Source organism: Rhinoraja longicauda, chromosome 19 (assembly GCF_053455715.1).
Source record: "Rhinoraja longicauda isolate Sanriku21f chromosome 19, sRhiLon1.1, whole genome shotgun sequence".
NCBI lineage: Eukaryota > Metazoa > Chordata > Chondrichthyes > Rajiformes > Arhynchobatidae > Rhinoraja > Rhinoraja longicauda.
In genome coordinates this window covers 32,867,972-32,940,060 of record NC_135971.1, presented here as the reverse complement: position 1 = coordinate 32,940,060, position 72,089 = coordinate 32,867,972, and positions in this window count along the sequence as shown.

Here is a 72,089-nt window from a genome sequence, read left to right as displayed (position 1 = left end):
AAAAATCTTTGATTTGGACACTGATTAGGATCCTGACCCCACTCATTACCTATTCCTTTTCTCCAGAGATGCTACCTGACCCATTGAGTTACTCCAGCTTTTTGTGTCTGTCTTCAGTTTCAAAAGCCCTGCCTTGAACATTTACGTGATTCAGGATGGCCCATTTCCTTTCTTTATTTAAAAATAAAATATATTCAGAAAGATATGAAAAGAAATACAAAATTGTACAAGGGGCTTTATATTCATAATCTTTATCCATCTGTTCATTGGTGTTGTCAAATCGATATTGGGACTGCTATTGTCTTAATAGATTCTATAGAGCAATGCACCAATATCACTCATGTGGCCTCTGAAAAGTACCCTGATATGTTTTGTGGGACTCTGCCCCGCATTTTCTAATATTGGCAGGGTGTGAAGGGCTCCAATCTGCAATATCACTTGCCCATCCCTCCAGATATGCTGCCTGACCCACTGAGATACTCAAGCACTTTGTGTTTCACTCAGGGTTCCAGATATGCAGTTCTCTGTGTCTCCTTAGATACCAGCCCTTCCCTACAAAGCCTTTGCATTGACTGCATGAACCAGGCCACTTTAAAAAACTGGAACAGCAGCTCATATTCCCCTTGGATAGCTTTCAAACCAACAGTATGAACATAGAATTGTCCATTTTCAGTCAATCTCCAACTACCACCCACCACCACCACCACCACCACCTTTCCACACCCTCTGTCTCTCCCATACCCCCTCCCCTCCCATGTGCCCCAGTGGACTCCCATCCATTTTTCCACACCCCTCTCCCCACCTGCTACATTCCTCCCTCCAGCTTCAGGGTCATATCAGGGTCAGTACAGGAGAAGTGGGCCAAAGTCCTGTGCTGGACTGTTCTATGTTCCCTCTGCTTGCCGGCCTGGTCTGAAGCAGGGTCTCAGCCCAACCCGTCACCCGTCACCCGTCTCCCCTTCCCCTTCCCCTTCCCCTTCCCCTTCCCCTTCCCCTTCCCCTTCCCCTTCCCCTTCCCCTTCCCCTTCCCCTTCCCCTTCCCCTTCCTCCTCCCCAGAGGAGATGCTGCCTGTCCCGCTGAGTTACACCAGCCTTTTATGTCCATCTTCTGCTCCATCAATGTCCGGCACGTGACGCCCGGCCCCGCCCCGAATCATCAATGAATGGCCACCACGTGACGCCCAGCCCGTCATGAATGGAGATCACGTGACCCTCACGCCCCAAACCAATGAGTGAGTGAATGGCACCTGCCGGCCCCGCCCACGCAAATCAACCGACGTCACGTGACGTCCCGGCCCACGCAAAATCCACAGACGTCACGTGACGTCCCCGCCTCGTGTCTGGATGGAGGGTCACGTGACGTCCCCTACCCGTCAATGGACGGAGGGGCACGTGACGTCCCTGCCCCGTAATCAGCGCTGCCGCCACGTGACGCGACGCGCCGCCATCTTGCCGCCGCGGGCACGAGGCCGGTGGAGGGGGAGCGGCGGCGGCCGGGAAGCTGCAGGTTTCAGCGCCGCTCCTGTCCGTCCGTCCGTCTGCGGGTCCGGGCCCGGCCGCGGGTCCAAGCGGCGACACCCAGCGGGTCCACAGCTCACAATGGCGGCGTAAAGCGTCGTCCCTGTCTGAGGCCCCGCCCCCCCCCCCCGGGCGCTCCCCCCCCCCCCCCCCCCGAGCGCTCCCTCCCCCCCCCCCCCCCGGGCGCTCCCTCCCCCCCCCCGGGCGCTCCCTCCCCCCCCCCGGGCGCTCCCTCCCCCCCCCCGGGCGCTCCCTCCTCCCCCCCCCGGGCGCTCCCTCCCTCCCGGGCGCTCCCTCCCCCCCCACCCGGGCGCTTGTCCCTTCCCAGGGCCCCGGGTGCTTGTCCCTCCCCCCCCCCCCTGGGCGCTTGTCCCTCCCCCCCCCCCCCCCTGGGCGCTTGTCCCTCCCCCCCCCCCGGGCGCCCCCCCCCCCCCCCCTGGGCGCTTGTCCCTCCCCCCCCCCCCCCCCTGGGCGCTTGTCCCTCCCCCCCCCCCCCCTGGGCGCTTGTCCCTCCCCCCCCCCCCCCTGGGCGCTTGTCCCTCCCCCCCCCCCGGGCGCCCCCCCCCCCCCCCTGGGCGCTTGTCCCTCCCCCCCCCCCCCCCCTGGGCGCTTGTCCCTCTCCCCCCCCCCCCCCCCCCGGGCGCTTGTCCCTTGGGCCGTGTTATGTGAAACACTACTTGCCGCGTTCAAACAGGTGGGAATCTGTAAATCGTCCCGCATTTCGCGTTGAGACCAAGAGGGGGGTCGAGGTGCCCAGCGGTAGAGTTGCTGCCTGACAGCGCCAGTGTCCCGGGTTCGACCCTGACTACAGGTGCAGGCTGTACAGGTGTGGCGTTTGTACCTTCTCCCCACAGCTTCAGACAGTGGGGTTTCTCCGGTTTCCACCCCCACTCCGAAGACGTCAGGTGGAGAATTCTTTAGTGTGTGGAAAAGGTGGTGGTAATAGTGAGGCGAGACTTCCACTGCTGAATCACTATCGCTGAATTACAATATGTACTTATTCCAGATTCTTTCATCCTCCTGCAGTATGGACAGTAATATCAATTGGCTAATAGAGAAGTGCTACGGATTCCTGCCCTTCCTGTGGTTGTACAACTCCTGATTGAAGAGGAGGATTTACCAGGAGCCCTGCTGCGGTTATGTTACAATAGGTATGTTCAGAGGTGCCATGTAATTATGTACCCTATATAAATTGCACCATTTAAAAATCTGGTCATATACGGAATAAAAGCAGTTTGTACGAGTTGTCTTTGGAAGTGAATCAGATGGTTGACACGCTTTTGCCAACGTTACTGATTTGAATGTTGCCAAATCATCCTCAAAGTTACTGTTAAGCTAAAGTTGACTGTCTAAAAGAAAGGAATAGAATAAAGAACATTATGGCTCTTTGGCCCACAATGTCTGTGTTGCCAATATGTCTGTTGAAATTATGCCACTATAAATCATCTACCTGCAGCTGATCCATACCCCTCCATTCCCTGCATACCCAGGTGCCAATCAAAGGATATAGAACAATACCATAGAACAGGCAAAAAACCTGATAAATAATTAATTGTCGAGTTCAGCATCTTACATTGTTTTAGTCACTCCCCTGAGCAGCAGGGAGAGAATCAAAGTACTGCATTCCAGTTACTTAGTCTTGGCCCTTGATGCTTGCTGCAGCACCTACACTTTTATAATAGCTGATGGACTCTCAATTTCGCTGCCTACTAAGTTGGACAGCAGTTTTGAGCAAAGATACTAGAGGAACAAGATAGACCACTCGACCCTAAAAACCATAGTATGTCACGGTGCTGTTTTTGTAGGCAGAAACTTGCAGAAACATTAAAAAAGAAAAATAACAAATCTGAGTTGATAGATTAGATATATTCTGCATTTTAATGGGAACATACTGTTCCCCCAAAGCACTGATTACAGTACGAGAGGCATAGCGAATGGTGGGTTGTGCCTACTAAAATGGCGGATGTTATGCTCCTTTGTATACTAAAGTTCAGTATAGGTGACTTCAACGGAGTAGTCCATTTTGTTCCTCTAGTATCTTTGGTTTTGAGTGGCGCTAAATATGTAGGCTTTGGATTCATTCCAGAGGGTCCTCGAATGAAATTCAACTGCTGCAGCTCGACTTTTACGCATATTGTTTGTAAAATCTTCACCCCCTCCTCTGGTTATCTCCTCTTTAAACTCTCAGTCTTGGTGCAAGGTCTCGACCTGAGACATAGATTATTCCTTTGCTTCCACAGTACTTGGAAGCACCTGCTGAGTTCCTCCAGTAATGTGTTTGTTGCAGTACAATTATGCTATTTTTTTATGCTAACAGAAATTATTTTCCCCCCACAGTCAAGTATGGACAGATTGCCTCTTGCAAGAACGTTGACAAGAAATTCGACACTCGTGCCCTGATTTCCGAGGTAAAATAGGGGAAGGCTTATTATTGGAATTAGTTTTTATTTCAATGTATTACAGGAGTACAATTTACTGTGGCGTTGTGTTGCTTACTGCCCTGGAGCTAACACTTCACACTCACTTTGCCCCTCATCATTTAACCTCCCCACCATCTTTCAAATGAAAGAAAAACATTGTGGACATTCCCAAAACAATAGGAGAGATTAGACAGCAGGTGGTGTAATGTCAATGATGATGAAGGTATGTTGCTCATTTAGTGGAGATTACAGACTTTGTAAATCTGAAAGTCTTTGCTTGTTTTGGTCATTGTTCAATTTCTTGTTAATCACTTTGAACAGAAATTTTCAACAACTAGCTTTTAATATTCATAGATCTGACACAAATGGATTAAATTGGCAATAATTTGTCAATCTTGTCCTCTCCATAATAAACATTGCACAGCACTGGGTGCAAGGAAATTGCCTAATTGTTATCTCATTGATAGCTTTGTAAAAGTTGTTTTACTCTTCACTAAGTGGAAAAGTATATTATGTCTATTCTGTTAACCAAAAATCTTTCCTCAATGTTTTATTCTTTTCCTGATAAGTATAATTTCACATTTTTCTACCAATGTTTTATCATTTTTACAGCTCTTCTAGTGTATCCATATTTTTAAAAAATAGCATGGCAACTGAAGCACAACACTAATGTTTTCAAATTTTGGTTTTGTCCCTCCTTAAATATGTTTGGTTTGCTTTTGCTTGAACCTTTTAAACCACTTCATGATTTTTTGTATACTTGTAAGTCCAAATTCATTTTTTCCCTTTAGATTCTCAGACAGCCAGCCTAGAATTTTGCCACATCAGAAAAACAGGAGTTACAACGTTGAAAATTGTATTAATGTGACATCATGTAATTTTGCCTACATTTTTGGCGCATCAACATCTATCATTATTCGCGTATGATTATTTTAATGGGTAATTTGTTAACCTCACATCTAGCTCAGCAAAATAATGGCAATGCCCAAATTCATTTCCAGGGAGATTTTCAAAGATGTTGGTCTATATAACGAAGGTATCACAAAATGCTGGAGTAACTCAGTGGGTGAGGCAGCATCTCTGGAGAGAAGGAAGGGGTGACGTTTCGGGTTGAGACCCTTCTTCAGACTGACCCGTTGAGTTACTCCAGCATTTTGTGATACCTTTGATTTGTACCAGCATCTGTAGTTATTTTTCTAAACAACTTGGTCTAAATAACGAATGCCATTGATCATGGAGAAGAACCAGCTTTTATTAATCATGAAGCTGAAACTGAATGTCTTTAAACAGCAAGTCTGTGTGCTTGCCTGTGTATAATCCATATCCCTTCATTCCTTGCACATTCATGTGCCTATCAAAAAGCCTCTCAAGTGCCATTATCATATCTGTCTCAACCACAACATTGGCAGTGCATTCCAGGTACTCAACACCCACTGTGTAAAAAAAAAATCTTTAAAAAAAACCCTCAATAATTTGCAATCAAAATGATCTCATAGTGCCTCTCTGGCTAATCGTGGTTGTCAATAAGGTAGTCCTCAAGCCATCATAGTTTAGTGTTTATTTCTGGATAGGCTGAATTAAAATTTCAAAGTTACTGAGTTCTGATTGAATTCTGCTTCATATGTGGAAAGACATATGACTCTTCATGGAGGCATTGGAGAGGATACAAACATGATGAACAGGTGTTGAGAATTACTACTCATCTTTTGAACAATGAGTTAATTTGACTGGGAAAAAGAGGAACTTAACAAGATACTAGAGTTTTCCATTTCACCCACTACCAACCCTTGCAGACAACCATGGCTATTCCAGACCGAACCATATGTCACTGCTGTGGAGAGCCAGTAGAGGGCTGAGGCCCTCTTTCAGGTTCCCAGTGTGGTAGTGGAGAGGGCAGCGACTCATGCTAAGATCCTGACACAGCAGTGCCAACCCTTACAGCCAGAACCACCATTCAATATTATCATGGCTGATCATCCAGAATCATATCCGTCTTCCTGCTTTCTTCCCATATCCCTTGATTCCATAAGCCCCAAGTGCTATATCTAACTCTCTCTTTAATACATCCAGTGAATTGGCTTCCACTACCACCTGTGGCAGAGAATTCCACAGATTCACAACTCTCTCGGTGAAAAAGTTTTTCCTCATCTCAGTCCTAAATGGCCAACCCCTTATTCTTAAACTATGACCCCTGGTTCGGGACTCTCCCAACATGGCGAACATTTTTCCTGCATCTAGCCTGTCCTATCCCTTAACGTTAAGATCCCCTCTTATCCTTCTAAATTCCAGTGAATATAAACCCAGTCTAAATTCCAGTGAATATAAGCCCAGTATCTCCCTCCTTCTGCTTTGCATTTCACTTCTTTTCTCTAATTATCTGACAGTCTTGTGTCTCTTTTTATCTTCACCGTTTGTCCCGCCATCTGCTTATAAAACCCCCTCGCCTGTATCCACTTGCTCGGCTTTGTCCCCTCCCACCTTTTTTTCAGCTTTCTCGCCTTCCATATTACAACCAAAACATCATCTTTTCATTCCCTCCAGTGATATTGCCTGACCTGCTGAGTTATACCAGCACGCTATGTTTTATTTTTGGTGTGCTAGTTGTAAATGTGCGCTGGATCTACTAAGTGACTTGGTTTTATGTACCCTGCTGCCATATCTTTAATTTAATTTCCCTAATGCTAATGCCAGCCTAACTGATCTGAAGTTCCTCATTTTCTATCTCCCTCTCTCCTGAAATAGTGAAGCGTCATTTGCTCTCTTCCAACTTGTGTGAACCATTCTGCAACATACGGAATTCTGGAAGACGATGAACAGTGCACCTGCCTGAAAGGCTGCGGATCAAGTTTTGGAATTTGGGCAGCTATTTTCCAGCCGGCACGGACACCATCTTCTATGTCACCAACTCTCCGACTACTTGAAACTGGCAAGACCCCTGATACACGCAACACCGTGGAAACCTGGAGCGCTCTCCCCAAAAGGCTTTTTGTATGCTGTGGGTCAGTTGGTATTTTCAATGCCATGATAAATAAGATTTTTGGTGGGAGGGTTAATGAAGGATTTGGAGCAAATGTGCATAAATTAATCTGAGCACAGGCCTTCCCTGACTAACAAATGGATTCCATTTGTGCAGATGTTGATTTTTGTATTTGTCAGAAAATAGGCAAAAATTACTCTATGGTAACCTTTCTACTGCATTTTGTAATGAATGCCATTAAAAAACAAATAATGCTGACAAGAAGGAACAATTAAAAGAGACAAAACTAGTTCTGACGTTCCTAGAAATTAACCTATGTATATACATTGGACTTTTGAATTTAATATTGGAGCTTTTCTGCATGTATGAGTTTCTCGTAAGTGGGGCATTTGTTACTCTGGGACGGCCTGTGTACTGCTCTGTCATGATTGAATGGCAAGAAAACTGAATTGATTGTGATTTTAGCTTTGAAGAGGAGTGTTGTGCAGATCATCTAATTGAGGTATAGAAAAGTATTTATGGCACTTGGAATATAATTTTATATTCAGGAGGGAGGGACGGAATGCCGAGGCACAACAAATTTGCCATATGCTTGTTTAGTTTCTGTAATGAAAAATGATTTATAATCTGGCAAGCAAAGTCATTAATGTATTATCTCGTGATTCCTAGGCATACTTTACACATGTGTGGCAATTTCACATAATAGATCAAAAGTATTACCTTTGATTCTTTTTCACTAAATCAGTATCCCATGGTTGGAAACCTTTATGCCTTTGGCAAGAACTGTATGTACCTGACTGATCTATGAACTCTCCTTTTAACCTTCTCTAAGCACTACAATCCCACTTTCTTTGGATTTTTCATGTAAGTGAAGCCTTTCATCGTGATAGCATTCTTGCTGTTTTTTTATGCAGTCGAGCAGACTGATGTAGAAGAGATTTGTAAAAACTTAGCATACCTTACTTGCTTTTATACTTTGCTCTCTGTTCCAAAGGTTCTGTGTTCCTTTTTAAAACTGTCTAAACCAACTTGTTCTGCAATTGTTAAAAATTGCTTTTGCCTCTGCAGCAGTCTCTGTCCCAACATCCCCATAAAATTGTACCATTTAGTTCACATGGAACTCTAGAGGCGAGAGCTGGGTTACTGTTCCTTCACCGTTGTTTAGGTAGCACTCGATGCAGTGTAGCATTGATTCCAGGCAAGTGATGATTTGGAATGCTTGGTTTTAGTTATTGGTGAGTCCAACCAATAACGGGACTCGGACACATGTCATAGAGAAATCTCGACCGTCATTAGAGGCAAAACATTGGACATTAAAAACTACTGTAGAATTGCATGCAAATATGGGTGACAAACTGCATTAATATTTCCCATGATTAGAAGCATCTGATAATACCACAAAATACTCATGCCAGAAGTATGCAAAACACTTTCGCTTTAAACTAATAATCCCATTACAAATTGCCTTGCTTGCAAAGCGTAGATGTTTTGGGGTCACCACCAGAGTGGTAAATGTGACTTGTATCCTTCCTGAGTAATCGATTTAAAATGCATTTACAAGTTCATGAGCCATTCAAGTTTATTTAGCCATTCGCCCCATTGAGTCGACCCCGCCATTCAATCATGGCTCATCTACCTTTCCTCCTCAACCCCATTCTCCTGCTTCTCCCACAATCTTTGACATCCTTACTAATCAAGAACATGTCAATTTCTGCTTTAAGTATACCCAATGACATTGCCTTCACAGCCATCAGTGGCAATGAATTCCACAGATTCACCACCCTATGACTAAAGAAATTCATCCTTATGTTTCTATAGATATGTCCTTTTATTCCGAGGCTGTGCCCTGCGGTCCAAGACTCTCCCACTAGTGGAAACATCCCCTCCACATCCACCCTATCCAAGCCTATCATTATTCTGTAAGTTTCAATGAGGTCCTCTCTCATCCTTCCAAACTCCAATGAGTACAGGTCCTGAGCGGTCAAACGCTCATACGTTAACCCAATCATCCCCGGGATCATTCTCGTAAACCACCTCTGGATGTCGGCACAGCCAGCCCCCACCTCAGATGTGGGCCCAAAACTGCTCGCAATACTCCAAATCCAGTCTGACCAGTGCCTTCTAAAGCTTCAGCATTATATCCCGGTTTTTATATTCTAATCCTCTCGAAATAAATGCTTTTAGATCACTTGCCAGGCTTTGTACCCCCACCCCTCTTTTTCAAGTTTGCTACGTCACTAGGCCACTCCCAACAGGCCGCTCCACTCAAGCTTGCTTCCCTTTTATTTGCTACTCTCTCTCTCTGACCAAGCCTCTCGGATGCCTGCTTCATACTAATGTCCCGCCCCCACAATCAGCAATTCTGAAAAAAACTCTGCTACTCTTCCCGCTGGTTTTTAAAACCTTTTTCTTGTAAACAAAAAGCAGACTCTTACTTCTAGCAAGATGGCTCTTCTGCCTCTGGTTTCAGTTCTTGCTGTGGGAGCAATCCCAATGATCCTCTGCTTCCATTGTATTTGATGCTCCCACACTCTGGCCAGGGACCCCATCCAGATCTGTGCTTTCTGCGGATTCACTCTCAGGAAGACTGATCTGGCATCTCCCAAAGTAACTGTTGGTGCAAGTGCATCCAACACTAGCGGGACAAGTGGCATTCCACCACTGACCTCCTGTTTAAAATGCATTGAGTTCATGGGGCTGGAACCCATTGTTGACAGAAATACTTGCCGTTTTTGTTTGGAAGCTGTTGTAATGTGTTAGCCTTGCCACAATGTAGGAGTATCTGTGTCAGTGCTGTGTGGAGGGGGGGGGGGTGTGGGTGGTTATGGGGTGGGTGCGAGGTGGATGCGTGAGTGGTTGTGGGGGGGGGGGGGGGGAAGGGGGTGGTGGTTCCAGCTTGTTTCTCATGTTTCCTGAGTGGATGGCAGCTCCTGGTCAAGGCAAGAATCAGCCACTACATCATGTGGGTGGTTGAGCTCATGCAGTCTGAGAGTTTGGTGGCAGATTCAGACCTGCAGGAATATGAACGGAACTATTATGGTGGTGTCCCGTTGTAGATGACGATAGGATTGTTGTGCAGTCTCGTGTCTTGTTGGATTGAGTGTGGCTCACGTGTCCGATGTGCAGCCACACACGCGGGACCAGTGGGAGGCACATGATGGCCGCTGTGGGGGGGATTTAGAGCTGCAGCCTTCCTCCTGTCTCTGGCACGAATGAGTCGGCTTCGGCGATTGTCTTTGAAACTGCTGAACGCCTCCCCAGTGGTTGTGCGCCAGCCTGTCCTGTCACTGGCACGGGTTTCCAGTTCTTTTGGGACTAGGCCTGTGTGGTGGAGGTGGTCCGTGATGCAGTCTTTGAACCGTTTCTTTGGGTGCCCTGGTTCTTTAACCCCATGACAGAACTCCGTACATACAAGGCATGCGATATTCATCCACCCGGATCACATGGCCTGTCCATCGAAGATGGGCCTTTATGACCATTGCTTCTTTGATGCTTGTAAAGCCAAACTGGTCCAGCAGTTCCTCATTGGTCACCCTGTCCTGCCAGCGAATGCCCATCATTGACCACATAGAGCGCATGTGAAATTTCTCAAGCTGCTGGGCGATAAATATTATTACAATTATACTTGGTGCTATACTTGCAGGTAGAAAAAATATTTAGAAGTGTAGAGCGATTTTATCGGATGATAGCATAAGAAAATAACTGCAGATGCTGGTACAAATCAAAGGTATTTATTCACAAAATGTTGGAGTAACTCAGCAGGTCAGGCTGAAGAAGGGTCTCGACCCGAAACGTCACCCATTCCTTCTCTCCTGAGATGCTGCCTGACCTGCTGAGTTACTCCAGCATTTTGTGAAGCAATTATCGGAAGATAGTGCAACTTCCTCTGGGAAGAGCACGCAAAGTGTAGCCACATTGGTGCCACTTATCGATCAGATGGATGGCAAAATCATGACTGGGGCTGGGTCAGATGGAGGGTGTGAGGAGGGCAGGGGAGGATGGGGTGGGCTCAAGGAAGGTAGTGTGGAGTGAGTGATGGGTCAGGGAGTAGAGAGGGTTGTGCGGGCAGGAGGGTGCAGACATGGGCAGATAGGAGGAACATCAATGGGACCCAACAGTGGCGCTATTAAGGAACCCAGGCCTGGAGGTGGCAGAGCAGTAGGACCCAGCAGTGTCAACACGCACAGCTTGTCAGAAACCGGAAAAGCTGTAGGAGCCGGCACTCCCGCCCTGAAAGTAGCCATAGGATCTGGCAAACTAAGTGGTGCCAGATGAGTTTAGATGGGAGGAGGTGGCGAGAAACAATTGGTCCGCCAGCGCAGTCCTGTTTGTATTTCGGATAGCCCACAGCTGGCCGTTGTGGACGTGAGAACAGGTGGATACAGCTGTCCCAGCTTCGGGCTGGAAGGATTCCATAGCGTCTATGGCCCTGCTCGATCCGGCAGCGATGACATGAGGGACCTGTCCTGGAAGTGTTTGGGAGCAAGGTGCAATCATGCCGTGTGATCTATGGTCTGGGGGCAGTTAGGAGTGAGGTGTGTCATGCAGTATCAGTGGGAGACCCAGTCTGGCGGCAGGTGAGCTTGCAATCCTTGGTGGATGTCAGGCGGAGCAGTGGAGTCGATACCCAAAGCACCTGACTCCGACTCCAACTCCTTGATTTCCTGTGTATCCGACTCTGACCCCGACCCCTGGGTATAATAATTCTAAATCTGCTGTGATGACGTTACACAAGATGGCGTTTCAGAACTACATGAATCATCAGGTTACCTTTTAAACCCGCGTTCTTAAAGTTTTGAGTCTAATTTTTGTAGCTGTGCTATTGAGGCTTTTTTATTGTTTATTCTTTAAAAAAATTAATTCATTATGCTTAAGAAAAAAAAATTACATAAAGGACATTTACATTTAAAATTTCATTGAATTAAATAAAAATTATAAAAGCATTACTTCAAAATTTATTGAACTGAGGCCACAGGTATGAGCTAAATGGTTAAATTATGACAAAAAATTCTCAGGTGCAAAAGAAATTAAAATTAAATGTAACGTTTGCTACAAAAGTACATAGCTAAAATGTATTAATAACTTGTCCTTAGGAGCAGAATTGCTTCTGCCAGATTGTCATTGAAGCCCTTAAATCTGCTGTTTATATTTTATTTTGACCATGTAAAACAAAAAAGATAAAAACAAAACAAAATAACAATAAAATGAAATGAATGATACACATCTCAATGAATAAATTCTCATAAACAACACAAATTAAATCTTACATGTTCAAAGGAGTAGGAGGAAATATATATTTATATTTTCCTACACCTTCTACTCGTCAATTAATTCACAAAACTATCTCATCTGCACATATATATACACATACACAAACATATGCATACATACATATATCCGCACATATGCCACATACAGATATATACTTATATATATGCACACGTGCAAACATATGCAGTTTACAAACAATTATCCAAATTCTATGTACAACACTAATATCACTGTTAATAAACGAAAGCTTAACCTTCATCACAGCCCTTCCTCATTCTTATACCTCTGGAAAATATATATATTTTTACAACTTCTTGAACTGCATAATGTTTGTGCTTTACTTGAGTTCCACATCCAATTTAATTTAATTATGATCTGATTTAATTATTTTCAGTGGAGAACAGTCTCTCCACACTGACCTGAGTGGGTGGAATGGGAGTTACTATCATAGCTGCAAATTTTACTATTTCTGGATGAGCTGGGATGACTTCTTGTACCGTAGGTTTAGATGAGCGATCATATTTCTCTACTTTTAAACCAAGAAAATCTTGCTTAAATTCCGTTAGTTTAACATCAAAAGGCTGCCTGCACACATTTAAACAGAAACGCTTTGCTCTCGACTGTTCAGTTTTATCTAAATAATTTTAAAAATCTGACTTCATCATTTGAAGAGGATGAGAAGGATCTGGTACTCCCATCTTCAATTTGTGGTTCTGACTTTTCAGGTAGTAGCCCTTTTATCTGAGCTGCAATATCACAGAGAGGTTCTTTTGCTTTAGCAATTTGATCTTCGCTCAACAAGATTTGGTTTGAGTTTCAGCTTCTGCCTCAGATATCTCCCTTTAAGTAGTGACATTTTCTTCAACTTTAATCTTTTCTAATGCGCTTAGCATATTTGAAGCATTATCAATGACGATGCATAGAATCTGGTCTTTCTTATTTTCAAAATCTTTCAAAATTTCTTCCACTAAGTTCTGGGGATAAATACTCTCATGATGTGCCGTGGTGTCCTTTACTCCTAATGTCCAAGTTAATATTTTATTGTTTTCATCAACAAATGTAGCATGGATGGCAAAATAGATAACTCTGAGACGAGTGGTGACATCCATTTTAATGAACATGAGCCGCCCCTTAAGAGTTTTTCAAAGCTTTCCCATTTCATTTTTGGCTTCTTCAAGTATAAGTGTTCTGATTCTTTCCCTTTTGCCAGATAAACTTTAGTTTCTTAGCCATTTCTCCATTTAGGCCTAGAAAGACTGGTTGTGAAAATAAAGTTAAGGCTGCACCATTTCGTACAAGTTCGATAAGGTGTTTCTTAAACATTTCTATGGATGTTGTTACAGTTACTTTGTCTGTAGAACCTCCAAGGAATGCATACTTTGAGAAGATTTCGCAGTGGAGCAGTAAAATGGAGACAAGAAATTTCTGGTGGTGGAATCTTGAGCAAAACACAAAAGTGCGGGAGGAACTGGGTGGGTTCAGGCAGCATCCTTGGAGGGAATGGACAGGTGATGGGTCAGTTCAGGGTCCTTTTTTTTTAAGAGCCTTTTTTCGTTTGGTCAAGTTTCCAGCTTCTGCAACTTTAATTTCTTGGTGGCTTTTACCAAATTTGGTTTATCATTGGCAAGTGTGAGACAGACCTTCAGTTCAGCTGATTGTCTGACTACATTTGTTTCATTGCATTGTCCTCTTCCTACTCTGCATCAACCCTGTTACAATTGTACCGTCCACGGTCAAACACAGTGCAGTTGCTTACTTCCCTCTTAAGTTAGTCATCCTATTAGACTACCCATCGAGTGGAACTCAATTGTTAACTTCATGGAAAATCTGTTCATGCGCTTTCCACTGTCAAAAACTAGCAATAGATTATGGCAAGGTATTAGAGAGCAAATCGCTCAGTTTTTCCACAGAGAGCCCCTGCCCAATGAGTTTATGTGAACCATACTCATTGAGTTAATTAACAGGCCTATTCTTTTGTTTGAAGCAGGCTTTTACTATTGTATCTCATAAGCATCTTTGATGGATTAGTTGAAATTACTGGTAATAATTTCTGGTAAAATGCTTATAACAATTGTGATTTAATTGTTGTTGGAGGAATGAGTTAATTCATGTTAATGTCGTAATTTTCGCGTTCTTGTTCTATGTCTGTATGAAACTTTGCAAGTCTTCAAGGTACAACAAAAGTCTTTATTACAGTAACTCAATGCTGGCAGCAAGGCAACTAAAATGGCTGCAACCACACAATTTGACTGCACACTCCACACTGTGTACAGCCAAGATAACTATGTACAAACATCTTCCTTTGTCCTGTGCAGCGTCACCTGCTGCACGGGAGGAGCAATGGGTCCTCCCACCCCACACAGTCCATCAAACATCACAGTAATTAATCCTCCAAATTGGAACAGAAACTCAACCACCAGTGATCATCATTTTTATGCACCTTTGGTTTTGTATATTAACTCCTGACTGTTTCTGATCCTATACCTACCTTTCTTAGCTGTGGTATTTTCCCAATTGTTTACAAATCCTTCCTCCATGCTATTTGCTTTTAATAACAAAGTCTTCCCTGGGTGCCACACTTTACCTACATCTGCACTAGAGCGTACTTCGAAAGGCATAATCGCTGCAGAGATGTGTTTTTAACTGGAGATGGCCTCTTGGCTCCCTTCATCATCTCACAAAAGAGAGAGCACCTGCCTCATAGTACATGTGATGATGTCCTGTTAACTTCTGGACCTGCAAGTGAGTTGGAAAAGCTAGTCCTAGCGCAATAGAGGTGTGGGGAAAGAATATCTAGCTTGTTTCTGTGGAATGCGAAACAAGTGGGCTGCTTTGAATAATGATCTCAACTATGGGAATGCTGTTAGAGATGCATCAATTGATGCAGATGGATAGAATCCTATCAGGCTCCTGCCTTGCATCTGGTTGAAAACTTTGGGACATGAGTAGATGAATTACTACAGCCCCTGACCAGCTCTTGTAGCCACAGTAATTGTGTTTAATCTAGTTGAGTTTCTGGCCGGTGATAACCCCAGAATGTTGGTGGGTCTTGATTGATTGAAGTTCAACTGTACGCGGTTCGATTCTCTATTTTTGAAGCTGATCTTTGATACTTCACTGTCTGAATGTTACTTGCCACTCTTCAACCTACGCTGAATGTCGTCCAGATTCAGCTGAATTCTGGACATGAACTATCTAATTACAGAGTGATACAGCGTGGAGACAGGCCCTTCTGCTCAACTTGCCCATGCCGGCTACACGTCCCAGCTACATTAGTCCCACCTGCCTGCGTTTGGTCCATATCCCTCCAAACCTGTCCTATCCATGTACCTGTCTAACTGTTTCATTAACATCAGGAAAGTCCCAACCTCAACTAGGTCTGGCAGCTCGTTCCATACATCCATCACCCTTTGTATGAAAAGGTTAACCCTCAGAATCCAAGGAGACAGACACCATATTTTAGGAGGCCCATTCCACATTTTCTCCTTTGATAATAATTTTATAGTAACTTGCATTTTGTGGACAGTTAAATAAAGGTGGCACGTGGGCTTAGCGGTCGAGCTATTGCCTCACTGTGCCAGAGACCCGGGTTTGATCCTGACTTTGGATGCTTGTCCGTATGGAGTTTGTACGTTTTCCCCATGACCTGTGTGGGTTTTCTCCGACATCTTCTGTTTCCTCCCACACTCCAAAGATGTACATGTTTGTAGGTTAATTGTCTTGGTATAAATGTAAAAGTTGTACCTCGTGTGTTAATGTGCGGCGATTGCTGTTTGGTGCGGACTCGTTGGGGTGAAGGGCCTGTTTCTGTGCTGTATCTCTAAACTAAAGTCTGCACAAGGAAGTCTATTGTGTTTGTGTTTGAAAGGTTTCAGATTTGCAGCAACTAAATTAAGATCCTGTAGCGCGTCGATAAAGGCAAGGAGCCAGGTATTTCGAGAAGGTATATTTTATTGTATAACAGTTATCAGACGGGTCTAGTCTGCCGGAATGGCTTGGCGCCCAAACCTTGTCCTTATATACCTGGTCCCGGACCGCCTCCCTGGACTGGTCCATTCCCGTGCCGAGGGGTCGGTAGAAGTATGGCCCGACCCTTGGGAGCCGCCACAGTACCCACCCCCAGAACCGATGGCACGTAAGGGCGGAATGTCCCATGGCGAGACGTCGGCACGGGTGCGAGCTTGCCAACTCGCTCTCGGAGGCGCTGTAGGGTGGATGAGGGCGGTTCCTCTCGCCCCGGCAACGAGGGCACGAACTCCCCGGGCACCGTGAGCGGGGACCCGTAGACGAGCTCCGCTGAGGATGAAGCCAGGTCTTCCTTGGGCGCAGTCCGGATGCCCAGCAAGACCCATGGTAGCTCGTCCATCCAGTCGGGGCTGGCAAGTCGCGCCTTCAGCGCTGCCTTCAGCTGCCGGTGGAACCTCTCCACCAAGCCGTTTGCCTGCGGGTGATAGGCCGTGGTGTGGTGCAGCCGCACACCCAACAGGTGGGCCATGGCCGACCACAGCTCGGAGGTGAACTGTGGCCCCCGGTCCGATGAGATGACCACCGGCACACCAAAGCAAGCAATCCAGTGAGCGGCCAACGCACGAGCGCATGTGGCTGTAGACGTATCGGCCAGAGGTATGGCCTCCGGCCACCGCGTGAAGCGGTCCACCACCGTGAGGAGGTGGGTGATGCCCCGGGACGGCGGGAGCGGGCCCACAATGCCACGTGCAGGTGGTCGAAACGGCGGCAGGGTAGACCGATCCCTTGGAGTGGCGCCCGGACGTGGCTTTGAATTTTTGACGTCTTGGCACGGAATGCAGGTGCGGGCCCATTGGCCAACCTGCTGGCGCAGACCATGCCACATGAACCGCGCAGCTACCAATGCGATCGTTGCCCGGATGGATGGGTGAGCCAGCCCGTGGACCACGTCGAACACCCTCCTGCGCCACGCGGCCGGGACGATGGGGCGCGGCTGACCTGCCGACACATCGCATAGTATCGTCGCTGCTCCGGGGCCGAGGGAAACATCCTCAAGGCAGAGGCCAGAGATGGCAGTCCGTGAGTTGCTCCAGTACGGCACCAACCGCCAACTCTGAGGCGTCCAGCATAAGGGCTGTCGGGGCATCCTCCCGTGGGTGAACCAGCAGCACAGCCCGAGCCAGGGCCTCCTTCGCGCCGTCAAAGGCTGTTACCGCCTCGTCGGTCCACACGACGGTCTTACGCAGCAGCTCGTATAGCGGCCGCATGATGTGGGCCGCGGATGGCAGGAACCGGTGATAAAAGGCCAACATGCCGACGAACTCCTGCAGGCCACGCACCGAGGACGGACGGGGAAACCGGCGGATGGCGTCTACTTTGTCTGGCAGGGGAACCGCTCCTTGCGAGGACACACGGTGGCCGAGAAAGTCGATTGTGGCCACGCCAAAGCGGCACTTGGCGAGGTTTATAGCCAACCCGTGCTCGCTGAGCCGCTGGAAAAGCTGCCGGAGGTGGGCACAGTGCTCCTGCCGCGAGCGGCTGGCTACCAACATGTCGTCAAGGTAGACAAATAGGAAATCCAGCCCGCGACACACGCCGTTCATTAACCGCTGAAATGACTGCGCGGCGTTCTTGAGGCCGAACGGCATCCGTACGAACTCGTAGAGTCCGAACGGCGTGATGATTGCCGTCTTGGGTACATCCTCCGGGTGGACCGGGATCTGGTTGTAACCTCGCACCAGATCCACCTTTGAAAATATCGTGGCCCCAGCCAAATGGGCGTTGAAGTCCTGGATGTGGGGTACGGGGTATCGGTCCTCGGCGGTAGCGACGTTCAGCCGCCGATAATCCCCGCAAGGCCTCCAGCCCCCGTTTGCCTTGGGGACCATGTGGAGTGGGGATGCCCATGGGCTGTTGGAAGGGCGGACGATCCCCAAGGACTCCATCGTGCGGAACTCCTGTCGTGCCAGGCGTAGCTTCTCAGGCGGGAGTCGGCTTGCTCGTGCGTGGAGGGGTGGGCCGGTAGTTGTTATATAATGGTACACCCCATGCTTGGGGGTCGACGACCGGAATTGTGGGGCCATAATATCGGGAAAGTCCGCCAGCACCTGAGCGAAATGGGAGTCCACGGACGACAGCGGGCGTATAATGGGCTCATTCAGCCGCAGCGCAATGGGCTCCATCGTGGCGGAGTGGACCAGGCGCTGCTGCCTGACGTCCACGAGGAGAGAATGAGCCCGCAGAAAGTCGGCCCCGAGCAACGGCTGGTAGACGTCGGCGATCGTGAACTGCCACGTAAAATGACTGGCGCTGAAAACGATGTGGACCGTGCGGACGCCATAAGTCTGAATAATGCTCCCATTTGCCACGGTGAGGATGGGCCCCCGCTTCCCAGAACGAATGTCCAGCAGCGAAGGGGGCAGGATGCTCAGCTCCACCCCGGTATCCACGAGGAAGCGGCCCCCGGAACGCCGATCCCAGGCGAAGAGGCGGTGAATCTGGCCGGCCACCGCGGGGACTATTGGCAGCCGGCCCTGGTGTTTCCCGGAAACGTGCACGGCTGGCGGCATTGTCGGGCTGCCGCACCCCAGCGCTGGCGGTAATAACACCAGTACCTCCTGCTGGTGCTGGCTGGAGCCTGCTGGTGTGGGACTGCAGGTGCACGACCCGCAATGGCCACCGGGGGCGATCTCGCAGGCCTCCGGGACGTAGCTGTCACTCCTTCCACAGCTCCCCCGCCCGACCGGAGAAAATCGGGCGCTTGTCGAGTGACGTTTAGCACACTGACGTCATCACGGCGCGCCGCCCACAGCGCGTCCGCGCGCCTGCCGAGGGCCCGGGTGTCTTCAAAGGAGGCGTCTGCGAGCTGCAGGCGAATGTCGGCCGGCAGCAGGTGCAGGTAAGTGTACTCGAACATTAGGCACGGTCTGTGCCCGTCGAGTAACGCGACCATCTCCTTCAGGAGGCTAGATGGGCGCCGGTCACTGAGGCCTGGCATGTGGAGGAGCCTTTCGGCCCGCTCCATTCGGGTTAGCCCGTAGGTTTGGAGCAGCAGCTCCTTAAGGGCTTCGTATTTATCGTGGGCAGGGGGGTCCTGGAGGAACTCCGTTACCTCTTCGGCCGTGTCCTGGTCAAGGGCTCCCACCAGGTGGAAAAAACGGGTGTTATCCACTGTGATGCCCTTCAGCTGGAACTGGGCCTCCGCTTGGTAAAACCAAACGCGAGCCCTGGTGGTCCAGAAGGTCGGGAGCTTGATTCCTACCGCGTCGACAGCTGGGGCCTGGTCGGCCTGCGAGCCGGACGGGCGGTCGGCTTTTGCTTTTGTGTCCATCCTAATGAATGGACCGTCGAGGTCACCATTGTAGCGCGTCGATAAAGGCAAGGAGCTAGGTATTTCGAGAAGGTATATTTTATTGTATAACAGTTATCAGACGGGTCTAGTCTGCCGGAATGGCTTGGCGTCCAAACCTTGTCCTTATATACCTGGTCCAGGACTGCCTCCCTGGACTGGTCCATTCCCGTGCCGAGGGGTCGGTAGAAGTATGGCCCGACCCTTGGGAGCCGCCACAATCCTTTTTAATAATTGTTCAAATTAATGCTGACAACACTCAACCAAATATTCTCTCTCTCACAGCAGACTCAGCACCACTGGTGATTCAACAGACCGCAGTTTTTTAACCAAAAATAATTTAATCAACAATATGTACAGTGCAAAATGAATCAAATCAAAACCCAGCACCATAATACAGATCAAACAAATACACTGAATAAACGACTATACAACAATTTTACCATCATTATTGAGGATGCATTCCACGCCCCGCAGTGCCCAGCGGTCCCGGAATGTTAAAGTTCAGTTTGCATTAGTCAAACACATTAGTCAACTCAGATACAACCACAATCCTTTATTAGGCATGCGGGAGTGGGAGAGAGATCACCAGTATGCTTACGTACTGGTAGCCCCTTGTGGCCCCACTCAAAGATACAGCATTCTGGCTGCATCTTTATACAACACAAAGAGCCTTACGAGTTCTGCAAAGTCATCATTACTCCTTTAAAAAAAATATCCAGTACAATCAGCATTAACAAAATAATTGCACTTGTAAGTTATTTATCAGGTGTACAAAATAGCACACTAAGAACAACAATACAATACAAAACGTAGAGCAAAAGTACAAAAAAAAAATATATATATATTGATACAAATGTTTCCAGGTCAACCAGAGCAGACCGTACAGTCCTCCTTAACATCCAAGACGCAATGTATACACACTCTAGGCCTTTTACACCACCACTGACAGAATATGGCATGTCCTCATCTCCATTCAACGAGGATTTAAAAAAAAAAAGAAAATATAAATTGATATAGGTATATATCACTCTGGAATTGCAGGGAAGTCCAGTTGTCTAACATGGAAAAAAAAGAGTCCATATTGCCCAAATTTGTTTATAGACCCCCAAAGTGGGTGCTTGATTTTTTCCAACTTGATGCAATTTAAGATGTCTGTAATCCAAAGGGCATGAGAAGGGGATGCAGGAGATATCCGTCTGAGCAAAATTAGTCGTCTTGCCAACAGAGTGACGAAGGCAATTACATCCTTATTTATTTGAGTGAGTTGCAGTTCGGATGAGGAAACCCCAAATATTGCGGTAATAGGGTCTGGTTCAATCTGTGTGCCGCTTATTTCTGAGATTGTGTTACAGATGTCTTTCCAGAAACCAGCAAGAGATGGGCAACACCAGAACATATGCACATGATTTGCAGGTGACTGATTACATCTTACACAGTCCAAATTCACATAATTGTAAATTTTAGACAGTCTTGCTTTAGTCCAATGAACCCTATGAATGAGTTTACATTGGATGAGACCGTGCCCAGCGCAAATAGAAGAAGTATGCACCCTCCAAAGTGCTTCCTCCCATACTTCCTCAGATATTTCCTTCCCCAATTCCTCCTTCCTGCACGGATTTCCTCCAGGAGCGTCTGTCCAGTGCAATGTGCTCCCAGTTGCTCCATGTGATGTGGAATTTCTTCAGACTGTTCTTCATGTTGTCCTTGAAGGTTTATTTGGCCCGCCGGGGGCTTGCTGACCTTCCTTCAGTTGACAGTACAGGATCTGTTTAGGGAGATGTGTGTTGGACATCGGAGTTGGTGTTGCGTTATTGTAAGAGAGAGTAAGGTTGGTATCTATGCAGGTTGCAATAGAAAAAGTCAAGAAATGAGAAAGGACAGGTTCAGATCAACTTCCATTGTCTTTTCTTCTTCATGTATTTTAAGAATGCCAGAGACTATCACGTCTTCCTTCATAGTTTACGTTGAATCATATCATGTTATTGATCCCGTGTTTATCACCATCTGGACTACTTTCTGCAGATTAATATTCCTCTCCTTCCATAGTCTCGCCTTCCCCTTCCATAGTCTCAGTGTCAACCTTCTCGTAATCTTTCTCCAAGGTTGTGATGCTGGTCATGTTGAGTTCCTCCAGAACGCTGATGTTGGTGCGTTTGTCCTCCCAGCTGATCCTCAGAATCTTTCATAAGGATCTTTGATGGTGTTGTTCCAGGGCTCTCAGGTGCCTGCTGTAGGTGGCCCATGACTCTGCTCCATACAACAGGGTGGGGAGGACAGGTTCCGTAGAACAGCAGTTTTGTTTGAGCCTTTAGGTCTCGGTCTTCCTGTGTCTGGCGTAGGCTCCACTGGCACAACTCAGGCGATGGTTGACCTCAGAGTCAATGTCAGCATTTGAGGAAAGAATGCTGAGAAGAGAAAAGGAAATGTACAATGTCGAATATTGAACTGTTTCATGAATAACAAATTTGAAGAGTGAAATATGTAAAAAAGCAAGACTTTACAGCAGCTGTGGAAAGTAGAACAGCAGAGGCTATCTCTGGGATGAGGATACCATCTGTGGGTCATACATAAAACATAGAACAGTACAGCACACGGACAAACCCCCTCAGCCTACAATGTCTGTGCTAAACATGATGCCAAAACCATCTCGCATTTCCCTGCACAGAAAGAAAAAAGTTCCCCAGCGCATCTCCTTTAAACTTTGCCCCACTCACCTTAAAGCGATGCCCTCTAGTATTTGATTTTTCCATCCTGGGAAAAAGGTTCTAACTGTCTACCCTATCTATGCCTCTCGTAATTTTATATTCTTCAAATTGAATTGAACACTTCATTGTCACATGTGACTCATCACAGTGAAATTCTTTGCTTGCATTCACAAGGTGTGGAAATAGTCGCCCATAAAGGACGCTTACAAAGCTGCAAATCCCCCCCCGTGCCTGGTCCCCCTTTGTTCTTCCTCTCTTACCCCCCTCCCCCTCCCCCTCCCTCACGGTGTGTCCCCCAACGCCGGGTCCTCCATTGTTCTTCCCCCTCCCTCACGGTGTCCCACCCACGCCGGGTCCTCCATTGTTCTTCCCCCTCCCTCACATGGGTCCCCCCAACGCTGGATCCCCATTGCTCATCCCCCATCCCTCACGGCGTGTCCCCCCACGCCGGGTCCTCCTTTATTCCTTTCCTCTGCAGAAGCGTCCTCACTTCCACGTGTCCGTCCTCGTCCATCAGTCGGCGCCATCATCTGCTGCCGCACCGACCTCTCCACTGACGCTGCCAGGTCCTCTCCGGACGCTTCCTTTGTGCCGACCCAGGCCCCAGCTGCGGGCTCTGTAGACCCAGGCACTGATGGCCGTGGGCTTCGTCAACTAGCGAGTCTCCAACGCCGGCCCGACCGGGTCAACCTTGGTCAGGTCTCTCCGCAATCTCCAGAGTTCCGGCACCATTCTGGTAAACCTCCGCCCGTTTTCCAAAGACTCCACATCCGTCCGGTAATGGGGTGATCAGACCTGTACTCTATCTCAAAATGCAGCCTAACCAAAGTCGTATAAAGCTGCACCATGACTTCCTGACTCCTATTCTTAATGGCCCGACCTAAAGCAAACATACCATAAGCCTTTTTACCACTCTCTACTTGTGTTGCTACTTTCAGGGATTCATGGGCTTGGACCCCAAGATCCCTCTGTACGACAATGCTCTTAAGGGTCATGCCATTAATTGTATATTTTTCCTTGCATTTGATCTCGCAAAGTGCAACACCTTGCACTTGTTTGAATTAAACTCCATCTGCCATTTCTCCAACCTTTTCTGTCACTGATCTATATCCCATTGTACATCTTGGCACCCTTCCTCACACTCCAGACCCCAGCAATCTTGGGATCATCTGCAAACATACTAAACAACCTGTCTATGCTTGGCTCCAAGTTATTTTTATAAACAGCAGAGGTCCCTGCACAGATCTCTGCGGAATCACTCGTCGCAGACCACAGCCTAAATATAGTCTTTCCACCACATCCATCTTCTATCAGTAAGCTAGTTCTGAATCCATACAACCAAGTCACTGTTAATCCCATGCATCTTAATCTTCTGGATCAGCCTGCCATGGGATACTTGATCAAATGCCTTTCTAAATGCCATGTAGGCAGCAACACCCACTGCCCTACATCATCGATCATCTTTGTCACCACCTCAAAATCCTTGGTTAAGCTAGTAAGTTGCAACCTGCCGTGTACAAAGCCATACTGGCTGTCCCTAATTCTCTTCCAAATGGCAGTAGATTCGATCCTGAAGACTCCTATCCAGTACCTTTCCTATCATTTATGTGAGGCTCACCGGCTTATAATTCCCTGAATTCTCTCTACTTCCGTCTTAAATAACGGAACAACATTAGCTACTCTCCAGTCCTCCGGGACCTCGTCTGTGGTTAGACACAAAGATATTGTCAGCTCCGACAATCTCCCCTCTTGCCCCTCTCATTGACCTGGGATAAATCCCATCAGGTCCTGGGGATTTATCCACCTTAATGCTCTTTAAGAGCCTCAACACCGCCTCCTTAATCTCAAACTGCCCCAGCATATTAGTGTTCTCCAGACTGTCCTTCTTATTGGTGGTAACACATGAAAAGTGCTTGTTCCTTGTCCACATCCCAGACTCCAAGCACAAATTCACTCCTTGATTCTGAGTGGTTCCACCTTTACCCTGGCTACCCTCTTGTTTTTAATTCTTTAATCCAAGGCCATTTTGTCACCTATTTTGGCCCTTTTACTCGCTCACTTGAATTCTTTCCACCTTAATTTATGTTCCTAAAAGCCGCTGTCTGATTCTATCCTCTTCACCCTTGCATGTCCTCCCTTTCTCCTTTTGACCAAATTCACATCTCCTTTGGTCATCCCTTACTTTACATGCTGCTCGCCATGCTTTCTTCATGGAGCCCCCACACTCATCTGCACAGGGAGCAAGAATCTCAGATCTACCAGACAATCTCAAGAGCCAAGGCTCCTCTAACACGGCCTCTTCGATCCCTTTACCCGCCTCACTTGTCACACCCTCCTCCTGACTAAGGACCAAATTGGAGGTGTTTATTCACAAAATGCTGGAGTAACTCAGCAGGTCAGGCAGCATCTCAGGAGAGAAGGAATGGGTGACGTTTCGGGTGGAGTCCCTTCTTCCACCCGAAACGTCACCCATTCCTTCTCTCCTGAGATGCTGCCTGACCTGCTGAGTTCCTCCAGCATTTTGTGAATAAACACCTTCGATTTGTACCAGCATCTGCAGTTATTTTCTTATAAGGACCAAATTGGAAACAGTTAATGGAAAAGGTGTAACTGCCCCCAGAAATGCACCGTCCAGGTAATTCTTCCCGCCCCATATGTGGGGCAGCATTTGAAGCTGGGACTCATAATTCAATGTTCATACTGTTAGGTTGTAAGATCCCCAAGTGGAATATGAGATGCTGTTTCTCCAGTTTGCGTGTGGCCTCACCCTGGCAGTGGAGGAGGCACAGGATAGAAAGGTCAATATGGGAATGGGGGTTAAAATGGTTCGCAACTGGGAGATGCCGCAGGCTTTGGCAGACCGAGTGGCAGTGTGCGGCAAATCGGTCGCTGGGTCTATGCTTGGTGTCACCAATGTACAGGAGTCCACAATGGGAATACCGAATGCAGTAGATGAGGTGAGAGGAGGAGCATGTGATCCTCGTCTCACCTGGAAGAAGTCTCGAGGGCCCTGGATCGAGGTGAGGGAGGATGTATAGGCACAGGTGTTACATCTCCCATGGTTGCAGGGGACAGTACCTGGGGAGGGGGGTAACCTGGCTGGGTAGGGATGTGAACTGAGGAATTGCAGATGGGATGGGAGGGGGGGGGGGGGGCGATATTTTTGGAAGGCAGAAAAGGGGTGGAGATGGCTGTGACTAGTGGTGGAATCATGTTGGAACTGCTAGAAATGTCAAAACATGATGTGTTGGATGCGGAGGCTGGTGGTGTAAAAGATGCGGACCAGGGAAACTATCCTTGTTGCGTCTGGTGGGAGTGGGAGCGACAACTGAACTACGGGACACAGAGGAGACCCATCTATGACAGCGGGTGGGGGGGGTAAACCACATTCACTAAAGAAGCCTCATTCCTCATCTCAATGTCCTTGAATGGAAAGCAGCATCTTGGGAGCCGATGCAGGGTAACCATATAATGAGGTTGGTCGGCACAACACTGGAGTAACTGAGGGGGACAGGCAGCATCTGTGGAGAGAAGGAATGGGTGACGTTTCGGGTGTCGGCCCTTCTTCAGACCGATTGGCTAAATTGTTGGAGGATTATGTGTTATATGCGATGACTGATGGGGTGGATGCTTAGGACTAGGGTGAATCTGTCACTGTTACGACTGTGGGATGGGGAAGCAAGGGTGGAACTGCTGGATATTGTGGAGACCCTCGTGAGGCCTCATCAATGATGGAAGAGGGGAACCCCCGTTCCCGAAAGAATGAGGACATCTCCGATATCCTGGAGTGGAACACCTCATCTTGGGCGCAGATGCGGCGTAGATGGAGGAATTGGGAGTAGGGGATAGAGTCTTCGCAGGAAGCAGGTTGGGAAGACGTGTAGTCTAGATAACTGGGGGAGTTAGAGGGTTTATAATAGATGTCAGTTGATCGTCTCCTGTGATGGACACGTTGAGATCAATAAAAGGTCGGGCGATGTCAGAGATGGTCCAAGTGAATCTGAGTGCAGAATGGAAATTAGTAGTAAAGTTAAGGAAGTCAGCGAGTTCTGCATGGGTGCAGGAGGTAGCACCGACGTAGTTGTCAATGTAGCAGAGGTAGAATTCGGGGATAGGGCCAGTGTACGTTTGGAACAGTGATTGTTCGACGTACCCTACAAAGAGGCAGGCATAGCTGGGGCCCATGCGACAGCCCGTAGCTACGCCTTGGATTTGGAGGAAGGGGGAGGAGTTGAAGTTGTCAAGAATAAGGACCAGCTCTGCTCGGCGGAGGATAGTGTTGGTAGAAGGAAATTGGCTGGTTGTGCGGTCGAGGAAGAAACGGAGGGCTTTAAGTCTTTCCTGGTGGGGGATGTAGACTGAACATCCATAGTAAAGATGAGGGAGTGGGGACCTGGAAAATAAAAGTCATTGAAGAGACGAAGGGCATGTGAGATGTCTTGGACAAAGGTAGCGAGGGATTGGACATGGGGGGGGGGGAGGATGGAGTTGAAGTATGTGGAAATTAATTCAGTGGGACAGGAGCAAGCAGAAACAATGGGTCTGCCAGGGCAGTTGTGGTTATAGATGTTGGGGAGAAGATAAAACTGAGCCGTACGGAGCTGGGGAACGACAAGGTTGGAGGTGTTGGAGGGCAGACACTGATTAAAATCTGAAATGGCCTGTGAGATTATGGCCTGGTATTCATCTGTGGGATCATAATAATAATAATAACTTTATTTATATAGCACTTTTCATGCAATTGAATGCAGCCCAAAGTGCTTTCCACAAAAACAAACACGTGTCTAAACAAAAATACAATTTAAAACAGTAAGGGCATCGGCAGTTAATAGCATACAAAACACAGATTTATATAAAAATATAAAATGTAAAATTGAAAGTGTAAAAGGTCAAAGGAAGTAAAATCAGTTAAAAGTTTGATTAAAAAGATAGGTTTTTAGCTGCCGTTTTAAAAATGTCAACTGAGTGGGTGTCTCTCACAGCCCTGGGGAGGATATTCCACAGCTTGGGGGCGTTATTGAAGAAGGCTGCTTCACCAATTTTCTTGTTGGTGCGGCATTGAGTGGCTAACAGGCCAGCATCAGGAGACCTGAGCGCTCGAGAATGGGGGCATGGAGGAGGAGGGACTGTAAGATATGCTGTTCCTAAGCCATTTGGGGCTTTATATACAAGAAGGAGGACTTTATAGTCTATCCTGGATCTCACAGGGAGTCAATGAAGGGAGTATAATACTGGGGTGATATGTTCCCTTTTCTTGGTATTTGTTAAAAGCCGGGCTGTGGCATTTTGAATAGCTGTAACTTGTTGGTGGATTTTGAAGGCAGATTGGTAAGTAAGGCATTGCAGTAATCAAGTCTGCTTGATATGAAAGCATGTATGAGTTTTTTACAGTTATGTTGAGTTAAGAAAGGCCGAATTTTAGCAATATTTCTGAGGTGATGGAAAGCACACTTTGTTACCTTATTTATGTGAGATTTAAAATTAAGATCACTGTCAATTATTACCCCAGGCTTGTGACTTCTTGTTTGACATAGGCAGTAACATCTCTCTTGGGTTTTGATCCAACTAATACAATTTCTGTCTTGTCATCGTTGAGTTCAAGAAAGTTGGCATTCACCCATTTTTTAATGGAAAATGGACAGGAGAAGTTAAGGCATTTGCATCAGTGGGTTTGACAGAGAGTTATGTCATCGGCATAACTTAGAAAGTTTACATTATGCTTTCTGATAACTCCTCCTCGCGGCACCATATACAAGGAAAAGAGTAATGGGCCAAGGCAGCTACCTTGTGCTACACCAAAGGGTATATCATGCAGCCCTGACACATAGTCCCCAAGGCTAACAAAGTACTTCCTTACACTTATATATGATTGGAACCAACTTAGAACCTGATCTGACAGGCCGACCCAGTTTTCTAGGCGATCTATAAGAATACTGTGATCTATGGTGTCAAAAGCTGTTGTGATGTTGAAGAGGTGCAGCACTGAGACTTTGTCCTCGTCAGTGTGAACTCTTAGATCATTGACTATTTTTATCAGGGCAGTCTCAGTGCTGTAATTTGCTCTGAAGCCAGATTGAAATTTCTCTTAAGATGTCATTTTGATTCAGAAAGTGTTGTAATTGGTTGAATACCACTTTCTCCAGCACCTTGCTGATAAAGGGTAGATTTGATGTGGGTCGAGAATTACTCAGTAGCCCACTGTCCAAATTTGGTTTCTTTAACAGAGGCTTTATGACAGCGGTTTTATAAGTATCTGGGAAAGTTCCAGTCTCAAGGGAGATGTTTAGAATTGTAAGGGAAAAAACTGGATAAATTGTTAAAAACATTCTTTAAAACTTTGTAGGAACCACGTCAAAATGACAGGTAGTGGATTTACTCCCAGCCACGATTTTACAAAGTTCTGAGGCAGAAATACTTGTGAAACTGCCCATTTTTGACTGTGCTTTACTAGGTCGGCAGCAGAGGACAGTAGAATCTAAAGGGATGCCAACTCTGATAGCCTGAACCTTATCTTTAAAATAATGGGCAAACAGCTCACATTTTGCAGCAGAAGCTTGGCTTAAAAAATCAGGGGTTGAAGCAGAGTTTAATAATCTGTCAATGGTGGAGAACAAAATCTTACTATTTCCACCCTTTCTGCGATAATTTGAGGAAAGTGGGCCCTCCTTGCAGATCTTACAGCATGGTTCAAGGATAAATAGGAGGGGGTTGCTGAGAGTTGTGTCCTTGCCTCAGCCCGGTAGAGGTCAGTGCGCCAGACTGCCATGGCACCTCCCTTGTCAGTGGGTTTCATTATCGAGTCAGGGTTACTGTAGAGTGAGCGAAGGGCTGTACGTTCAGAGGGGGAGTGGTTAGAATAGGTAAGAGGAGTGGAAAAGTTGAGACGGTTCGTGTCACGATGGCAGTTAGAAATAAAAAGATTTAAAGAGGGTAGAAGGCCATTCGGGGGAGTCCAAGAAGAGGGGACTGGTGGAGAAGGGGTCATCACTGGGTGGTGAGGACTTCTTCCCACATAAAAAGGCACGGAGGCGGAGGCGACAGAGGAAAAGCTCCACATCATGGCGGACCTAGAACTCGTTGAGGTGGGGGCGGAGGGGAACAAAGGTGAGGCCTCTGCTTGGTGTAGCTGGAGCCACCTGGTTGAAAGAGGGTTAAGACCAAGACCCAGTGGAGCCACCACTGAGGTTCCCTGTAGGAGGAGGGGGGGAGCAGTTGGACACAGGAAAGTCACACCGTGTGGTGTTACAGTCTGCATCATGGAGGCTGTGGGCCCAGTGCTGAGCCTGGAACTCAGATGAGGCACCGGTTCCAGCCGCTGGTGGGCGGTGGAGAGGCGTCTGCCATATTTGTGTGGGTGGATGTGCCGTTGGCTGTGAATTGTGTATCAGCAAACGCTGGCAAGCGTTGGTGCTTTGTGGAAGAAACTCATGTTGCTGTACTGTCTGGATCGGTGGTGATTGGGATGGTTGGTCTTGGCTGCCGGTCTCACTTGTTTGGAAAACAGCGTTTGATCCTTCACACTGGCTGTTTCCGTGTTGATGGCCAAAATGTGTAGTGTTCCCATGGAGGGTTTCTTGGCATTCCTCACCTTCGAGCTGCCCGACCTTTTGGCAGAACAGAAAACCCATAATTTGATGCACAATGGGACCATTTAACACGGCTTTCACCACAGCAATGGCACATTCGTGTGGGAGGTTGTGCTGTCGGCTGTGAATTGTGCATCTGCAAACGTTGACACTTTGTGGATGAAACTCGCTCCAGTGCTGTCTGGCTCGGTGGTTATTGGGGTGGTTGCTCTGTGTAAGCCCCCTTTGTTACTGCCTGCCTTCCTGTGGTGAGATGTGGAGCCCACAGGATAAGTCATGCTTTTTGGAGAAGAGGTTTTTTTTTATTTTTTACATGAAGTTCATAGAGTAAACAACATATAACAACTACAGCATGGAAACAGGCCTGTCCGGCCCTACCAGTCCACGCCGACCATTCTCCCTGACGTAGTCTCATCTACCTGCACTCAGACCATAACCCTCTAATCCCCTCTTATCCATATACCTATCCAATTTACTCTTAAATAATAAAATCGAGCCAGCCTCCACCACTTCCACCGGAAGCCCATTCCATACAGCCACAACCCTCTGAGTAAAGAAGTTCCCCCTCATGTTACCCCTAAACCTTTGTCCCTCAATTCTGAAGCTATGTCCCCTTGTTGGAATCTTCCCCACTCTCAAAGGGAAAAGCCTACCCACGTCAACTCTGTCCGTCCCTCTCAAAATTTTAAAAACCTCTATCAAGTCCCCCCTCAACCTTCTACGCTCCAAAGAATAAAGACCCAACCTGTTCAACCTCTCTCTGTAGCCTAAGTGCTGAAACCCAGGCAACATTCTAGTAAATCTCCTCTGTACCCTCTCCATTTTGTCGATATCCTTCCTATAATTTGGCGACCAGAACTGCACACCATACTCCAGATTCGGCCTCACCAATGCCCTGTACAATTTCAACATTACATCCCAACTTCTATACTCGATGCTCTGATTTATAAAGACAAACATACCAAACGCCTTCTTCACCACCCTATCCACATGAGATTCCACCTTCAGGGAACAATGCACAGTTATTCCCAGATCCCTCTGTTCCACTGCATTCCTCAATTCCCTACCATTTACCCTGTACGTCCTATTTTGATTTGTCCTACCAAAATGCAGCACCTCACACTTATCAGCATTAAACTCCATCTGCCATCTTTCAGCCCACCCTTCCAAAAGGCCCAAGTCTCTCTGTAGACTTTGAAAATCTACCTCACTATCAACTACTCCACCTATCTTAGTATCATCTGCATATTTACTAATCCAATTTGCCACACCATCATCCAGATCATTAATGTAAATGACAAACAACAGTGGACCCAACACAGATCCTTGGGGCACTCCACTAGACACTGGCCTCCAACCTGACATACAATTGTCAACCGTTACCCTCTGGTATCTCCCATTCAGCCATTGTTGAATCCATCTTGCAACCTCACTATTAATACCCAACGATTTAACCTTCTTAATCAACCTTCCATGTGGAACCTTGTCAAATGCCTTACTGAAGTCCATATAGACAACATCCACAGCCTTGCCCTTATCAATTTCCCTGGTAACCTCTTCAAAAAATTCAAGAAGATTAGTCAAACATGACCTTCCAGGCACTCCTGGTTCTTCTCATCCTGGACTCCCATGATGAACATTTGGATTAGCATGGCTTCTCCCACTTTGTTTGGAGTGATGTTTTTTGTATTCACACTCTTGGACCGCCATCTTGTAATGAAAGCTTCCACACCCTCTTCAGGAGACTGTCACAACTGTGAGAACCGGAAGCGTGTCGTGAAGATATTGTCATTCAGTCAATCAATAGTCAATAGTGCTTTTTTCGTCACGTATGCAACTGCACAATGAAATGCTTTTTGCATATATTACACATGAGGGCACAGACATTATTGGCGCCAGTAATCAAAGTCCAGTCAGCCCGCCTGCTCAATGTACTGGAGCAGTTCCCGCGAACTGGCGTCCTTCTCTCCTCGCCCGGCCATCTTTGTGTCTCGCGGGTGCCTCCTGCAGCCCAGCTAAAGGCACTGGAGGCATTATCCCCGGTTCACCCTCCTACACCGATGCCTGACTTGCTCCTTCTCGGTTACTCTGTCTACCAAGCTTTCGGACGAGGTCCCACCGATCGCAAGCCTTTGGCCAGATTCCCGTACCTATCGACCACCGAACCTCCGGGCGAGCTCCTGATATCCCTGAGCCCTTTGGCAAGGTCCAGCCAACTGTGAGCCTTCAGGCGAGGTCCAGCCGACCCTCGAGCCTTTGGGCAGTTTCCTCGTTCCGCCGGAGGCCGCGGCGGGCGAGCTGGGACTACTGGGCGGGTCCTCCGAGGTCGGTCGGCGGAGGGCAAGTCGGGCCTGATTGCCAGGAGCATCCCAGTCCGCTGCAAAACTTGGCTTTGCCTCCCGTTTATTCCCCTTCAGACATCTTGACAAACGCCTGCACACAGAGAATGTCTGGAGTCCTCCAAACGTTGGCCAAGACCATCAATGCTATGGGCAATTCTGATTTGTTGTGTAGATGCAGAGCATCAAAATATTTCTGTCAGAACCCTCCCAAGTGCATGTGGAGCATCTTGAGCTTCACTGCTTCCACCAGCTTTATTGGTGTTAAATCAGTGTAATAGTTCAAAATTTCAAGGTCAGTTGATTGTCACACGTAAGTGAAATTCGATTTATCATACAGCCATACTTTACAAAAAGCAGCAAGACACACTACTACATAAAAGTTAACATAAACATCCACCACAGCGGATTCCCCACATTCGTCACTGTGATGGAAGGCAATAAAGTCTAAGCTTCCTCTTTTCTCCCGCGGCCGAGGCAGTCGCGGCTCCCGCGACGGGGCGGTTGAAGCTCCCACTCACCCACTCCATCCCCCCTCCCTCACCCATTCCATCCTCCTTCACCCACTCCATCCCCCAACTCCATGCCACCTCCCACCCCTTCCCCCCCCATCCCCCTCCCAACCCTCAAACACCCCTCCCTCACCCAGTCCATGCCCCCTCCCCCACTGATCCACTCCTTCCTCCCTCCCTCCCCCTTACCCACTCCATCTCCCCCCCCCCACTCCAGGGCCCCCTCCCTCCCTCTCACCCACTCCACCCCCCCTCATCCTCAACCCCTCACCCACTCCACCCAGTCATCCTCCCCCTTTACGCGCGCTTTAGACAGTGCAGGTCTCACTGCCATACAGAAGAGTGGTGAGTAGCACTGCACGGTAGACCTTCAGCTTGGTGGTAAGGCTGAATCCTCTCCGCTCCCAAACATTCTCAGCGACTCGCCCAAAGGCAGCGCTGGCCTTGGCAATCCTGTTGTTGACCTCAGCGTCAATGTTCACAACTCGCAAGAGTGTATGACCCAGATAGGCAAAGCTGTCGACTGCCTGTAGATTCTGCCCCTTCACCGTGATGTGTGGTTCATGGTAGGGCTTTCCAGGCGCGGGCTGGTACATAACTTCAGACTTTTTGGTGCTAATGGAGAGACCAAAGTTGTCGCAGGCCTGTGAGAAGCAGTCCATTTCATGCTGCATCTTCTGCTCTGTGCTGGCGTTGAGGGCCATCAAAGAAGAAATCTCTTAAATGGCCTTAAATCCACAGTTTAAGCTCAGCAGCTGCTATCTGTGCTGAGTGAATAGAGGATGGACCAGGTTTCATAAAGTCAGTTACTTTTGAAGTTTGTTTTGTAGATTTTAGGTTTTTTAGATGCTTTTCTGTGTTTTCATGTCTTTCAATTTGACTTAAACTACCAGCAATTTCGCAATTGCATAATTTGCAGAGACATTTACCCGAGTTGTATTTACTAACTACCAGCCAGCCAGAATTTTTTCCGCGTGTCAACAATTTCAATGGGAATTTTCTCTCATAAGAAGCTGTACACTTTTGTTTCTTTTTCTTAGGAGTGTTATCCTTATCATTTTCGTCACTATCTGAAGGAATATCCATATTTTTTTCTTCACTCATAATGGGTTGACTAAAAACAACGTGAAAACACAAAATGTTCACAAAAGACTTGTAAAAGTAAGCAAATGCCAAGTAACCGGAACACACCGCTACCTGTATGACTGCAACTCAAACTGACACAAGGGCGGCAGGGCCAGTGACGTGGCCACGTGAAGTGGAGGAATACATCACATGATTGCATCACATCACACAATACACACAGTCACAGTCTCCTCTCTCCAGTCTTCATCTGCATAATAAACCGGAAATATATTAATGAACATTTATCAGATGTAAGAAATGGTAACGTTTTAAAAATGAGCATGGAACATAAAATTATAACTTAGAGGCTTCTGAGCAAAAATTTATAATATTAACACACAGAATTCCTAAAACATACCAAAAATATCGGGCGTCGTACCTAACGTAAAACAGGAGGTAAATAGTTCCAATTTTGTACGAACGTACCAATTTTGGCAGCCCTGCTATCCTGCCTGGTCCTGACAACCAGCCGACACACCCTTGTGCACTGCCGCAGGGGGGCTGCTTCTATACCTTATCCCCCAGAATACTCTAGTAACTTTCCGACCACAGATGTTAGACTCGTTGGCTTGTAGTTCCTAGGCTTTTCCCTGCAGCCTTCCAAGAGGCACGTCATAGAGGCACAACATTTGCCACCCTCCAGTCTTCCAGCACCTCGCCCGTATTTAATGACAGCTCATAAATTTCAGTCAGGGCACCTGCAATTTTCATTTTTTCTTCCAGCTTCCTGAATAGGCACGGGAGATTTCTCAATCTTCAGATGCATTAGGACCTTCCACACCTCCTCGACTGTAATGCTGACCGCCATCAATACACTTGCATTGACTACCCCAAGTTCCCTGGTCCTCGTGTCTTTCTATAACAGTATAACAGAACTTTATTGTCATTCGGTATAAATACGGAACGAAATTTCAGCAGTCACAAGACACAGCAAAAAAGAAAAGAACACAGGACACACGACCCCAACACAAACATCCATCACAGTGACTCCAAACACCCCCTCACTGTGATGGAGGCAACAAAACTTCCACTCTCTTCCCCCCGCGCCCACGGACAGGCAGCTCGACCCCTACCGAGGCAACCGACACGCACAGCCCCCGCAAGGGGATGGAAGGCCCCGCGGCCGAGCCGCCCCGGGCACCGAAACGTCCCGCGGCCGAGCCGCGCTGGCGATGTTAAGTCCAGCGGCCAAGCCGCGCCGGGCGATGGAAGGCCCCGCGGCCGCTGCTAAGTCCCGCGGCCGAGCCGCACCAGGCACTGAAACGTACCGCGGCCGAGCCGCGCCGGCGATGTTAAGTCCAGCGGCCAAGCCGTGCCGGGCGATGGAAGTCCCGCGGCCGAGCCGCACCGGGCACTGAAACGTCCCGCGGCCGCGCTGTGCCGCGCCGGCGATGTTAAGTCCTGCAGCCGAGCCGCGCCGGGCGATGGAAGGCCCCGCGGCCGAGCCAGGCTCTGAACCGTTCCGCGGCCGAGCCGCTCCGGGCGATGGAAGGCCCCGCGGCCGAGCCGCACCGAACGCTGAACCGTCCCGCGGCCGTACCGGGCGGTGGAAGGCCCCGCGGCCGAGCCGCGCCGGGCACTGTTAGGTCCCGCGGTCGAGCCGCGCCGGCGATGTTAAGTCCAGCGGCCGAAAAGCGCCGGGCGATGGAAGGCCCCGCGGGCGAGCTGCGCCCCGGGGAAGAGACCTAATACAAGAAAGGTATCCCCCGCCCCACCCCACCCCCCCACACCCCCCCCCCCCACACATACACAGCCAAAAACAGAAACAAAAACCATCCCAACAGCGACACAAACAAAAAAAAGAAAAAAAGACAAACAGACTGCCAGAGAGCCGCAGCCGTTAGGCGCAGCCACACGTGACACGGTACAAACAGGAGAAACTCATTGAGGACCTCATTCATTTCCTGTGGCTCCACGCAGAGTTGTCCGCTTTGATTATTGAGGGGCCCTATTCTCTCTCTGGTTACCCTTTTTGCCTTAATATACAACCCCCCTGTCTTCAGAGATGCTGCCTGACCTACTGAGTTACTCCAGCACTTCGTACTTTTTCTCCTTATAAAAGTAATTTCCCTGATATTCACAATGCAGCTATTCTGAAGCTTCATTAGGACTGTACAGAGTCGCAGCTGGTAGTGCTGCTGCCTCACAGCACCAGAAACCCAGGATCGATACTGACCTCAGGTGCTATCTGTGTGGAGTTTGCACATTTTCTCTGTGACCACGTGGGTTTCTTCCAGGTGCTCCGGTTTCCTCCCACATCCCAAAGATGTGAGGTTTGTAGGTTAATTGCCCTTTGTAAACTGTCCCTCGTATGTAGGGAGTGTGTTGAGAAAATAGGAGAACATAGAATTCGTATGAACGGCTGATCGATGGTTGATGTGAACATGCTGGGCAGAGAGGCTGTTTCCTGAGTCACTTCTGAGTTAGTATGAAGTGGGCATCTGTAGAGATTATGGTTTAATGCATCCTTCAGAGTCTCCTGTTGTTTGTTTCGGCCAACAAGAGCAGGAGAACCAATAGAAAACTGTCAATTAACAATTTCTTTGCCTGGGTTACCGATCCTCAAAGGGGATCCTTGCCCTCACGTGAGAACATAGTGCTGGAGTTCAGGCTTCACTAAACAGAATACCATAGGGTTGGCTTTTCAATATGAAACTTCAACTATGATTGTGGCATGAAGATTGCAATGTTTAACCATTGAAGTGAATCAATCTAAACAGCTACAGATAATACATTTAGCGTCTTGTCCTGACATATGACACCAGCACATTGTAGCATTTTCTCATTATAGATATGTGGATTCCTAATCCTGCAGTTTGCAAACTTAAAATTATCAAAATTGCCCCAAAAAGATAATAGAAATAGTAATTTTGAAGATGAAGTATGGACAATCTTTCTGCCAAAACAAACCAAGTCACTTTAAACTTTTCATCTGATTTTACTTGGACTTCGTATTAACATACATGGAATGGAAGGGTGACGACTCATATAAGATTGTATGGGCAGCACAGCGGGTAGTGCCACTGCCTCACAGCGCCACAGATCCAGGTTTGATCCTGACCTCGAGTGATGTCTGCGTGGAGTTTGCAAGTTCTCCCTGAGTTCTCCCGTGAGTTTGCAAGTTCTCCCGTGGGTTTCCTCCGGGTGCTCCGGTTTCCCCCACATGCGGGTGTGTAGGTTAATCGGCCTCTGTAAATTACCCCTAATGTGTGGGGGGTGGATGAGAAAATGGGGTAATGTAGAATATGATCAGCCATGGTCACATTGAATGGCGGTGCTGGCTCGAAGGGCCGAATGGCCTACTCCTGCACCTATTGTCTATGTATATATGTAAATCTCTTGGGATTATCCTTAATGCTCTCCCTTGTGCCCTTTTTGCCTTACTGATTTTCTTTTTCAGCGTGCTCTGGAGTTCCCCAAATTTCTCCAAGGATGTACTTAATCCCAGCTACGTACACCTTCCCCATGCATCCTTATTCCTGACCAGAGCTTTAATTTCTCTCATAGAAACATAGAAAATAGGTGCAGGAGGAGGCCATTTGGCCCCTTGAGCCAGCACTGCCATTCATTGTGATCATGGCTGATCGTCCAGAATCAATAACCTGTGCCTGCCTTCTCCCCATATCCCTTGATTCCACTAGCCCCTAGAGCTCTATCCAACTCTCTCTTAAATCCATCCAGTGATTTGGCCTCCACTGCCCTCTGTGGCAGAGAATTCCACAAATTCACAACTCTCTGGGTGAAAAAGTTCCTTCTCACCTCAGTTTTAAATGGCTTCCCCTTTATTCTAGGACTGTTGCCCCTGGTTCTGGACTCGCCCAATATTGGGAACATTTTTCCTGCATCTAGCCTGTCCAGTCCTTTTATAATTTTATATGTTTCTATAAGATGCCCTCTCATCCTTCTTAACTCCAGTGAATACAAGCCTAGTCTTTTCAATCTTTCCTCATATGACGGTCCCGCCATCCCAGGGATCAATCTTGTGAACCTACGCTGCACTGCCTCAATTATAAGAATGTCCTTCCACAAATTCGGAGACCAAAACTGTACACATTACTCCAGATGTGGTCTTACCAGGGCCCCATACAACTGCAGAAGAACCACTTTACTCCTATACTGAAATCCTCTCGTTATGAAGGCCAACATGCCATTAGCTTTCTTCACTGCCTGCTGTACCTGCACGCCAACTTTCAGTGACTGGTGTACAAGGACACCCAGGTCTCACTCTACTTCCTCCTTACCTATGCTAACACCATTGAGATAATAATCTGCCTGCTTGTTTTTGCCGCCAAAGTGGATAAACTGGCATTTATCTATATTATACTGCATCTGCCCACTCACTCAACTTGTCCAGGTCACCTTTCAACCGCCGAACAACCTCTTCACAGTTCACACTGCCATCCAGCTTTGTGTCATCCGCAAACTTGCTAGTGTTGCTTCTAATTCCCTCTTCCAAATCATTAATATATGGTAAACAGTTGTGGCCCCAACACTGAGCCTTGCGGCACTCCACCTGCCATTCTGAAAAGGACCTGTTTACTACTACTCTGTGCTTCCTGTCTGCCAACCAATTTTCTATTCATGTTAACACCCTACCCCCAATACCCCCATGTGCTCTAATTTTGCTCACCAATCTCCCGTGTGGGACCTTATCAAAGGGCTTTATCTATTTATTTATTTATTTATTAAAAAATTATGTTTTATTGGAAGCATATGTGTAAAAAAAACATGACAATTTTGTGGCTTTATGAACAGCTTCAATTTTAACACTTTTCAAAAAGGGCATTTGATTAAAAAGAGAGAGAAAGAAGGAAAAGAGAAAGAAAAAAGAAAGAAGAGAAAAGGGGAGATATACCCGACAGCACCCATGTGCCCGTTCACCCAGCCCCCCACCCATGTGCCCGCTCACCCAGCCCCCCACCCATGTGCCCGTTCACCCAGCCCCCCACCCATGTGCCTGCTCACCCAGCCCCCCACCCATGTGCCTGCACACCCACCCCCCCACCCATGTGCCCGCTCACCCAGCCCCCCACCCATGTGCCCGTTCACCCAGCCCCCCACCCATGTGCCCGTTCACCCAGCCCCCCACCCATGTGCCCGTTCACCCAGCCCCCCACCCATGTGCCCGCACACCCACCCCCCCACCCATGTGCCCGTTCACCCAGCCCCCCACCCATGTGCCCGTTCACCCAGCCCCCCACCCATGTGCCCGTTCACCCAGCCCCCCACCCATGTGCCCGTTCACCCAGCCCCCCACCCATGTGCCCGTTAACCCAGCCCCCCACCCATGTGCCCGCTCACCCACCCCCCCACCCATGTGCCCGTTCACCCAGCCCCCCACCCATGTGCCCGTTCACCCAGCCCCCCACCCATGTGCCCGTTCACCCAGCCCCCCACCCATGTGCCCGTTCACCCAGCCCCCCACCCATGTGCCCGCTCACCCAGCCCCCCACCCATGTGCCCGCTCACCCAGCCCCCCACCCATGTGCCCGTTCACCCAGCCCTACCAGTGAGTTTGAATTGTGTTCAAATATTGTATTTGAGAAAATCAATGAAAGGTGACCATATTTTTAAAAATTGCTTTGGTTTGTCATTCGAGATAAACCTAATTCTCTCTAAATGTAATGTGTCTGTCATTTCTGTAATCCGCATCTTCACTGGAGGAACTTCAACACTTTTCCAGAATTTAAGTATGAGTTTTTTTGCTAATATTAGTCCACAGCCGACAAAGCGTCGCTGAAAAACAGTCAATGTACTACATGCTTCTGATATTCCCAGTATTATTCCCAGTTTTGAGTCTGGCTCTAATGGGATTTTCAGTATATTGGAGAAAACGTTGAATATTTCCATCCAAAAACTTTCTATTTCTGTACATAGTACGAAACTATGGATTAAAGTGGCTTCTTGGAATTGACACTTATCGCAAAGAGGAGAAGCACTGGGGAAAATTTTGTTCAGTTTGGTTTTTGAATAGTATAACATGTACAGCACTTTGAACTGTATCAGGCAATGTCTGGCATTTAAGGAGCAAGTATGGATACTTTGTAAACTTTCGTCCCATGTATCATTGGAAATTTGTTGACCCATCTCATCTTCCCATGCACGCCTGTAAAGTTCTAGTTCTAGTTCTATCATTTTATTTCGTACATGTTAAAAGACATCAATTAAAAAACAAAATAAACAAAAAAACGGAGAAAATACAAAAAATTTCATCCATTACTTAACGTCTTTACATGTGCGAAAAGGAGTAGGAAGAAGTGTGAACTTATTTAATCCTACCCCCATTCCCTAATCAATATTTATCAAGTATTATCTATAATAACTAATACCTAAAATACATATATAACTACATATATACTCACTCACCCCTACAATCATATGAATATACCTATTTACACAATAATGTCTATATTAACTACATCTGATATATATACATACATTAGGCCAATCATATATATACATATACCCGACCATTTACATACAAAATATAAATACAAATATAGTCACCCACCCGTATAATAAGTCAGATATTAATACAAAAATACTCATACACCCTTATAGAATAGAATAGAATAGTTCCTTTATTGTCATTGTAACATGAGCCATGTACAACGAAATTGTAAAATGTCAGCCAGTCAGTGCACCATTCAAACATTTCTAAAAGCTAACGATACATACAAGGTAAAATATTTTAAAAAAGATAAACAACTAAAATAAATATCATGAAAATAGCACGCATAAACACCCAACCCTACATCCTTCTGTCGATTTCACAGTCTCTTATTATGTATCGCCCCTGCGTTCCTTGGCGGCTACATTTAGTGCCTTTATAGCAGTGGGGTAAAAACTATTTTTAAGTCTGTTTGTCCTTGTCCTTGTAGATCTGTACCGTCTGCCTGACGGTAACAGTTCAAACAGGGAGTGTCCGGGGTGGGAAATGTCCTTTATAATACTCTGGGATTTTTTGATGCAGCGGGAACTGTGTAAGTCCTCCAAGGTAAGTAGAGGGCAGCCGACAATCCTCTGGGCGTTGTCAATGGCCCTCTGGAGCGCTTTCCTCTGAGCCGCTGTGCAGCTGGTGTACCATACGCATACACAGTATGTTAGGATGCTCTCAATGTAGCACCGATAAAAGGACAACAGCAGTCTCTGAGTGATGTTATTCTTCCTGAGCACCCTCAGGAAGTGCAGTCTCTGCTGGACCTTTTTCAGCAGCGCAGAGGTGTTCACGCTCCACGTCAGGTCCTCCTCAATATGGATTCCCAGATATACTTATTTAAATAATGATGTGTTATTATATGTAGACCCCTGGTGACTGTTAATCCCCCTCCTCACTGTACCTAGAAAAAATCATATGTTTATATTTGTTTTTAAACTGGATGATGTTTGAACATTGTTTTAATTCCGCATTCATTCTGTTCCATAGCTTTACTCCACTGATTGATATAGAAAATCTTTTCATTGTTCGAGTATTGCGAATCTTGAAATTTAATGTTCCCCTTAAATTATACCCCCCCCCCCCCCTCTCTTTCATAAAACATTTCCTGTAAGTTACTTGGTAGCAAATTGTTTCTCACTTTGTACATGAATTGAGCTGTTTGATATTCCACAATGTCATAAAATTTGATTATTTTAGACTTTATAAATAATGAGTTGGTGTGTTCACAAAAACCGACATTATGAATTATTCTAATGGCTCTTTTTTGCAGTATGAATAATGGTTGTAGTGAACTTATATATGTACTTCCCCACACCTCTATACAGTAACTTAAATAAGGTGAAACTAGTGAACAGAACAGAATGCGAAGTGATTTGTTATCTAGGAAATGTTTTGCTTTGGCCAGAACTGAAATGCTTCTAGATACTTTACTGTGGATATGTTTAATGTGAGATTTCCAGCAATTTTTTTCATCTATTATCACCCCAAAGAATTTAGTTTCATTTACTCTTTCTATGTTAACACCCTCTATCTGTACCTGTGCTTGATTGTTTATTTTACTGTTCCCAAATATCATAATTTTTGTTTTGCTCAAGTTTAGTGATAATTTGTTAATGTCAAACCATTTTTTAATTTTGCAAAATTCTGAGGTGATACTGTCCAAAAGTTGCTGTAAATTTTCACCAGAACCAAGAATGTTAGTGTCATCAGCAAATAGGATGAATTTCAATATTTTTGATAATTTACATATATCATTGATGTAGATGATGAAGAGTTTAGGACCCAACACTGACCCCTGGGGGACTCCACACACAATGTCCAAACATCCAGACTGATATTCTCCCATGTTCACGGATTGTTTCCTGTTCTTTAAATAACTTCTAACCCACTCTAAAGCCAACCCCCTAATCCCATATAGTTCCAATTTATTGATTAATATTTCTTGATTTATTGTATCGAATGCTTTTTTTAGATCAATGAATACCCCAACAGCATATTTCTTTTTATCTATAGAATTTGTGATTTGTTCAATTTCAGTTAAAGCTAGTGATGTTGACCGGTTACTTCTGAATCCATATTGACCATTAGAGAGTAAATTGTGCTTATCTATGAAATTGTCTAATCTGTTGACGAAAAGTTTTTCCAGAATTTTAGAGAACTGTGGGAGAAGAGAAACAGGTCTGTAATTTGTGAAGTGGTGTTTATCCCCAGTTTTATACAGCGGAATAACTTTAGCTATTTTCATATTATAGGGAAATTGACCGGTTTGTAATGATAAGTTAAAAATGTGTGTTAGTGGTTTAGAAATCCCATCAATTACCTTTTTTACTATTTTCATATCTGTCTCATTATAATCAGTGGATGTTTTACTTTTGCATTTATTAACAATATCTATAATCTCCATTTCTTCTACCGGTTTAAGAAACATTGTACTTGGATTCGTTTCTATAAGATTATCATTAGATGTCACCGGATCTGGGATTTTTTCTGCTAAATTAGGTCCAACACTTACAAAAAAATTATTAAATTTATTAACCACGTCATCCATGTTATTTAGAGTCTTATCATTTTCTATAAAATACTGCGGGTAATTAATCTGTCTAGAGTTATTTCTAATTATGCTGTTTAATATATTCCATATACCCTTAATGTTGTGTTTATTGTTTTCTAATAGTTTATTATAATATTCTTTCTTACAATTTCTCATGATATTAGTTAACTTGTTTTTATATTTCTTATATTTATTTTCTGCTTCTATAGTTCTATGTTTAATGAATTCTCTGTATAGTGTGTTTTTCTTTTTGCAGGCATTTAGCAATCCTTTTGACATCCAATGATTATCTTTATACTTTATTTCTCTACAATATTATTTCATTGGACAATTTTTATCATATAGTATTTTAAATATTCTTAAAAAATCGTCATAAGCTTTATCAATCTCATTTTCTTTATATATTAATTCCCAGTTTTGTGCAAGTAAATCATTTTTAAGTGCAACCATGGACACTTCTGTCCTAACCCTTCGGTATTCTTGTTTATTGTCCTGCTTATCTTTTCCATAGTTGCTGTTATAAACTGTAAAAACTGGAAGGTGGTCACTGATGTAATTTACTAATAATCCTCCTACTGTATTGTTATCTATATCATTAGTAAATATATTATCAATTAATGTAGCACAATGGGAAGTAATCCGACTGGGTCTGGTGATTTTGGGATATCGGCTGATACTGTACAATGTATTGATAAATTCCTCAGTCATTTTATGATTATTTGGATTTAGCAAATCAATATTGAAGTCGCTGCAGATAAACATAACTTTATGTTTTGTTTTTGTAAAATGTTCCTCCATCCAGTCTTTAAATGTGTCTATATTAGACCCTGATGTTCTATATATACAACTCACAATTACATTTTTTTCCCCATACATGTTGTTTCTATTGTGACACATTCAAGTACATTATCTACCACAGTTGAGATTTCTTCCACCACCTTATAATTATAATTCATGTCTACATAAAGAGCTACACCACCACCAATTTTTGTTTTTTCTGTTCATACAAATCAGTTCATATCCTTCAAGTTCAAAATCCATGCCCCTTACACTGTTGATCCAAATTTCTGATATTGCAATTATGTTAAAGGGCTGTGTAAATTGATTTAAATAATCCTTGATGTCATGGAAATTAGCATACAGGCTTCTACTGTTGAAGTGGATTATTGAAATGTTGTTTTCGGTTTTGAATGTGCTATTGTACTGTTCATCAGTATAATAGTGACAGTCGTTGTTGATGTTCAAGAAAAAATTGTTTTCTGGATCAATGTCATTTTCGATATCCTGTGGCTTATGATTAGTGTATAGATGAGTAGTTAACTCCAGATCATCCAGTTCAGCAATCCGTGTTAGCATGTGATTAGCTTCAGGATATGGGTGAATTGTGTTTGTAGTCATATGCGAGTTTTATGGTTCAGCATACCTGTTGTGGATTAGATGTCTCATGGTAGTTTTGGTGTGCTGGTACGTGGATGAATAATCAGTTTGTCATGACGTAGAAAAGCGATATCCCCCCTCCCTCTGGCAGCTCTCAGCTCCGGCATCAGTTCTTTCCTCTTTCGTCTGACAGCGTCCGTGAAGTCCTCGTTAATGTATATTTTAGATCCCTTGAGAGACTTGGTGCGTTATAGTATGGTTTCTCTGTCCTTATACCTTAGGAGTTGTAAAAGGATGTCCCTCGTACGCAGAGTCTTTTACTGAATAGGTTTATTAATTGCACTACACACATTATGCCCTAGCTGTCCGTGGTCATCACTGGAACTAGAGAGCGAGCTGGAGGTGGGGAAGCTACAATTATACAAGAGACCATGGGGAGTGGTTAGTAGTGGTGAGGTCACTATGTTAAAGGAACATGCACTGATCTACATCCTTCCTCTTGGAAACAAGAGCGACCACGGCTCATACGCTAGACTTAAACTATAAGCAGGGAGCAGATAGAATGCAGCACAACACAGACTACTCGTACCCACCGTACCGGACAGGCGGCTTGACCAGTCGCCCAGAGCGGGTGCGCAACCCCCCATCCCCTTCGGTCGAAGGAAGAGCAGGGACGGGTGCGGGTACCGAGGCAGGGGAACCAGGGGAAGGAGGAGAACGGGGCGGCGATACCCGCAAACGCGCAGGCGAAGGAGGGGAAGTGGGCTGGGGCGAGCCGGGCACAGACAGCCGAGACGGCGCAGGTTGGGGCATGCGAGGATGGACGGGAGCAGGAGGCACATCAGGCACCGGGGACTGGACGGGAGGTGAATACGGGACCGCGGGAGGCGGTGCAGGCTCGTTGACCAGCATCAGGTGCTGGCGGGTACGACGGTACACGTTGCCCTCGTAATTAACCAGGTACGACCGTGGAGAGTCAGCATTGCCGACGACCACGGCCAGCCGGTGGTGACCCGAGGCGGACTCCATCCGGACAACCTGGCCAGCGAACAGAGGGGGAAGGGGACGGGACGATTTGTCAAAGGAGCGCTTCTGAATGACTTGCTTTTCGATGATGCGCTCCTTGACAGCGGCAGGGCTGCGAGCCGTTGGTTTCAGGGATTGCTGGGAGACGGGGATGGGGGGTCTAGTGGTGCGGGACATGAGGCGCTGGGCAGGGGAACCGAGCGCGGGGTCCCGGGAGATGTTGCGGAGGTTGAGGAGGGCAAGGTACAAGTCAGAACTGGCAAGCCGACAACGTTCCATCAGTTCCTTCGCGCTGCGGACAGCGCGCTCTGCAAGTCCATTGCTTTGCGGGTACTCGGGGCTGCTGGTGATGTGGCGAAAGTTCCACAGGGTGGCGAAAGCGGCAAACTCCGCGCTGGTAAACTGGCTGCCGTTGTCGGACTGGAGAGATACCGGGGAACCAAAGGTAGAGAAGTGGCGGCGAAGCTTCCCGATGACGGCAGCAGACGTGAGGGACGGCAGCAGGTCCACCTCGAACCAGCTGGAGTAGGAGTCCACCAGGACCAGGTAGTGTTTGCCACGCCACTCGAAAATGTCGGCGGCAACAGCCATCCACGGCAACTCGGGAGCCGGCTGCTGCAGGAGAGGCTGGCGCTGCTGATGAGGTAGTAGGCGGTTGCAGGCAGTGCAGGCGGAGACCCTGTCCCGGATGTCCTGAACCATGCCAGGCCAGTAAAATTGTGCTTGGGCCTGGGATAAAGTGGCCTCCACCCCGGGGTGTCCGTTGTGGGCAGTCTGAAAGTAGTGATCTCGCAGCGCGGCCGGCACCACGACCTTGTGACCCTTCACCACCACGCCCTCGTGCAGCACCAGTTCATCCCGAACCAGGAAGTAGGGCACGGCACCAGCCGGCAGGGAAGACCGTCGGTCAGGCCAGCCACGGCGGATGACGCTCTCAAGCTGTTGCAGGGCAGGATCAGCGGCAGTGTGTGTGACCAGGGACTGCATCTGCCAAGATGGAACGATGTTGACGTTCAACACCATCAGGTCAGCCGATTCGTACGGATGGCGGGAAATGGAAGGTAGTGGGGCACGGGACAAAGTGTCTGCCACGAACATCTCCTTGCCCTTGCGGTACACGATATCGAAGGTAAAGCGCTGAAGCTGCAGCATCATTCGCTGCAAACGGGACGAGGCTGCGTGGATGGGCTTGTTCAAAATAGAGACCAGCGGTTGGTGGTCAGTTTCGATGGTGAAGGTGTTGCCCAGAACGTAGTCTTTGAATTTGGAGCACGCGAATACCACGGCAAGGAGCTCCTTTTCAATCGGCGTAGCGCTGTTCAGCAGGGGTCATTGTGCGAGAGGCATAGGAGACGGGCAGCTGCCGGTCGTCATAGAGCTGCAGGCAGGCAGCACCAAGGCCGAACCGAGATGCATCGCAGGTGAGGACGATTGGCCTGTTCAGGTCGAAAAACTGCAAAGTGGGGGTCCGTGCGAGTCTGGACTTCAGGGCCACGAAGGTCGACTGGTGGTGCGGGAGCCAGACCCAGGCATAGTCCTTCTTGGCCAGCTCCCTCAGGGGGGCACTCAGTTCGCTGAGGTCGGGTATGAACTTGCCTAAGTAGTTGACCATGCCCAGAAAGCGCTGCAGGCCGGGCACGTCAGTGGGAGCGGGCATTTCGGTGATCGCCGCCGTCTTCTCGGGGTCTGGCTTCAGGCCCCCCGCCGTGAAAACATGGCCAACGTAGGTGACTTCCTCAACGCGGAATCGACACTTCCGTTGATTAAGTTTGAGATTGATCTCACGAGCCCTGTCCAGGACTTGGCGGAGGTGTCGGTCGTGCTCAGCGACGTCCCTCCCGTACACCAGGATGTCATCCACAATGATGGCGCACGGCAACCCGGCAAACAGCTGCTCCATTGTACGCTGGAAAACCTCGCTTGCTGAGTTGATCCCAAAAGGCATGCGGAGGAAACGGAACCTGCCAAAAGGTGTGCTGAAGGTGGTCAGGAAGGAGGAACGTGCATCCAAAGGGATCTGCCAAAAGGAGCTCTTGGCATCTAGGACCGAGAAAACTGTGGCTGGACCGACCTGTGCCGCGACGTCCTCCACCGTCCGCATGGGGTAGTGCGGGCGTTTGATAGCCAGGTTCAGGTCTTTTGGGTTGATGCAGATCCTGATCTCGCTCGCATCTTTCTTGGCAGCGACCACCATGGTGGAGACCCACTGGGTGGGGGCACTCACCTCCTTGAGGATGCCCATGTCCACCATGCCACGTAGTGTGGACTCCACGCGGCCCTTCATGGCAAAAGACACACGGTGGGCCGGTCTAACCACCGGGTTGACCCCCGGGTCAACAACGATCTTGTAGGCACAGGGCAGCTTCCCCAGGACGTCATCAAATCGGTCGGGATACTCGATCAGGGGGTCCATGGGGGCCTGCACCAGGTGGATGTCGCGGTGGAATGAAACCAAGCCAAAGTCCTGGCATGCACGGGCGCCCAGCAGGGTGACGTTGTCAGATGCTAGCAGGAGGAACGTGAGGGGCCGAGAGGTCTCCAGAACAGTACAGATAACCGTTGCCTTCCCCACGGCAACCAGAACACCTCCCCCATAGGCATGAAGGCGGGAGTCGTCAGGAGTAACTCTCTCCCCCGAGCTTATCTGCTCGAAGAGGCCAACAGACATAACATTTGCAAAAGCACCAGTATCGACCTTCGCAGGGAAGGAGTGTCCATTGACAGTAACATGCACGGAAGGATCCGTTATCAACGCAGGTGCACCCAAAAGCGAAAACACTGTATCTGGATCGGGGAGTTCCTCGTGTTGGTACTGGGAACCGGTTGCGCTATCACTGTTCGCAAGGTTGTTTAGACTCCTTCTAGGAGCAGGGACAGGTCTCCCACGAGAACGACAAGCTGCAGAAAAGTGGTTCAGTTTCCCGCAGGAATTACAAGTTTTGCCCTGCGCTGGGCAAACGTTAAACTGGTGTGACGAGAAGTTGCAGTTTGGGCATCGGCGAGGGGTGGGCGCGGAGGGGGCGACCCTGGCCGGCGGGGCATTTAGCCGCCGGCGGCCGGTGAAATTTATGTCATGGGACGCCGGCCGAGATACTGAGGCAACAGCAGAGGCCATGCGTGCGGCATGTACGGCGTCCTTTAGCGACAGGTCAGGCTTCATCAGGAGCTCGTCACGCAGCTTGGAGTTTAGGAGACCGTTGACCAGGACGTCCCTGATCATCTCGTCGGGTGTGATCGTTTCAAGGCGGCACCGCCGAGCCATATGCCTCAAAGAAGCAATGAAGGCGTCAACGTGCTCCCCTGGAGTCTGACGACGCGTGAAAAAGTTAAAACGCTCAATAATGTTATTGGTGGGTATATCACACAGGGCAGTGAACTTGGCCATGAGACATGCCGGGTCGTTGCGGTACTCCGGAGGGACGAAATCGAACGAAGCATAGCGTTCCATTGCCTCCGGACCAGCCAGGTTGAGGAGCAGGTGAGCCTGTACCGCAGGATTTGCATCAGGATGGGCAATCGCGATATAGTGTTCGTAGTCCCGCTGGAAGACAGTCCAGCGGTGCACTATGTCCCCATCAAAAACGAGCGTGTCCGGACGACGACACGAGGGAGCCATGGCAAAGTGGAAGGAGGGGACACTACTGGGAGGAACAAATAATAAAATAAAACCGATCAACAGGAGACGCAAGTCTACCGCTCTGACACCATGTAAAAGGATGTCCCTCGTACGCAGAGTCTTTTACTGAATAGGTTTATTAATTGCACTACACACATTATGCCCTAGCTGTCCGTGGTCATCACTGGAACTAGAGAGCGAGCTGGAGGTGGGGAAGCTACAATTATACAAGAGACCATGGGGAGTGGTTAGTAGTGGTGAGGTCACTATGTTAAAGGAACATGCACTGATCTACAGGAGTTTCACCATTATGGACCTCGGTCGGTCGCCACCGGGTTTCCCTGCCCAGTGCGCCCGTTCAACCTCCACCTCTCGCTGGAGCTGGAGCTTCTCAGCCAGAACCTTCTGGACTTTCTCCTCCGTCTCGGTCCAGGTTTCTCCCGGTGACTCCACTATCCCGTCGAAGACCAGGTTGTTGCGTCTGGTCTGCCCCTCCAGATACTCCATCTTGTCTGTGATAGTCATTAAACCGTCACAGACTTTGAAAATGTCCGACTGCATTGTGTTGCAGCGCTCAGCTAGTTTGGTGTGGTCGGCCTTCAAATCGTCCACATCCTTTTGTGTGAACTGCAGACTCGTTTTGATATCTTGTAAGTCCCGGGTTATTGCATCCAGTCTGGTGTTTGTAGAATCCACAATCATTTGGACGAAACCTTTGAAATATTACTGTTGTTGTTGAAGTAGCGCCGAGAACATGTCCTTCTGCTGTTGCAAAAGTTCTGTTACCTGAGTGAGTGACACATACTCCTCGTCCGGTTTAATTTTGGCTTTTGTCCCTTTTGGTGGCATTTTAAGGCAATGTTTTCCCTCCGTTGCCCCTCCGACCCTTGTGCTGCCCGCCGCGGTGAATCTGGAAGCTTCAACTGAATCTGGAAGCTTCAACTGAATCTGGAAGCTTCAACTGAATCTGGAAGCTTCAACTTCCTGGGTAGTCTCTCGTACTGACCAAATTATTACCTTCTATCTGGTTAGCATTGGTACACGCTAACCAATCATCTCTCTTCAGAATGTAAGTGCTGCTACTTGCCCCCCAGCCGTTCCAGCCCTCTCTGCTCCATTCCCTTAACGCAGTGTGATTACTCAGCCATGCGGTTCAATTTCCTCTTTCACAAGTCATGCTTACATTCCATTTAGTGGTCCAATTGACCTTCCCTTGGTTATGTGTAATAACCATTAACTGTCCTTTTGCTGCGTACCCTCCGCACCCCTAAGGGCATTGTACTTCATACTTCTCTACTGCGGATGCTGTGTTGGCTGGACATGTAAAGCTCTCGTGTTCTACTGCAAGAGTCCCTTCTCCAGTCTATTCTTCCCCTCATCTCTTCTCGTAGGGACGACTGATGTAACCCTCGAGTTCGTCTAGACCGACCCTGATATGGCTGCTGCTTCTTACATGGAAAACTAAATTCATCTGTCAGGCGTTGGAAATTAAACTGGCACAAAGCGTGTCTGCAGGGTACAACCCAATAGGCTTGGTCTCTCAATTGTTTAGCTCTGGTCTTATTAAACTATCCTGAGCAGGGTCCTAGTCTTTCTGCCTTCCAGGGTATTGTGCCATTGCCTCCTCTGCATATCATCTGATCGTCTCCACATAAATGTCGTGGAGTAAATACAGATTGACCACAATCCCATATAGATCTTGAGTGCACTTCCCCTAATAGCGGGAGTAACAATAGCAAAAGGAACATTATTTTACAATGCTAAGCATTATATAGTTTGAAATTTCAGACTGGATGTCAAAGTCCTATCGAGACCTTCGGCTTCAATCCATCGGCTAAACACATCAACAATAACTAAGCAATACATAACTATGTACACATGGCAATTCAATAAAATCAATTTGTAAACCCCAATTTATTTTGAGGTGATACCATGTAGCATTTATTACATCCAACATTCCCTTGGTAGCATGGGTAAGAGAGTGCAATTAATGCAACAAAACAGGTAAAAGCGCGTTAGGGACCCAAACTTTGCCAGAGGCAGTAACCTAAAGCGAGTCAGATTCGCGAGGGGAACACCCATCCTGGCTCCACTGGTGTCTCTCAGCCTCGGGGGCGTCCCCCTGAAGCTGGCAGAGTTCTGAAACATTGGGCATAGCGGTAGTTGCAGAAAACTGCTGTTGTTCACCTGAAGGAACTAAAATGGTAGGGGTCAGGGCCTTTGCATGCCAATGTGTCAGCCAATGCATTCCCGAAAGAAATGAGATCCTTGGCAGATGTATGCGAATTACATTTAATGGCAGCCAAGGTTTTCGGGAGTGTCAAAGCCGCCAGTAGATTTCGGACAAACAGGGCATTTTTAATAGGAGTGCCTGCTGCAGTTAAAAAGCCCCTGTGCTGCCACAGGGTACCAAAATCATGTGCAACCCCAAAGACATATCGTGAGTCGGTGTAAATATTAGCACGTTGGCCAGCGCAAAGGTGGCAGGCCCGCGTGAGGGCAAATAATTCAGCCTGCTGGGCAGCATGAGGTGTACTGAAAAAGGCGAGGGTAGGCAGTATCCTCAATCTGTAGCGTCGATCGTGCTGATTCTTGTTCGTGGCGCAACTTAACCCTTTCACCAATGGTTGTCTGGGACCTATCCATGTTCCCTGATGCTGCCTCATAATTGGGGGGTAGTCCCGAGTATCCTGACGGGGAGGGTAGGACTGGGACTGGCACCACCGCAGCCGATGAGGCTGTGGGGATTGGACGTGTCCAGGGTTCCTCGTCACCCTCGGACTCCTGATTACCTAATAAAACCACTATGGACTCCAGTGGTTCGGATTCTGACTTTTGTTGTTGTTGAGCGGGATATATCCCTTTGGTACTGGTTTTAAATTCACCTCGAGCTCGGGTAGCATGTTCAAGTTTTAGATCATACACCTTACATTCCGCTTGCAGAATATCCCATGCTTTTGGTATTCCCAACCTATCACACACTGATATCCCTCCACTACTTGCATTTTCCATCCAACTTTGCTCCCTCGACTCCTGATTGCGCATCTGCACCCCCTCTTTCCATTCTGTAATCCTCTTTTTCCATTTTGCCGCTTCCCGCTCCCAAATCAATTGTTCCACCGCTTTGATAGTCTCTACATTCCATGTACCTCCCACTGGCTAGGCTTCGTTTCCCAATCTTTTCATTAACGAAGCAGATAAATAACACATGTGTTGTACCGGCGACCCATCATCGCTATTATATCCATAGCCTGTCCCATTCCTGGTCTGACAACCAATCACTATATCACATTATGAAATTACTCTTAAATTTACCCAGACCACAGACTCAAGCGATAAAGAATCTTACCTCAATATCCAAAAAAACACGTGTTGTACCGGGGCATCGCCATCACTCTTATCCAAAGTCCGTCTCACATGTCTGATTGCCAATTATCCGAAATTATGTTACCAATAAATTTTACCAAACGATCAATTTCACCCAGACCAGAACAATGTCAACAAAAGTGACCGACCGCCCCTTACCTTATCCTTATCCTGATCAGTTCGTCTGTGAATCTCAGTTGGACACGAAATCAACCCCAAACGAGGGACTTCAGTGTCTGAAAGACGTCAATGTCCAGGGCCTCGAACAACACTCGAGAGGTGCACTCTGTCCCCTGCAGACGTGTTTCAGTCACCGGTGCCTCTTAGCCGTTCGTGGTTGACGGTGCCAAAGAGATCCTGTCGACTACACCAAATGTTGTAGTTCATGACCTATTAACAGAATAGGCAGACAACCGAAATCATTTAACCTCTTTATTCTACTCACCCAGGTGGGAGAGAGCCTAGGCACTGGAGCGTTCAGAAACGCTCAGGCAGCTAGTGTAGCCTCTCTCTCCGAAAGCTTACATTTACACACCTTTTATACCCTAAATACATGTGCCAGTATTTTTCCATGCCTAATATGGCAAGTTTACAATGCCCTATAAATCTTTATGTGTCCTTCGGGACCTCCGTGTCCATCGTATCCATTGTGACCTCCTTTCTTGGGAACAAAGCAGAAAACAGGTTCAGTGGAAGACTTAGTAAACGAGCTGACCCATGTGGCAAGATGTTCTTCTTAACACTTCAAAGCTTTCAACGCTGGTTGCTGATATCAGAGGATATGATCAGCCATAAACCGCGCTTCCATGCTGACAACAGGATGCCCCAGGATGTCCCAGCAATATAATCCGAGCTGGAGCTTTTACACTCCTGCAATAAATCCCACATAGCTGCATTCCTAATGTTAACCCTTACATAACTGTGTTGATCTGATTGGTGTCTTCTGGCACAGCTTCCTCAGTATCATCAAGGGTTCTACAGACAAAGCATATTAATGAGAAAATTGGATAAATTCCCAACTTCAATATAGATGAAAAGATGCAAGGTTTTAAAGTTCTAAAGGTACTTACATTTAAATGTAACATTGTAGCAGTTATAACCACAAAAGTTTTTCAACATGAAATTTGATTATTGAACTATACAAGATGTATAGATACATAAATTCTCTTATAAGTGACACATATTGTATGTACCTATTACTAAGAAACTTCCTACCTGTCATCAGTGTTGATTGCAGGGCCAGTAAATCCTTTCCAAGATTCAATGGCTTCAACTGTTCTGCCAGTTTTGAGGGAAGATGTGCTCCATCGTCCTGTATACTCTGCATTTGGGCATTCTCCATATTGTCCAATGGTGCATTTGTCACAGAGGCAGCTCATTCGTCTAGATACCACAACAAATGGTTGCACTCCACAGAGGCAATGTTGATTCCTGGTACAAAGAATTGGTCTGATATCTGCTCTCTGTTTCTCTTAATGTCTCCTTCTTTGACATAGAACAACTTCCTTTTCGAGTGCACATGTTCTCCATCATCCTTAGGCAGTGATAGTTTGTCTTGTCCAAAACTGAACAGATCTTCAGCATTAGAGATTACTCTCTGTCTCCCCCTGACAGCAATGGCAGCAGAGTGTTTGACTACTCCAATCTCTCCGTCACAACGCCCTTTACCATGCCTACTTCCGAAGAAGTGTTTCTGGACTTTGCATTTGAAGTCTACTTCCCCATGTGATGCATTGCAGAAAGCTACTTTGTTCTTGTACTGTGTGGGTGATCCATCAGAAAAGTGCACCTGTACATCACTTCAAACTCCTTTATCAGCAAGGTACTTGTTTGCCAGGGTCATCATGTGCTGAACTGCGTGATGATCATGCTTATGATCATCTGAAATGAACACAAGTGAGTCACGGGTAATCTCATCGCAGTTTTCCTCAAGGCATCGGTAGTATGCAACTATGAGATGGATAGTAGCTTGATTATAATTCCAATGTGCTGCTTGTGCTTCATCTTGGAAGTGACAGTTGAAGTTCTCTCCGAAGTCTGAACATAGCACAGTCCATCTCTCAGGTACACTATTTCACACATGTTCGAACTGCTTACTTTGCCATTTCGCATTGAACAAATGCATTGGGAAGAACTCCAACTTTTGGGTCAGCTCGTTTACTAAGTCGTCCACTGAACCTGTTTTCTGTTTCTGCATCATTCGTTTTCCTTTTGCAGTATCGCCCATTTCCCAGGATTTCCAATGAATTTTGGATGTTCCATGGTCTTGCACCAGTGGATGAAGTTGGGACCTCATCTTTTCTGCACTGCATTGCTGGCAACTCCTGTCGATACACTGCATTCGTGGAAAGATGCCTTCCTTTGCACAAAGAGTGGCAGCTGAAGCAGCATACTTGTTTTGAAGGTGGTCAACTCCTTTTCCTGCTTGAATAGACTTTGCCCTCAGAGATTGAAGCATGAACGTCACATTGGTTCAGACCTCACAGAGACACTGAAGAAGCTTGGTCTTGGAGACTACCTTGATATTCTATGGCCGCAGTTTTACAAATGTGCTGAAGGAAAGCTTGAGGTCTGGCTGTTCTTCCCTCAGTTTTTTGTTGGCATGGGACATTGGGCATTGGATTGTTCTCGTTGGTGTTGGGCATTTCCCTTGAAATGTCTGGTCTGTTGAAAAAGCTTATTACTATTGCTTTTGTAACATTGCTAGTGGCATCACTTCTCTTTTTCCGATAGTTTGTAGAACGCAGTACATTTGGCTTTCGGAGAAAGTTCCAACTCAAGCCTAATTCTGCATGAGCAGTTTTCTTTTTCAGGCCATTCTTTTTTAAAAAAATTATTTATATTTTTATTAAGAAATATGACACATGAAAATGAAAAACAATGTCAGTTCAATGATGAGAATCACAGTCAAAGGATAGAAACAAAAATGGCAATACTACAATCAAAGTACTGTGTATCTCAATAGATTGAAATACAAACTAGTCATACTTTTTGTGTTTCAAAGATATATAAAAATTAAAACAAAGCAAAACAAAAGACAAAAAAAAGGGGGGCGAAGGGGTGGGGGGGGGGGGGTCCGTTAGTCAGGAGACAGAGATTGCAGAGAGTGGAAAAACATTAAAAAAGATTGCCACATTATAAAATTTATCAGAATTGCCACTCAGTGAATATCTAATCTTCTCTAACTTTAGAAAGGACATGATATCACTGAGCCACTGAGAGCTGGAGGGAGCTTTAGTAGACTTCCAGTGAAGAAGCAGATGCCGTCTTGCCAGTAAGGAAGTGAAAGCAAGAATGTCTAATTGCATGGAGGTGTAACGGTTGAGGTCTTCTGGAAGCCCAAATATGGCAATATGGGGAGAGATGTTTATAGTTATCGAAAGTATTTCTGACATAGTATTGAAATAGTTCTGCCAAAAGCAAAATAATAATGGACAAGAATAAAACATATGGGTTAAATTGCAGGATGAATCGTGACATCTGTCACAGCTGTCGGTGATATTGGGATAAATTTGTGACAGTCGAGCTTTGGAAAAATGAATTCTAAAGAGTACCTTAAACCGTATGAGAGTGAGACGAGCACAAGTCGAGCTTGTGTGAATTTTATTAAGAGCAGCGTCCCACCAGTTATCCTCCAGGTTCAACCCCATTTCACACTCCCAGGCAGTCTTGACTTTGGTAGCTGGTAAACCGCCATAAGATAAGAGTTTGTTATAGACCTTCGAGTTGAGTGACTTTTGAAAGGGGTCAAAAGTGAGAAACTCATCCCACAGTTGACTCGGAGGTAAGGAAGGAAAAGATGGAAACAAAGATTTAACGCAATAACGCAATGTCTAATTTGAAAATATCGAAAGAGATGCGACGGTGGGAGATGAAATTCACTTGACAAGTCTGCAAAGCTACGAAAAATGCCACCCTTACACAGGTCCTTAAAATATGTCAGGCCCTTATCATGCCAATCAAAAAAGGTGTAGTCTACAAACGTAGGTTTAAATAAATGATTCCTCAGTAAAGGGGCTAAAGTAGACGGTGAAATAAAATTAAAATGCTTCCTGAATTGGTACCAGATTTTAAGAGTGGAACTTACCACTTGGTTATTTGTAAAGCCAGAGGGGTTAGTTGGAATAGAAGAAGTAAGTAGAGCCATTAGGGAAGATGAAACACATGATTGTGCCTCTAACTTACACCATGGTGGATCCATGGATTTCAACCAAAACGAAATGTTGTGGATGCGTGCTGCCCAATAATACAATTGGAAATTTGGGAGGGATAGTCCGCCATTGAATTTGCATCTCTGAAGTACAGATTTATGAATTCTGGGTGCCTTTCCACTCCATAAAAAAGAAGAAATAGCTTGTTCAATCGTTTTAAAGAAATTTTTCGACAAGAAAAGAGGGAGACATTGGAACAGAAACAGAAATTTGGGCAAAATGTTCATTTTAATTGTATTTATTCTTCCAATCAGCGTCAGAGGTAGACTTCCCCATCTTTGAAAGTCAGATTTCATTTTAGACACTAAAGAGGAAACATTAGCAGAAAAAAGGGAAGTAAAAGTTCTGGTTACATTGATCCCCAGGTGCTTAAAGCCAGAGGGGCTCAATTTGAAAGGTATATCAGACTGTTTAAGTTGTAATGCAGGAGCGTTGATAGGATAGCATTCACTTTTGGAAATATTAACTTTATAACCTGAGAATGAGCCGAATCCCTGAAAAATAGATAGGATTTCTTGTATAGATTGGTTTAGATCTGAAACATACAGCAATAAATCATCAGCATAAAGCAATAGCTTAAATTCCATGCCCAATCGTGATATCCCAGTAAAAATAGGAGAAGACCTCAAATATATTGACCAGGGCTCTATAGCTAGTGCAAACAAAACGGGGGGATAAGGGACATCCCTGTCTGGTGCCACGAGACAGAGTGAAACAACTGGATTGAATGCCGTTGGTGGAAATACTAGCTTGTGGAGATGTATAAAGGAGACGTATCCACGAAATAAATACATTTCCCAGCCCAGCTTTTTCAGCGTCGACTGAGATCACTACTTAAGGAGTTGTTGTGGTAGTTTTAGAATAATAATAATAATAATAATAATAATGCATTACATTATTAATATAGCGCTTTTCAAACACTCAAAGACGCTTTACAGGGATTACTAGAACATAGGGACAAAATAAATAGATAAATAAGTAAACGAACAGAAAAAGGAGACAGAAGGTGAGGTGACCTTTAGTGGTTGAAGGCAGTGCTGAACAGGTGAGACTTCAGTGTTGTTTTGAATGTGGTGAGTGAGGAGGAGTCTCTGACGGTTTGGGGTAGTGAGTTCCAGAGGGTGGGAGCAGCGATGGAGAAACCCCTGTCCCCCCAGGATCTGAGTTTGGTCCGGATGGGGGGGGACAGGAGGTTGGCAGCAGCAGAGCGGAGGGTGGAGATGGGAGTGTATCTGTGGAGGTCAGTCAGGTAGGATGGGGCCAGGTTATGGAGGGCTTTGTAGGTCATGAGGAGGATTTTGTACTGGATTCTCTGGGGGATGGGGAGCCAGTGGAGCTTGTAAAGGACAGGGGTGATATGGTCACGGATTGGGGAGTGGGTGAGTAGACGGGCAGCGGAGTTCTGGATGTATAGAAGTTTACTGATGATTTTTGAGGGTGAGCCATAGAGGAGGCTGTTGCAGTAGTCCAGACGGGAGGTGATGAAGGCGTGGATGAGGGTTTCTGCAGCTGTGGAGGAGAGGGATGGACGGAGACGGGCGATGTTTTTGAGGTGGAAGAAGGCTGTCTTGGTGATGTGTTTGATGTGTTTGTCGAAGGAGAGGGTTTGATCAAAGATGATTCCAAGATTCCGGATGTGAGGGGAGGTGGATACTGGGAGACCATCAATATTGAGGATGAAGTTTTGGGTGGATTTGGTGAGCGTTTTTGGACCAATGATGATGATTTCGGATTTGTTGCAGTTGAGTTTGTGGAAATTTGATTGAAGCCAAGATTTTATTTCAGTGATGCAGTTTGTCAGTGTAGAGTGTGTGGTGGTGGAAATTGACTTGGTGGAGATGAGGAGCTGGATATCATCGGCGAAGCAGTGGAAGTTGAGACCATGACGGCGGATTAATTGACCAAGGGGGAGCAGGTAGAGAATGAAGAGGAGGGGGCCAAGGACTGAGCCTTGGGGGAGGGGAGCGGTGGTGGATTTACTGTTGTTAATGGAGATGAACTGGTGCCTGACGGAGAGGTAAGATTTGATCCAGGATAGGGCTGTGCCGGTGATGTTAAAGGAGGTTTCAAGTCGGGTGAGGAGAATGGAGTGATTTATGGTGTCAAAGGCGGCGCTGAGGTCAAGTAGGATGAGGATGTTGAGGTTGCCAGCGTCAGAGGAGAGGAAAAGGTCGTTGGTGATTTTGAGGAGCGCAGTTTCAGTACTGTGGTTGGAGCGGAATCCGGATTGGAAAGTTTCATACAGGTTATTGGTAGAGAGGTGGTATTTGAGTTGAGAAGCTACAGCGCGTTCCAAAACTTTGGACAGAAAGGGTAGGTTGGAGATTGGTCTGAAGTTGTTTGGGGTGTCAGGGTTGAGTCCAGGTTTTTTCTGAATGGGGGTGACAGCAGCGATTTTGAGGGATGGCGGGACGATGCCAGTGGACAGGGAGGAGTTTATTGTTGCAGTGATAAGTGGAGAGAGAGCAGGAAGTGAGGCCTTGACAAAGCTGGAGGGGATGGGGTCCAGAGAGCAGGTGGTAGTTTTTATTCCTGTGAAGAGGTCAGAGAGGGCGGTGGTGGAGACTGGGGAGAACTGAGACAGGGGTTGGCAGGATAAGGGGGGACAGGTGGTTTGAGGCGGAGCAGGTGCGTTGGTGGTTAAGGTGCTGTAGATGCTGTCTATTTTGCTTTGGAAGAATGAAAGGAAAGTGGTGCATTTGTCAACTGTGAATGACTGGGAGATGGTGTCCAGGGGGCTGAGGAGTTTGTTTATTGTAGAGAAGAGTGCTTTTGGGTTTCCGGAGCCATAGTGAATTATTTGAGAGTAGTAGGTGGAGTGGGCGCGGGAGAGGGCATCTTTGTAGTGCTGCAGGTGGTCTTTATAGGCTTGGGAGTGAATTGTGAGACCTGTTTTGTTGCGGAGTCTTTCAAGTTGGCGAGCATGAGTTTTCATCATGCGGAGTTCGGGGGTAAACCAGGGAGCAGAGTGGGTGAAGGAAACTGTTTTCGTTTTTATAGGTGCAAGCTGGTCGAGGCAGGAGGAGAGAGTGTGGTTGTAGTAGTCAGTGAGGTCAGAGTGGCTGTGGAGGTCAACGAAGGGAGAGGCGGACATTATTTCAGAGAGGGAGGATGAGAGCGAGGTAGGTGAAACAGAGTTCAGCTTACGGAAGTTGATTTTGCGTTTTTGCCTTGGAGCTGGGGTGGGAATGTTGACGGACATGGTGATGGCTAAATGGTCAGAGAGGGTGGGGTCGGAGCCAGAGAGGTGATGTAGATTTAGTCCAGTGGAGCAGACAAGGTCCAGAATGTGCCCACGGTTATGGGTGGGAAAATTGACGTGTTGAGTGAGGTTAAAGCAGTTGAGTATTTCAGTGAAGTCAGCGGTTATTCAGGATTCAAGATTCAAGATAGCTTTATTTGTCATCCAAAAAAGTTTATTGGAAGAAATTCAGTCACCCACAGTCCAACAATAAAAGCACTAAAATAGGCAGATTACACAATAAAGCATTAAAATAGGCAAATTACACAACCACAAAAACACACAAAAAAAGAAACTGTAGCGTGTTGATAAAGGCAAGGAGCCAGGTATTTTGGGAAGGTATATTTATTGGTTCGTGGGTCTCAGACGGGTCTAGTCTGCCGGAATGGCTTGGCGCCCAAACCTTGTCCTTATATACCTGAGTCCAGGACCGCCTCCCGGGACTGGTCCATTCCCGTGCCGAGGGGTCGGTAGTAGTATGGCCCGACCCTTGGGAGCCGCCACAGTACCCCCCCCCAGATCCGGAGGCACGAAACGCACTGGTGGTCGCACAACCCGACCGGACCGCGTACGGTAATCGGTCGACAGAGGGGCCGGCGGAGGCACAGTTGGAGGGACCGGCGGTGGGACCCGCAAAGGGGGGCGACCTCGTGGCCGAGGCTGGGCCACCCGCACCGGTTGGTCGATGTCTAAGTGGGCCGGCTTCAGGCGGTCAATTGACACGGCCTCCGGCCGGCCCCCCATGTCCAAAACAAAGGTTGTCTGTCCGTGCTCCAGCACCCGGTACGGGCCTTCATACGGCCTCTGGAGTGGCGCCTGGTGGGCGTCACGGCGCAGGAACACAAAGGCGCAGTCCTGGAGGGCCGATGGCACGTAAGGGCGGAATGTCCCATGGCGGGACGTCGGCACGGGTGCGAGCTTGCCAACTCGCTCTCGGAGGCGATGTAGGGTGGATGAGGGCGGTTCCTCTCGCCCCGGCAACGAGGGCACAAACTCCCCGGGCACCGTGAGCGGAGACCCGTAGACGAGCTCCGCTGAGGATGAAGCCAGGTCTTCCTTGGGGGCAGTCCGGATGCCCAGCAAAACCCATGGTAGCTCGTCCATCCAGTCGGGGCTGGCGAGTCGCGCCTTCAGCGCTGCCTTCAGCTGCCGGTGGAACCTCTCCACCAAGCCGTTTGCCTGCGGGTGATAGGCAGTGGTGTGGTGCAGCCGCACGCCCAACAGGTGGGCCATGGCCGACCACAGCTCGGAGGTGAACTGTGGCCCCCGGTCCGATGAGATGACCACCGGCACACCAAAGCGAGCAATCCAGTGCGTGGCCAACGCACGAGCGCATGTGGCCGTAGACGTATCCGCCAGTGGTATGGCCTCCGGCCACCGCGTGAAGCGGTCCACCACCGTGAAGAGGTGGGTGATGCCCCGGGACGGCGGGTGCGGGCCCACAATGTCCACGTGCAGGTGGTCGAAACGGCGGCAGGGTAGACCGATCCCTTGGAGTGGCGCCCGGACGTGGCGTTGAATTTTAGACGTCTGGCACGGAATGCAGGTGCGGGCCCATTGGCCAACCTGCTTGCGCAGACCATGCCACATGAAGCGCGCAGCCACCAATGAGATCGTTGCCCGGATGGATGGGTGAGCCAGCCCGTGGACCACGTCGAACACCCTCCTGCGCCACGCGGCCGGGACGATGGGGCGCGGCTGACCTGCCGACACATCGCAAAGTATCGTCGTCGCTCCGGGGCCGAGGGGAACATCCTCAAGGCGGAGGCCAGAAATGGCAGTCCGGTAGGCGGGCATCTCCCCGTCCGTTAGTTGGGCCTCCGCCAGGGCAGAATAATCAATGCCGGGTGCCACTTCTAACACGGCATTGATGGCGGGGCGAGACAATGCGTCGGCCACCCGGTTTTCCTTCCCCTCGATAAAGCGGATGGAGGTGGTGAATTCTGATATGTAGGCCAACTGGCGCTGCTGTCGGGCGGACCATGGGTCGGAGACCTTTGCCAGGGCGAAGGTGAGCGGCTTGTGGTCCGTGTAAGCGGTGAACGGGCGGCCCTCCAGAAAATAGCGGAAGTGACGAACGGCCAGGTACAGGGCGAGGAGCTCGCGGTCGAAAGCGCTGTACTTCTTCTGGGCGTTGTCGAGGTGCCGGCTGAAGAAGGCCAGGGGGCGCCAACCCCCGTCCGTGAGTTGCTCCAGTACGGCACCAACCGCCAACTCTGAGGCGTCCACCGTAAGGGCTGTCGGGGCATCCTCCCGTGGGTGAACAAGCAGCACAGCCCGAGCCAGGGCCTCCTTCGCGCCGTCAAAGGCTGTTACGGCCTCGTCGGTCCACACGACGGTCTTACGCTTGCCCGCCAGCAGCTCGTATAGCGGCCGCATGATGTGTGCCGCGGATGGCAGGAACCGGTGATAAAATGCCACCATGCCGACGAACGCCTGCAGGCCACGCACCGAGGACGGACGGGGAAACCGGCGGATGGCGTCTACCTTGTCCGGCAGGGGAACCGCTCCTTGCGAGGACACACGGTGGCCGAGAAAGTCGATTGTGGCCACGCCAAAGCGGCACTTGGCGAGGTTTATGGCCAACCCGTGTTCGCTGAGCCGCTGGAAAAGCTGCCTGAGGTGGGCACAGTGCTCCTGCCGCGAGCGGCTGGCTACCAACATGTCGTCAAGGTAGACAAATAGGAAATCCAGCCCGCGACACACGCCGTTCATTAACCTCTGAAATGACTGCGCGGCGTTCTTGAGGCCGAACGGCATCCGTACGAACTCGTAGAGTCCGAACGGCGTGATGATTGCCGTCTTGGGTACATCCTCCGGGTGGACCGGGATCTGGTTGTAACCTCGCACCAGATCCACCTTTGAAAATATCGTGGCCCCAGCCAAATGGGCGTTGAAGTCCTGGATGTGGGGCACGGGGTATCGGTCCTCGGCGGTAGCGACATTCAACCGCCGATAATCCCCGCAAGGCCTCCAGCCCCCGTTTGCCTTGGGGACCATGTGGAGTGGAGATGCCCATGGGCTGTTGGAAGGGCGGACGATCCCCAAGGACTCCATCGTGCGGAACTCCTGTCGTGCCAGGCGTAGTTTCTCAGGCGGGAGTCGGCGTGCTCGTGCGTGGAGGGGTGGGCCGGTAGTTGTGATGTAATGGTACACCCCATGCTTGGGGGTCGACGACCGGAATTGCGGGGCCATAATATCCGGAAAGTCCGCCAGCACCCGAGCGAAATGGGAGTCCACGGACGACAGCGGGCGTATAATGGGGTCATTCAGCCGCAACGCGATGGGTTCCATCGTGGCGGAGTGGACGAAGCGCTGCTGCCTGACGTCCACGAGGAGAGAATGAGCCCGCAGAAAGTCGGCCCCGAGCAACGGCTGGGAGACGTCGGCGATCGTAAACAGCCACGTAAAATGACTGGCGCCGAAAACGATGTGGACCGTGCGGACGCCATACGTCTGAATAATGCTCCCATTTGCCGCGGTGAGGATGGGCCCCCGCTTCCCAGAACGAATGTCCAGCGGCGAAGGGGGCAGGACGCTCAGCTCCGCCCCGGTATCCACGAGGAAGCGGCTCCCGGAGCGCCGATCCCAGGCGAAGAGGCGGTGAATCTGGCCGGCCACCGCAGGGACTATTGGTAGCCGGCCCCGGCGTTTCCCGGAAATGTGCACGGCTGGCGGCATTGTCGGGCTGCCGCACCCCAGCGCTGGTGGTAATAACACCAGTACCTCTTGCTGGTGCTGGCTGGAGCCTGCTGATGTGGGACTGCAGGTGCACGACCCGCAATGGCCACCGGGGGCGATCTCGCAGGCCTCCGGGACGTAGCTGTCACTCCTTCCACAGCTCCCCCGCCCGACCGGAGAAAATCGGGCGCTTCTCGAGTGACGTTTAGCGCACTGACGTCATCACGGCGCGCCGCCCACAGCGCGTCCGCGCGCCTGCCGAGGGCCCGGGTGTCTTCAAAGGAGACGTCGGTGAGCTGCAGGCGAATGTCGGCCGGCAGCAGGTGCAGGTACGTATACTCGAACATCAGGCACGGTCTGTGCCCGTCGAGCAGCGCGACCATCTCCTTCAGGAGGCTAGATGGGCGCCGGTCACCGAGGCCTGGCATGTGGAGGAGCCTTTCGGCCCGCTCCATTCGGGTTAGCCCGTAGGTTTGGAGCAGCAGCTTCTTAAGGGCTTCGTATTTACCGTCGGCCGGTGGGTCCTGGAGGAACTCCGTTACCTCTTCGGCCGCGTCCTGGTCAAGGGCTCCCACCAGGTGGAAAAACCGGGTGTCATCCGTTATGTTGCCCCGCAGCTGGAACTGGGCCTCCGCTTGGTAAAACCAAATGCGAGCCCGGGTGGTCCAGAAGGTCGGGAGCTTGATGCCTACCGCGTCGACAGCTGGGGCCTGGTCGGCCTGCGAGCCGGACGGGCGGTCGGCTTCTGTTTTCCTGTCCATCCTAATGAATGGACCGTCGAGGTCACCAATGTAGCGTGTTGATAAAGGCAAGGAGCCAGGTATTTTGGGAAGGTATATTTATTGGTTCGTGGGTCTCAGACGGGTCTAGTCTGCCGGAATGGCTTGGCGCCCAAACCTTGTCCTTATATACCTGAGTCCAGGACCGCCTCCCGGGACTGGTCCATTCCCGTGCCGAGGGGTCGGTAGTAGTATGGCCCGACCCTTGGGAGCCGCCACAGTACATCCATAACAGTGAGTCTCCTCCAGTCCTCTCCTCACTGTGATGGAAGGCCACAATGTCTTTTCCCTTCCCCTGCTGTCTTCTCCCGCGGTCAGGCTGTTGTGGTTCCAGGCCGCGCCGGACGGTCCGCAGCGGGCCGATCCATGCCCCGCAATCCGGGGCGGGCGAACACGCTGCCACTGTTGCTGCACGTGACATTGAAGCCCCCGCCCAGCAGAGAAAAATCCCGCGGCCTATTTTAGGCCGCGCCGGACGGTGAAATGTCCGCGACCCAAGCCCCGCGATCCGGGGCGGGCGAACACGCTGCCGGAGCTCCCGATGTCGGCATCCACGCGGCCCGAGCCTAAGGCGAGTCGCAGCCGCTCCCGCAGCCTCCGAAGCCGGCCGGCTCCGCTGATGGTAAGTCCGATCCGCGGGCTCTGCGAACCAGAGCCCTGGAGGCCGCCAGCTCCAGGAGTTGGGCCGATGGTAGGCCGCAGCAGGAACGGAGACAACACCCAGAAAACAAAGGTCGGGTCTCCGTTTGGAAGGGACACATATTTACAATTTTACAGTTCCCCCCTCCCCCCCACACCCACACATAGTACACAAACACAAAAACACAACATCACATCGACAATTAATAATAATAATAATAATAATACATTTTATTTATATAGCGCTTTTCATATACTCAAAGACGCTTTACAGAGATTTAGAGAACATAGGGAAATGAATAAATAGATAAATAAGTAAATAAATAAACGAACAGAGAAAGGAGACAGAAGGTGAGGTGACCTTCAGTGGTTGAAGGCAGTACTGAACAGGTGAGACTTCAGCGATATCTTGAATGTGGTGAGTGTGGAGGAGTCTCTAACGGTTTGGGGTAGTGAGTTCCATAGGGTGGGAGCAGCGATGGAGAAAGCCCTGTCCCCCCAGGATCTGAGTTTGGTCCGGATGTGGGGGGATAGGAGATTGGCAGCAGCAGAGAGGAGGGTGCAGGTGGGAGTGTGCCTGTGGAGGAGGTCGGTCAGGTAGGATGGGGCCAGGTTATGGAGGGCTTTGTAGGTTATGAGGAGGATTTTGTACTGGATTCTCTGGGGGATGGGGAGCCAGTGGAGTTTCTAAAGGACGGGGGTGATATGGTCATGGATCGGGGTGTGGGTGAGTAGACGGGCAGCGGAGTTTTGAATGTATTGAAGTTTACTGATGATTTTTGAGGGTGCGCCATAGAGGAGGCTGTTGCAGTAGTCCAGACGGGAGGTGATGAAGGCGTGGATGAGGGTTTCTGCAGCTGTGGAGGAGAGGGATGGACGGAGACGGGCAATGTTTTTGAGGTGGAAGAAGGCTGTCTTTGTGATGTGTTTGATGTGTTTGTCGAAGGAGAGGGTTTGATCAAAGATGATTCCAAGATTCCGGATGTGAGGTTAGGTGGATACTGGGAGACCATCAATGTTGAGGATGAAGTTTTGGGTGGATTTGGTGAGCGTTTTTGGACCAATGATGATGATTTCAGATTTGTTGCAATTGAGTTTGAGGAAATTTGATTGAAGCCAAGATTTTATTTCAGTGATGCAGTTTGTCAGTGTAGAGTGTGTGGTGGGGGAGATTGACTTGGTGGAGATGAGGAGCTGGATATCATCGGCGAAGCAGTGGAAGTTGAGACCATGACGGCGGATTAATTGACCAAGGGGGAACAGGTAGAGGATGAAGAGGAGGGGGCCAAGGACTGAGCCTTGGGGGACACCTTAGGGGAGGGGAGCTTTGGGGGATTTACAGTTGTTAATGGAGATGAACTGGTGTCTGTCAGAGAGGTAAGATTTGAACCAGGATAGGGCTGTGCCGGTGATGTTAAGGGAGGTTTCAAGTCGGGTGAGGAGAATGGAGTGATTTATGGTGTCAAAGGCGGCGCTGAGGTCAAGTAGGATGAGGATGTTGAGGTTGCCAGCGTCGGAGGAGAGGAGAATGTCGTTTGTGATTTTGAGGAGCGCAGTTTCAGTACAGTGGTTTGAGCGGAATCCGGATTGGAAAGTTTCATAGAGGTTATTGGTAGAGAGGTGGTATTTGAGTTGGGAAGCTACAGCACGTTCCAAAACTTTGGACAGAAAGGGTAGGTTGGTGATTGGTCTGAAGTAGTTTGGGGGTGTCAGGGTTTAGAGCAGGTTTTTTCAGAATGGGGGTGACAGCAGCGATTTTGAGGGATGGCGGGACGATGCCAGTGGACAGGGAGGAGTTTATTGTTGCAGTGATAAGTGGAGAGAGAGCAGGAAGGCAGGCCTTGACAAAGCTGGAGGGGATGGGGTCCAGAGAGCAGGTGGCAGTTTTTATTCCTGTGAAGAGGTCAGAGAGGTCGGTGGTGGAGATTGGGGAGAACTGAGGCAGGGGCTGACAGGATAAGGGGGGGCAGGTGGTTTGAGGGGGAGCAGGTGGGGGGTCGGAGCCAGAGAGGTGATGTAGATTTAGTCCAGTGGAGCAGACAAGGTCCAGAATGTGCCCACGGTTATGGGTGGGAAAATTGACGTGTTGAGTGAGGTTAAAGCAGTTGAGTATTTCAGTGAAGTCAGCTGTTATTGTGGAGTCAGTGGAGTCCATATGGATGTTGAAATCACCGAGGAGGAGGATTGAGGGGGAGAGAGAACAGAACTGGGTCAGAAAGTCAGAGAAGTCAGAAAGGAATGATGGGTGTGGTTTGGGAGGGCGGTAGACAACTGCCATGACTAATTGTGTGTGGCCAGAGAGTTTGAAAGCCAGGTGTTCAAATGAAGGAGCATATGAGATGGAGATGAGGCTGATCTTGAAGTCCTGTCGGTGAATTACGGCAATCCCACCACCTCGGGCCTCCGAGCGTGGTTTATTGATGTAGGAGTATCCGTTGGGTGTAGTGAGGTTGAGTGGCAGGTAGTCCAGAGGTTGTTGCCAGGTTTCGGTCAGACAGAGGAAGTCCAGTTTATTTTCCAGGATGAAGTCATTCAGAATGTGGCTTTTATTGTTGAGGGACCGGATATTGAACAGAGTGAGCTTCATATTGCTTTGTATGGTGCAGATGGACACGGGTGATTTAGCCAGGGCTTGCAGACAGGGGGCGCGCTCGTGTGTGTTGTTGTGATGACGTAATCGACGGGTGGGAATGCGCTCAGCTGACCAGAGTGCGGGGATGGAGTGACCTGTCTGGGAGTAAACAAACTTGCGACCGGAGCCTCTGTGAATGTATCTGGGTCGTCGTAGAAGTCCGTGGTTTTTGATGACAGAGATGCATGGCGGAGTGGAGTGGTTGTTGAGTTGGAGAAGCCTCGCGGCGGAGTACCTCAGTGCCATGCCAGGCAGGAGCGAAGGAGCGCAGAGCCCGGAGAAGTTAGCCGGCTACCGCGGGCTAGCAGACCAAAACGTCAGGCACAACAGGCTGATCCAGAGCATGGCCTATGAGGAGGACCGAGGAATGAAGATGAGCAGCCTGAGGATTAATAGAGAGCAGAGAACGTGCAGGCAGAGGAGGCAGCCGGGCAACTGCTAGCATTAGCAACTAGCGAGTATCCTGCAGCTCGATGAGTGCAGCGGTGGCTAGCAGGGAGCTAGCTAGCTGTCCAGGTAACCCACAGGAGAGCAGTCCAAGCCAGCAAAGAGGCAGGACAGGTGTGAGATGTCCGGGGGTGGGTTGGAGGCAGCGGTGGAAGAGCTGGGCAGGTGAAGCCGGGAGGATCAACCAGAAAGATTTATCCAGACGGAGAAGCGGCGAACAAACAGCGCCAGCGTCCTTTCACGTCAGCGTCCAGCATCGGTCTCGGGTCTGTAGCAGATGTTCAATGATGGTGGTCTTTGCCTTGGTGAGGCCTTCCTGCATTCAGCTGCGGCAGGGTGATGCCATCCAGTTCGACTTGTCCACTACTGTCCTTTTTGTTGAGAAATGAAATTGATTTCTGTAATGTCAATATTATTGGACAAAAGAACCGCGAGTGGCTGAGTAGCGAGCAGCACCCGGGCTCCACCTTAGGTGGGGCGGGCTCCCGCCGGCGCCATCTTGTTAAAAACACTGTAAATCACCACCTTTTTCTGGCAGCCTTCTCCTGAGCTTGTCTGAACTGCAATGCTGGACAACCTGATCCAATATCTGGTTTTCCACATCAGCAGCCACATATTTGCATCCTACAGACACCTGTCTGAGTCTCGTGACAAATTGAGCAACAGTTTCACCCTCTTCCTGTGTTGTTTTGCGGAATAAATGGCGTTGAAATGTAGCATTCGGCACCACCACATAATGACTTCGATGCATCAACGGCTTTCTAATTGTCATCCTTCATTCCGGTGTCAGGGGGTGTTTTAAACATTTCTTGAACCGCTGGCCCCGTGGTGAAGAGAAGCAACATTCTCCGCTGTGCCTTCTGCCCCGGCGTACTCTCATCAAGAAAGAGCCCGCGACTGTCGGCGTAGGCCTCGAATTCCTCCAGCCAAGCGTTCCATTTCACGCTGACAGTACTCGCATCACACGTCGGACCACAGTGTGGAACCCCGCAAAGTGCTAAGAAATCAGCTCCAGCGACAGCCATTACAACCTTTATCTAACTTTTTCTCCAGCAGGTAGTCTCGGATTCAGGATCCAAAATATCCAGAATATCCAAAATATCAAGAACATCCAAAATATCCTCGTTGCCAATGTCACATCTGTGTCTCAGATGTGTGATAATGAAGCAGACACAATCCGTGGCGATTACATTACTTAGTTTCCATATTTATTGTTTCTCCCGACTGCGACCTTCCAGGCCTTGCAGCCTTCAGCACACACAGCAAGCACACTCTCCCGCTCTCCGGTCACCTGATACACACCTCACGATATTTGCATATCAACATCATAACTCATCATCATGACACTCACTGGCAGTGAAGTCTGCCTTGACGCCTCTTATGAAAATGGATAGATGCGCTGTATCCATGTTGCCTGTGCTTTCATCAACAGCTAATGAAAAAGCCAGGTAACTGCGTGTCTCTACGGCCAGCTGTGTTGTCAGATTGCCTGCTAGTTCCTTAACTCGGTGTGCGATGGTGTTTCTTGACAAAGTGACATTTCTAAAAGTCTGTATCTGGTCGGGGCATACCTGCTCACATACCTTTAGCATGTACCGCTTCACAAATGCACCCTCTGAAAAACACTTGGAAGCTCGGGCGATTTAGAAGCTAGCTTTCACTGCTGCATCATTTTTGGCTGTAGCTTTTGTAAACATATTCTGCTGCGTTTGCAGTCTGCCTTTTAATTCTTGGACAATTTAATGTTTTTCTTGGAGGCTAAATTTAGCATAATTGGCTCAGTGTTTGGTGTCAAAATGCCGACGTAAATTGTATTCCTTCATCACCGACACTGCCTCAAAACACAGAAGACGTACCGTTTTTTCTCCTTGAAGCACAAACATGTATTCGCTTTCCCATCTTTCATTAAATTGCCTTCCCTCTGCATCAATTTTTCTCTTCTTGGACATTTTAGGATTATTTGTAGATCTTTTTCTAGTTAAACGCCGATATGGAAACACTGCAATCTAGTGGCAGGATGCCGTCATTTCGCGGGTCACAAAATCGACGTGCATTGTGGGAGATTTAGTTTATGGTCACTGTATGCTGTAAAGCAGCATAGACTTTTATTTTAAGACAATTAAGCTCTCGCGGGCCACATAAAATGACGTGGCGGGCCGGATTCAGCCCGCGGGCCTTGAGTTTGACACGTGTGATCTCCAGTATCTACAATAAGCGAGTTTGGTATTACAACTGTACTTGCGTAAGTTTGTCCAGGTCTTGGGTCACTCGGTACAAACATTGTCGCCAGCTGAGATACTGTGTGTATACATTATGATTGATAATTGTTTTGACCTGCGTTTCATACATATTTTACAGTTTTGCTTCTTTGAGGTAAGAAAATACTGCTTTCAAAACTATTCGCTCGGTGTGTTTATGGTTCATTAGGGGTTTGTCTCCACAGACAAACAGCCCACATTCTACGATGTTACGTCTTCATGTCCTAGTTCAGTTATTGCTGGCACAAACATATCTCTAGCTTCATCTTCGTGCTGCCTTCCTAGTGCACTAGTGCAGGTAAGTGTTCACTCGACTTGTCGTAGACCATGACACGCTTTACAAGACCGCTTGTGTCGAGGTCGGTTTGATCACTCTTTTGGAAAGTCCTCATTCTCGTCAAGACCCCATGAATATTTGACCCTGTGATGCGTCCTTAACGTTGTTCGTGCCACATAGGGTTATTGCTTTGGCCGATTCTTGGAGCAATGTTGCTTCTTCCTGAGTGTATGCAGTCAGCTTGTGTGAGAACTCATTAACAGAGGTGCACTGTGCAGCTAGTTTTGGTTGCGATAGTGGATTCTGTTCAGACGTCTCCACTTCGATGGTGCCCGTGAGATTGAAGTGCTTGTGAACAGCAGACTCGGGCGGAGGCTTTGATTTCAAGTACTGAGCAACACTTGACTTTGTCACTGTGGTAAATAGAGCTTTGATAATTCCAGCAATAAGTGGGGGTGCAGATTTCCTTGTTGGCTGAAACAACTGTTGCAACGGAGGGTTGAGGAGGGTTGATCGTTTCCTGAGACCTTGTGTGTAAAAGAAAACAATAGCACTTAAACAATAACATTGTTACCATCAATTTACAAACTACAGCAACATACATACATGTACAAACATTTCTCAAACTTCCATTACCTTAATGCTGACATCAACAATATAACATTACACGAGAAACAAATGGGACTCAAATAGTAATCAGAATATTTGGTTTTATTTCCAGGATAATGAAACAAGAATGAAACAACAAAATATCAAGTTCTCTACTTGGTATCAGTTGCATTATAAAGTTAAACAAATATTTGAACCATCTTCATAAGTACTTTGAAAGAGCATTAATCTTCAAAACAGAAAATATTTGTATTGATGAACTACATGCATGTTCCTCCTTTTCTGTAGTTAGGCTTCCACCAGTCCATAATCACAATGCATTTACCTTCTAGTATTTCATTCACGGTCGCACCCGGTTCTACGTACATGATCGCTTTAGATGTCCATCCTCTTTGATAAGCATAATCAAGTTTGAAGAGAATAGAAGCCACATGATTACAGGTTGAACCGAGCCTGAAAGATAATGGAAAAATTGAAAGTGAACTAGTTAGATGTGATGCACACAATACCCCAACATGGCACGAGTTCACTTAGTTCACTGCCTCCAGAACAATCAAACATTACATTATATGGAAGGGATCTGAAATCTAACATCATGGTTTAAATACAAAATCAATATACATTGTAAGACAGTTTGTGACAGAAGTAATTTTGTAGCAGAGTGCATAATACCAGTGAGATCGCCATCATTGAGAAGGATAATCTGGTTAGACGCTTAACTTTGTGAACCATTATCCATGTCACCAGACACATTTCAATGAACAAACTAAATGACCACTACTGGAAAAGTACATGTACAAGTATTCGAGAAATGTGCTAGGACAAATAATATGACCCTACCACCAGTGAATGAAAATGTAGGTTTTGCAATTTTGTTAAAGTTCAATCCGTGCTTTCAGACAACAAACCTTACACACCTTAAGAATAAAACAATGCCTTTTTAATCACATTTGCGGGTGTGGGGTAGCAAACCTGAGTATGGCCAGAGGCATACTCACTGCTTGTGGTTCCACACCAAAGATCAGATCCAAAACCCTGCTTATTTATACAGAGGGAGAGGTCACATTCCTCTGTCACCATCAATGTCCTTGAAACAAAGCCCCTGGTGTTAAGACATGCTTGGACATGCTCCATTGCACTCACACTTAACCCTTTCAGTCCTGAAACAT